This window comes from Haematobia irritans, chromosome 5 (assembly GCF_050003625.1).
Source record: "Haematobia irritans isolate KBUSLIRL chromosome 5, ASM5000362v1, whole genome shotgun sequence".
NCBI lineage: Eukaryota > Metazoa > Arthropoda > Insecta > Diptera > Muscidae > Haematobia > Haematobia irritans.
The window spans coordinates 111,693,321-111,765,409 of NC_134401.1; the positions used below are offsets into that span (position 1 = coordinate 111,693,321).

At 34.7% G+C, this 72,089-nt stretch overlaps 1 protein-coding gene across 1 annotated transcript; it reads left to right on the forward strand.

Annotated features, from left to right (window-relative positions):
• Positions 1–10,896: 10,896 nt before the first annotated feature.
• On the forward strand, positions 10,897–16,317 carry LOC142239995 (uncharacterized). The gene has a single exon (XM_075311719.1). The coding sequence runs from the start codon at positions 10,897–10,899 to the stop codon at positions 16,315–16,317; it is 5,421 nt and encodes a 1,806-aa protein (XP_075167834.1).
• The last annotated feature ends 55,772 nt before the right edge of the window (positions 16,318–72,089 follow it).

The following is a 72,089-nucleotide window of genomic DNA, read 5'->3' on the forward strand; positions in this document are numbered from 1 at the left end:
AAGCGTCCTAGAGCGAAAAGGACGATAATTCGTGACCACCCTCAAAAATTTTAAAAATCCACCCAAAACCTAAAGAAATTTAAATTTTTATATGAAAAACTTCTTTTGGCCATATCTCCTTAAATATGCGTCCTAGAGCGAAAAGGACAATAATTCGTGACCACCCTCAAAAAGTTGAAAAATCCACCCAAAACCTAAAAAAATTGAAATTTTTATATGAAAAACTTCTTTTGGCCATATCTCCTAAACTAAGCGTCCTAGAGCGAAAAGGACGATAATTCGTGACCACCATCAAAAATTGAAAAATCCACCCAAATCCTAAAAAAAATTGAAATTTTTATATGAAAAACTTCTTTTGGCCATATCTCCTAAACTAAGCGTCCTAGAGCGAAAAGGACGATAATTCGTGACAACCCTCAAAAAATTGAAAAATCCACCCAAAACCTAAAAAAATTTAAATTTTTATATGAAAAACTTCTTTTGGCCATATCTCCTAAACTAAGCGTCCTAGAGCGAAAAGGACGATAATTCGTGACCTCCATCAAAAATTGAAAAATCCACCCAAATCCTAAAAAAATTGAAATTTTTATATGAAAAACTTCTTTTGGCCATATCTCCTTAAATATGCGTCCTAGAGCGAAAAGGATGATAATTCGTGACCACCCTCAAAAAATTGAAAAATCCACCCAAAACCTAATAAAATTGAAATTTTTATATGAAAAGCTTCTTTTGGCCATATCTCCTTAAATATGCGTCCTAGAAAAGGACGATAATTCGTGACCACCCTCAAAAAGTTGAAAAATCCACCCAAAACCTAAAAAAATTGAAATTTTTATATGAAAAACTTCTTTTGGCCATATCTCCTAAACTAAGCGTCCTAGAGCGAAAAGGACGATAATTCGTGACCACCCTCAAAAATTTTAAAAATCCACCCAAAACCTAAAGAAATTTAAATTTTTATATGAAAAACTTCTTTTGGCCATATCTCCTTAAATATGCGTCCTAGAGCGAAAAGGACAATAATTCGTGACCACCCTCAAAAAGTTGAAAAATCCACCCAAAACCTAAAAAAATTGAAATTTTTATATGAAAAACTTCTTTTGGCCATATCTCCTAAACTAAGCGTCCTAGAGCGAAAAGGACGATAATTCGTGACCACCATCAAAAATTGAAAAATCCACCCAAATCCTAAAAAAATTGAAATTTTTATATGAAAAACTTCTTTTGGCCATATCTCCTAAACTAAGCGTCCTAGAGCGAAAAGGACGATAATTCGTGACCACCCTCAAAAATTTGAAAAATCCACCCAAAACCTAAAAAAATTGATATTTTTATATGAAAAACTTCTTTTGGCCATATCTCCTTAAATATGCGTCCTAGAGCGAAAAGGACAATAATTCGTGACCACCCTCAAAAAGTTGAAAAATCCACCCAAAACCTAAAAAAATTGAAATTTTTATATGAAAAACTTCTTTTGGCCATATCTCCTTAAATATGCGTCCTAGAGCGAAAAGGACGATAATTCGTGACCACCCTCAAAAAATTGAAAAATCCACCCAAAACCTAAAAAAATTGAAATTTTTATATGAAAAACTTCTTTTGGCCATATCTCCTAAACTAAGCGTCCTAGAGCGAAAAGGACGATAATTCGTGACCACCATCAAAAATTGAAAAATCCACCCAAATCCTAAAAAAATTGAAATTTTTATATGAAAAACTTCTTTTGGCCATATCTCCTAAACTAAGCGTCCTAGAGCGAAAAGGACGATAATTCGTGACCACCATCAAAAATTGAAAAATCCACCCAAATCCTAAAAAAAATTGAAATTTTTATATGAAAAACTTCTTTTGGCCATATCTCCTAAACTAAGCGTCCTAGAGCGAAAAGGACGATAATTCGTGACAACCCTCAAAAAATTGAAAAATCCACCCAAAACCTAAAAAAATTTTAATTTTTATATGAAAAACTTCTTTTGGCCATATCTCCTAAACTAAGCGTCCTAGAGCGAAAAGGACGATAATTCGTGACCTCCATCAAAAATTGAAAAATCCACCCAAATCCTAAAAAAATTGAAATTTTTATATGAAAAACTTCTTTTGGCCATATCTCCTTAAATATGCGTCCTAGAGCGAAAAGGATGATAATTCGTGACCATCCTCAAAAAATTGAAAAATCCACCCAAAACCTAATAAAATTGAAATTTTTATATGAAAAACTTCTTTTAGCCATATCTCCTTAAATATGCGTCCTAGAAAAGGACGATAATTCGTGACCACCCTCAAAAAGTTGAAAAATCCACCCAAAACCTAAAAAAATTGAAATTTTTATATGAAAAACTTCTTTTGGCCATATCTCCTTAAATGTGCGTCCTAGAGCGAAAAGGACGATAATTCGTGACCACCCTCAAAAAATTGAAAAATCCACCCAAAACCTAAAAAAATTGAAATTTTTATATGAAAAACTTCTTTTGGCCATATCTCCTAAACTAAGCCTCCTAGAGCGAAAAGGACGATAATTCGTGACCACCCTCAAAAAATTGAAAAATCCACCCAAAACCTAAAAAAATTGAAATTTTTATATGAAAAACTTCTTTTGGTCATATCTCCTAAACTAAGCGTCCTAGAGCGAAAAGGACGATAATTCGTGACCACCCTCTAAAAATTCAAAAATCAACCCAAAACCTAAAAAAATTGAAATTTTTATATGAAAAACTTCTTTTGGCCATATCTCCTAAACTAAGCGTCCTAGAGCGAAAAGGACGATAATTCGTGACCACCATCAAAAATTGAAAAATCCACCCAAATCCTAAAAAAATTGAAATTTTTATATGAAAAACTTCTTTTGGCCATATCTCCTAAACTAAGCGTCCTAGAGCGAAAAGGACGATAATTCGTGACCACCCTCAAAAATTTGAAAAATCCACCCAAAACCTAAAAAAATTGATATTTTTATATGAAAAACTTCTTTTGGCCATATCTCCTTAAATATGCGTCCTAGAGCGAAAAGGACAATAATTCGTGACCACCCTCAAAAAGTTGAAAAATCCACCCAAAACCTAAAAAAATTGAAATTTGTATATGAAAAACTTCTTTTGGCCATATCTCCTTAAATATGCGTCCTAGAGCGAAAAGGACGATAATTCGTGACCACCCTCAAAAAATTGAAAAATCCACCCAAAACCTAAAAAAATTGAAATTTTTATATGAAAAACTTCTTTTGGCCATATCTCCTAAACTAAGCGTCCTAGAGCGAAAAGGACGATAATTCGTGACCACCATCAAAAATTGAAAAATCCACCCAAATCCTAAAAAAATTGAAATTTTTATATGAAAAACTTCTTTTGGCCATATCTCCTAAACTAAGCGTCCTAGAGCGAAAAGGACGATAATTCGTGACCACCATCAAAAATTGAAAAATCCACTCAAATCCTAAAAAAAATTGAAATTTTTATATGAAAAACTTCTTTTGGCCATATCTCCTAAACTAAGCGTCCTAGAGCGAAAAGGACGATAATTCGTGACAACCCTCAAAAAATTGAAAAATCCACCCAAAACCTAATAAAATTGAAATTTTTATATGAAAAACTTCTTTTGGCCATATCTCCTTAAATATGCGTCCTAGAAAAGGACGATAATTCGTGACCACCCTCAAAAAGTTGAAAAATCCACCCAAAACCTAAAAAAATTGAAATTTTTATATGAAAAACTTCTTGTGGCCATATCTCCTTAAATATGCGTTCTAGAGCGAAAAGGACGATAATTCGTGACCACCCTCAAAAAATTGAAAAATCCACCCAAAACCTAAAAAAATTGAAATTTTTATATGAAAAACTTCTTTTGGCCATATCTCCTAAACTAAGCCTCCTAGAGCGAAAAGGACGATAATTCGTGACCACCCTCAAAAAATTGAAAAATCCACCCAAAACCTAAAAAAATTGAAATTTTTATATGAAAAACTTCTTTTGGTCATATCTCCTAAACTAAGCGTCCTAGAGCGAAAAGGACGATAATTCGTGACAACCCTCAAAAAATTGAAAAATCCACCCAAAACCTAAAAAAATTGAAATTTTTATATGAAAAACTTCTTTTGGCCATATCTCCTAAACTAAGCGTCCTAGAGCGAAAAGGACGATAATTCGTGACCTCCATCAAAAATTGAAAAATCCACCCAAATCCTAAAAAAATTGAAATTTTTATATGAAAAACTTCTTTTGGCCATATCTCCTTAAATATGCGTCCTAGAGCGAAAAGGATGATAATTCGTGACCATCCTCAAAAAATTGAAAAATCCACCCAAAACCTAATAAAATTGAAATTTTTATATGAAAAACTTCTTTTAGCCATATCTCCTTAAATATGCGTCCTAGAAAAGGACGATAATTCGTGACCACCCTCAAAAAGTTGAAAAATCCACCCAAAACCTAAAAAAATTGAAATTTTTATATGAAAAACTTCTTTTGGCCATATCTCCTTAAATATGCGTCCTAGAGCGAAAAGGACGATAATTCGTGACCACCCTCAAAAAATTGAAAAATCCACCCAAAACCTAAAAAAATTGAAATTTTTATATGAAAAACTTCTTTTGGCCATATCTCCTAAACTAAGCCTCCTAGAGCGAAAAGGACGATAATTCGTGACCACCCTCAAAAAATTGAAAAATCCACCCAAAACCTAAAAAAATTGAAATTTTTATATGAAAAACTTCTTTTGGTCATATCTCCTAAACTAAGCGTCCTAGAGCGAAAAGGACGATAATTCGTGACCACCCTCTAAAAATTCAAAAATCAACCCAAAACCTAAAAAAATTGAAATTTTTATATGAAAAACTTCTTTTGGCCATATCTCCTAAACTAAGCGTCCTAGAGCGAAAAGGACGATAATTCGTGACCACCATCAAAAATTGAAAAATCCACCCAAATCCTAAAAAAATTGAAATTTTTATATGAAAAACTTCTTTTGGCCATATCTCCTAAACTAAGCGTCCTAGAGCGAAAAGGACGATAATTCGTGACCACCCTCAAAAATTTGAAAAATCCACCCAAAACCTAAAAAAATTGATATTTTTATATGAAAAACTTCTTTTGGCCATATCTCCTTAAATATGCGTCCTAGAGCGAAAAGGACAATAATTCGTGACCACCCTCAAAAAGTTGAAAAATCCACCCAAAACCTAAAAAAATTGAAATTTGTATATGAAAAACTTCTTTTGGCCATATCTCCTTAAATATGCGTCCTAGAGCGAAAAGGACGATAATTCGTGACCACCCTCAAAAAATTGAAAAATCCACCCAAAACCTAAAAAAATTGAAATTTTTATATGAAAAACTTCTTTTGGCCATATCTCCTAAACTAAGCGTCCTAGAGCGAAAAGGACGATAATTCGTGACCACCATCAAAAATTGAAAAATCCACCCAAATCCTAAAAAAATTGAAATTTTTATATGAAAAACTTCTTTTGGCCATATCTCCTAAACTAAGCGTCCTAGAGCGAAAAGGACGATAATTCGTGACCACCATCAAAAATTGAAAAATCCACTCAAATCCTAAAAAAAATTGAAATTTTTATATGAAAAACTTCTTTTGGCCATATCTCCTAAACTAAGCGTCCTAGAGCGAAAAGGACGATAATTCGTGACAACCCTCAAAAAATTGAAAAATCCACCCAAAACCTAAAAAAATTTTAATTTTTATATGAAAAACTTCTTTTGGCCATATCTCCTAAACTAAGCGTCCTAGAGCGAAAAGGACGATAATTCGTGACACCCTCAAAAATTTGAAAAATCCACCCAAATCCTAAAAAAATTGAAATTTTTATATGAAAAACTTCTTTTGGCCATATCTCCTTAAATATGCGTCCTAGAGCGAAAAGGATGATAATTCGTGACCATCCTCAAAAAATTGAAAAATCCACCCAAAACCTAATAAAATTGAAATTTTTATATGAAAAACTTCTTTTAGCCATATCTCCTTAAATATGCGTCCTAGAAAAGGACGATAATTCGTGACCACCCTCAAAAAGTTGAAAAATCCACCCAAAACCTAAAAAAATTGAAATTTTTATATGAAAAACTTCTTGTGGCCATATCTCCTTAAATATGCGTTCTAGAGCGAAAAGGACGATAATTCGTGACCACCCTCAAAAAATTGAAAAATCCACCCAAAACCTAAAAAAATTGAAATTTTTATATGAAAAACTTCTTTTGGCCATATCTCCTAAACTAAGCGTCCTAGAGCGAAAAGGACGATAATTCGTGACCACCCTCAAAAAATTGAAAAATCCACCCAAAACCTAAAAAAATTGAAATTTTTATATGAAAAACTTCTTTTGGTCATATCTCCTAAACTAAGCGTCCTAGAGCGAAAAGGACGATAATTCGTGACCACCCTCAAAAAATTCAAAAATCAACCCAAAACCTAAAAAAATTGAAATTTTTATATGAAAAACTTCTTTTGGCCATATCTCCTAAACTAAGCGTCCTAGAGCGAAAAGGACGATAATTCGTGACCACCCTCAAAAAATTTAAAAATCCACCCAAAACCTAAAAAAATTTTAATTTTTATATGAAAACTTCTTTTGGCCATATCTCCTTAAATATGCGTCCTAGAGCGAAAAGTACGATAATTCGTGACCATCATCAAAAATTGAAAAATCCACCCAAAACCTAAAAAAATTGAAATTTTTATATGAAAAACTTCTTTTGGCCATATCTCCTAAACTAAGCGTCCTAGAGCGAAAAGGACGATAATTCGTGACCACCATCAAAAATTGAAAAATCCACCCAAATCCTAAAAAAATTGAAATTTTTATATGAAAAACTTCTTTTGGCCATATCTCCTAAACTAAGCGTCCTAGAGCGAAAAGGACGATAATTCGTGACCACCCTCAAAAAATTTAAAAATCCACCCAAAACCTAAAAAAATTTTAATTTTTATATGAAAACTTCTTTTGGCCATATCTCCTAAACTAAGCGTCCTAGAGCGAAAAGGACGATAATTCGTGACCACCCTCAAAAAATTCAAAAATCCACCCAAAACCTAAAAAATTGAAATTTTTATATGAAAAACTTCTTTTGGTCATATCTCCTTAAATATGCGTCCTAGAGAGAAAAGGACGATAATTCGTGACCACCCTCAAAAAATTTAAAAATCCACCCAAAACCTAAAAAAATTTTAATTTTTATATGAAAAACTTCTTTTGGCCATATCTCCTAAACTAAGCCTCCTAGAGCGAAAAGGACGATAATTCGTGACCACCCTCAAAAAATTGAAGAATCCACCCAAAACCTAAAAAAATTGAAATTTTTATATGAAAAACTTCTTTTGGCCATATCTCCTAAACTAAGCGTCCTAGAGCGAAAAGGACGATAATTCGTGACCACCCTCAAAAAATTCAAAAATCCACCCAAAACCTAAAAAAAGTGAAATTTTTATATGAAAAACTTCTTTTGGCCATATCTCCTTAAATATGCGTCCTAGAGCGAAAAGGACGATAATTCGTGACCACCCTCAAAAAGTTGAAAAATCCACCCAAAACCTAAAAAAATTGAAATTTTTATATGAAAAACTTCTTTTGGCCATATCTCCTAAACTAAGCGTCCTAGTGCGAAAAGGACGATAATTCGTGACAACCCTCAAAAAATTGAAAAATCCACCCAAAACCTAAAAAAATTTAAATTTTTATATGAAAAACTTCTTTTGGCCATATCTCCTAAACTAAGCGTCCTAGAGCGAAAAGGACGATAATTCGTGACCACCATCAAAAATTGAAAAATCCACCCAAATCGCTAAAAAATTGAAATTTTTATATGAAAAACTTCTTTTGGCCATATCTCCTTAAATATGCGTCCTAGAACGAAAAGGATGATAATTCGTGACCATCCTCAAAAAATTGAAAAATCCACCCAAAACCTAATAAAATTGAAATTTTTATATGAAAAACTTCTTTTGGCCATATCTCCTTAAATATGCGTCCTAGAAAAGGAAGATAATTCGTGACCACCCTCAAAAAGTTGAAAAATCCACCCAAAACCTAAAAAAATTGAAATTTTTATATGAAAAACTTCTTTTGGCCATATCTCCTAAACTAAGCGTCCTAGAGCGAAAAGGACGATAATTCGTGACCACCCTCAAAAAATTGAAAAATCCACCCAAAACCTAAAAAAATTGAAATTTTTATATGAAAAACTTCTTTTGGCCATATCTCCTAAACTAAGCGTCCTAGAGCGAAAAGGACGATAATTCGTGACCACCATCAAAAATTGAAAAATCCACCCAAATCCTAAAAACATTGAAATTTTTATATGAAAAACTTCTTTTGGCCATATCTCCTAAACTAAGCGTCCTAGAGCGAAAAGGACGATAATTCGTGACCACCCTCAAAAATTTGAAAAATCCACCCAAAACCTAAAAAAATTGATATTTTTATATGAAAAACTTCTTTTGGCCATATCTTCTTAAATATGCGTCCTAGAGCGAAAAGGACGATAATTCGTGACCACCCTCAAAAAGTTGAAAAATCCACCCAAAACCTAAAAAAATTGAAATTTTTATATGAAAAACTTCATTTGGCCATATCTCCTTAAATATGCGTCCTAGAGCGAAAAGGACGATAATTCGTGACCACCCTCAAAAAATTGAAAAATCCACCCAAAACCTAAAAAAATTGAAATTTTTATATGAAAAACTTCTTTTGGCCATATCTCCTTAAATATGCGTCCTAGAGCGAAAAGGACGATAATTCGTGACCACCCTCAAAAAATTGAAAAATCCACCCAAAACCTAAAAAAAATTGAAATTTTTATATGAAAAACTTCTTTTGGCCATATCTCCTACACTAAGCCTCCTAGAGCGAAAAGGACGATAATTCGTGACCACCCTCAAAAAATTGAAAAATCCACCCAAAACCTAAAAAAATTTAAATTTTTATATGAAAAACTTCTTTTGGCCATATCTCCTTAAATATGCGTCCTAGAGCGAAAAGGACGATAATTCGTGACCACCCTCAAAAAATTCAAAAATCCACCCAAAACCTAAAAAAATTGAAATTTTTATATGAAAAACTTCTTTTGGCCATATCTCCTTAAATATGCGTCCTAGAGCGAAAAGGATGATAATTCGTGACCACCCTCAAAAATTTGAAAAATCCACCCTGTTGAAGTTAGAATAAATAAGTTGCTTAATTTGTCGTTTTCGTTTTCTACGTGTACTGGCAACTTTCATTTTGATTTTCGTACCTTGTTGCAACCCTGTGGGACTTTTGCACATATTTTACCGAGTAATTCGTTGGTTTTGAATTGATTGACGCCCCCACCTTCTCCATCTTGATTATTGTTTTTGTTAATGCTAAATAAACCTCTGGATCACTCGGATCGTACTTTGCATATTGGTCTTTACATATCGTTGTAAACTAAAAGGTAAACTCGTTACCCATAATCAAAACAACCTGAATAAAGCTTACGGCTACCCTTATTTAATATTATAAAACCATAACCAACTTTGCGTTTTATTTTTTATATCTTTTCATTTGCGCTTGCGGCGAACATTTTGGTCCTTCGAACCGGATCATCTGAGCCTGTAAACTAAAAGTTGGTCTAATTGGTTTTGTCTTGTTTTCGTAGAGTGCCTTGGACGTCATCGAGCATCCCACACGATAAACATCTCCTGCATTTTTAAAAATCACCACAAACCTCAATAAATTTTATATCAAGGTAGGTGTAGTGCAGTGTTTTTTGTGCAAAAGTAATAGAATCGCGAGAAACAACAATAATTTGCTTGGTTTCGTATATATTTCGGGGTTGTCTTACAACACTACGCGATTTGAATTAATTTTTCGGATGTAAATCGGATTGTAAATATTCTTAAAAGTGGTATAAAAAGTTCAGTGATATCAGTGAATATTGGTGCTCGTTTGATTTAAAGTGGGTTATTTGCTTTTGTTTGGTGAAAATATCGTTTTTCATTGATTTAAAGTAAAGTCTCATTTGCCGACGGCAAAACGCACTACAGTGTTTTGTTTTTGTATTTCCATTTTGCCGTCTGTCCCAATATTCTCGTTGAGAAATAACTTGAATTGTTTATGTTCACCACTTTATGCACCAGTATTCACTTCATATATTTATCACTCTCTTTTTTTCGTAATTTAACCACTTCTCCGCGTTTCCTTAGCTGAAATTACATACATAACGTTTACATATTTTTATTTCATTTATTTTCATACATTTGAGAACATACAAAAAGCTTTATTTGTTTTGTTCTCATCAGTGTTGCGCTTTTGGTCGATTTCTGTAGTGTTGTGACTAATCGGGCACTTTACGTACTATCGGGTTATCGGTTATCGATCGTCAAGTAAATCCTTAAGGGGGCAGCACACTACGTGGTTTGCCTACATTAGATTTCAAGTTGAATTCAAAGGTGTGAATAATTGTCGATATAGTTCGAATTTAAGTCAAAGCTTTCGTTCATTCTCCGTACACTGGGAGATTTTTTGCACTTTCACACGGAAAGAAATTATTCGGTCGTTCGATATTTGATTTGATTTTGAGTATTTATTGAATAAATCTTTATTATTATTATTGATTTACTTTATATTTATTGATTTCCCGTTTATTGTGTGTATAAAATTTTTTATCGTATCAAGCTTTCGTGTGCACCCTACATTCGGCATTTCTGGTTCCTAGACAATTTTTTGATAGATAGGGTACGTTTTATCTGTACGGGTTACGGGAATTTGATATATTTTGAAGATTTTTGATTTTCTCGGGTTTGTCCGTTTGATTTTGAGTCTCGGATAGTTGGTGATCCGCTGTAGTTTTTGAGTCGTTTTTGTTGCTTCTTGGCTACATTGAATTTTCGAATTTTCTTTGCGTGCTTCATATTGATAGTTGAACTTGAGATAGGATGTCCGTCTCGGTGGTTAAACGCTTCATCAGGATTTCTGACGCCCTGATTAAATTTCATGCTCATTTTAATGGTATGAAAGAGGAGGAGTTGGATGTCTTTAGTCTTGAGATTCGTCAGGTCGAATTAGGGAAATTGTGGGAGCGTGTTCAGAACACATTTGACGAGTGTTTAGCTGCGTTACAAGATTCCGGGGATACACCGTCCAGTGATATTGATTCCGTGGAGGGTAAATATGAGACTTCGCATGAAGTGTATATGAATTGTTTGTCCGCGATAAATCGGAAATTGGCTCAGTTTCGGCGGTCACGTAGATCTTCGATTACTTCATCTGTGACATCGGTCGCTACAGTATCGCGACAAAGTATCGGGTCGCACAAATCGGGCGAACGATCGGAAGCGGTGTTGATCAACAATGCTTCTTCTTCGGTGACGGCTAATCGGGATGAAATGGGGCTTCGTAATGGCAATGAGAAGTTTGGAGGTGAGGTTGCCGTGGGCGGCCCCCCACTTTGTGATATGGTTCACAACTTAACCTTGCCTCCTTGCGATACGGATATATTTGAGGGAAATTTTCTAAGTTGGCCCACATTCCGGGATTTATTTCAAGCGGTATACGTTAATAATTCGAGATTGACTGACGTTGAACGCTTGTGTCATCTAGTGCGGAAAACAAGCGGTGAAGCAAGGGAAATCGTCTCGAAATTTCCTCTTACACATCGGAGCTTCGCCCTGGCGTGGAAGGCCCTCGTTGATGCGTACGACAATAAGCGGGTCCTGGTTCATAACCAACTTAAGTCTCTTTTTGCCATTTCGGCGGTAACGATTGAGACAAGTTCGGGGTTAAAGTCAATTCAGCGCGGAATTAATGGATGTCTTTCGGCATTGAACACTTATGAGGTTTCCACCGATAATTGGGACCAGATACTCGTATTCATTTGTCTTCAACGTTTGCCGAGGATCACGCAGACACTGTGGGAGCAGAGTGTTAGGGACAAGTCTGCTCTTTCATCGTGGAATGAGTTGGACAGCTTCCTTACGGAAAGGGTTCGCACTCTTATGTGTTTACATGATCTACGCGAGGAAAAGTCTCATTCGAAGGACCAGAGGGTTAAGACTCATTTGGCGAGTACGGTGACCCCTCAGCCCGGTCTAAGTTCGAAGTCGGCCTGTATATTATGTCCGAAGCATAGTCATAAACTTTCGGCGTGTCAGAAGTTTAGGAAACTTTCGCCTGCGGAGCGATTTTCGTCGATAAAACGTCATCGCCTGTGTTTGAATTGTTTGGTAAAGGGCCACGAGGCTAAGGATTGCGCGAGTAAACACCGTTGTTCGAAATGTGATCAAAGGCATCACTCTTTATTGCATCGCGATGGTTTGGCTTCGGCCCGTTCGGAGTTGGCTGCCGCTGCCTCCACCAATGTTTCTAGCACTGGCCAGTCTTTACAACCGTCTGACCCGAATCCGCTTAGTTTTCAACCGTCTACTTCGAGCGGTGTGGTATCACGGCAAGTTTTCCATTTATCGCAAAATAGGTCGGTACTATTGGGGACGGCGATGATCAATATCGTGTATCAGGGAGTTACGTATCCCGCTCGTGCACTTATAGATCCAGCGTCTGAGGCCTCGTTTATCACCGAGCGCCTGCAAAATCGATTGAAACTGGAGGTACAGACAACTAGGGTGACGATTTCGGGTGTTAATAGTGCAGTTTCGGCAACGTCGAATAGATTATGTACTTTGAAGATAGGATCTCCTCTTGATGCTTCAATTCTTTTGGAGACGACGGCTTGGGTGCTACCGTCTATTTCGGGGAATTTGCCTACCTTTTCGATTTCAACGGAGCTTAGGTCGGAGATACCGAATATTCAGTTGGCAGATGCGAATTTATTTGTATCTCGTCCTGTCGAGGTTTTGTTGGGTGCGGATCTTTATCCAAAGATTTTGTTGGAAGGTTGTCGTCAGATAACTTCTGCTTCTTTACTTGCACAGAATAGTATTTTTGGTTGGCTTGTCACGGGTCCTATTCCTGTAGCTCAAGTTCGTTCGTTTTCGACAACAATTTCGGTTCGCGATGAGGACGATATTGAAAAGACGCTTTTGCGCTTTTGGGAGTTGGAGGAGACGCCACGGGGCAAGAGTTTGTCCCCTTCGGATAGATTTTGTGAGGAGAACTTTGTTCGGACCACCCGCAGGGACTCGGATGGTAGGTATATTGTTACGCTACCACTCAAGGCGGATTTTTCTGCAGGCGGGTATCTAGGGGAGTCTCGAGCAAACGTTTTGCGACAGTATCTCCGTAATGAGACGTCGCTTTTGCGGAAACCGGACATTAAGGTTGTGTACGACAATGTGGTGAGGGAATATCTTGAATTGGATCATATGAGACCAGTCTCCTCCACGGTCCCGCCAGGCACGTTATCATGTTATTTGCCTCACCACCCGGTTATAAATCTTGCGAAGCAGTCCACTAAGCTTCGTGTGGTTTTTAATGCGTCAAATAAGACGTCTAATGGGAATAGTTTGAATGACATTCTTCATGTTGGACCGACTTTGCAGCTTGACTTTGTGTTGCTCATTTTGAGGTGGCGACTGTATAAGTTTGTCTTCAATTGTGACATCACTCAGATGTATAGACAGATTCGTGTGGATCCTGCTCACACTCCGCTGCAGAGGATTTTTTTTAGAGACTCCCCAGATGGGACAATTCGGGACTATGAGTTACAGACGGTAACTTTTGGCGTTAATTGCGCCCCTTATCTCGCAATTCGGACGCTTCTGCAGTTGGCAGATGATACGGAGGACAGATGTCCGCTCGCGGCGCACATTTTGCGCAAATCTATGTATGTGGACGACGTTCTATCGGGGGGTCATGATCTTGAGTCTGCATTGGCGGCGCGGGATCAGTTGGTGGCTGCTCTTTCTACGGCGAAGTTTGAGCTCAGGAAGTGGACAGCTAACGATAGGGCCCTTTTAGATGGATTGCCTGTGGAGTATTTGGTGGATGCCCAGGTTTTGTCTTTCGTTGAGGCGAGCAGTTCGAAGCCTTTGGGTATTAGGTGGAATGCCCAGTTGGATTCGTTTTATTTCTCGGTGGATCCGATCAGTAGTAGGTCGCATTTTACGAAACGGGAAGTTCTTTCGGCCATCGCGAGGCTGTTTGATCCCGTTGGGTGGTTGGGCCCGGTTATTGTTACTGCGAAGATCATCATGCAGAAGGTATGGTCGGATAACATTGGTTGGGACGAATTTCTTTCGCCTTCCACTGAGCGAGCATGGAAATCTTTTGTTGAGTTGTACCCTGGCGTTAATTCTATTAGTATACCTAGATGGGTTCAATATGTTCCAGGGGCGAGTACCGAGCTTCATGTTTTTTCAGATGCCTCGGAAAAGGCATATGCGGGGGTAGTTTATATTAGGGTTGTTACGCCCGATGGTCGGATTTTCGTCCACTTACTATCATGTAAGACGAGAGTTGCCCCCTTGAAGTCAATTTCACTGCCTCGTTTGGAGCTTTGTGGCGCGGTTTTGGCTTCGGAGTTGCTGAAGACTATAGTTCGCGAGATTGGTATTGGGTTCAGTCAGGTGTATTGTTGGACGGATTCGACTATTGTCCTGTCTTGGTTGAGGAAGACTCCATCCACATGGACGACATTTGTGGCCAATAGGGTCTGTCGTATTCAGGAGAATGTGGGTCATGGTAATTGGTATCATGTGAGGTCTGAGGATAACCCTGCCGATCTTGGTAGCCGTGGTGTTACTCCTGCAGATTTGGCGGCATCTCGTATTTGGTGGCATGGGCCGCATTGGTTATCCCGTGATAGATCGGAATGGTCCATTCGGGACTTGGCTCAGTGTGAGACCGATGTTGAGGTTCGTTCCATCAGAAGTCATGCTTCGTTTTTTTCTGCGGACGAGGACATTCTGGAGCGGTTTTCTTCGCTTGACCGTGCGCTACGTGTTGTATCGTATATGTTGCGTTTTTTCCAGCGAACTCATTCGGCACATAGAGGTCGTGTTGAATTTCCGAGTCTGTGTATTTCGTCGGCTGAGATTAGGGAAACGAGACTTCGTTTGGTGGTTTTGGCACAGAGGGCTAATTATGCGTCGGATTATATGAATTTGTTGAGGAAAAGGCCTTTAGACGCTAAGAGTTCTTTGCTGGCTCTCAATCCTTTTGTGGATGATAAGGGTGTGATGCGGATGAACGGTCGGTTGTCTCGTTCGCCCACTCTTTCCTATAGTGAGAGGCATCCCATAATTTTGCCATATGGGTGTCGATTTTCAAAACTATTGGTTAGTTTTGTTCATCTAGTTTCCATTCATGGAGGTAATCAGCTGGTGTTGCGGATTTTAAGGATCGAGTATTGGATACCGCGTGTGAAGAATCTGGTGCGCACGGTTATTCACAATTGTAAGCCTTGTATTTTGGAGAGGAAGCGGTCATGTAGTCAGATTATGGCTGCGCTTCCTCCGGAGAGAACTATTCCTGACAGACCTTTTACTATTACTGGGGTGGACTTTGCCGGTCCTTTCGAGATAAAGTCATTTACTGGTCGGTATTGTAAGATTACAAAGGGATATGTTTGCGATTTCGTGTGTTTTGGTACGAAGGCTATTCATTTGGAGGCCGTGTCGGACTTGTCGACAGCAAACTTCTTGGCTGCATTTCATCGCTTTATTGCGCGTCGCGGTTGTCCTGACACCATTTTTTCGGACAATGGCACCAATTTTGTTGGCGCGTCTCGGGAAATTGAGAGGGATTTTAAAGCTTTTCTTAGGGAAGGTTGTGATTCCGTTTCTTCGACTTTTGCTCACCGGGGCCTGTCGTGGCGTTTCATCCCAGCTGGAGCTCCACATATGGGTGGGTTGTGGGAAGCTGGGGTCAAGAGTTTTAAGCTTCACTTTCGGAAGGAGGCGCAGAATCTGAGGTATACGTTCGAGGAGCTATCGACGGTTCTAGCTAGGATAGAGGCTTGTTTGAATTCGCGCCCTCTTTGTCCATTGTCCGAGGATCCGGATGAGCTAGATGCGCTCACTCCCGGTCATTTTTTGATAGGTGCCCCGCTTCTCGCACCCGCGGAGGTCCTTGTTACTGAGAAGCCGTTGTCCTTGGTTAATCGGTTTCGAAAAGTGCAGGCCCTAGCCCATCAATTTTGTATAAGATGGAAAGAAGAGTACTTGAAGAGTTTGCACATGCGGTATAAGTGGAAGTGTTCCGAACGTAGTATAGCGCAGGGCGATCTGGTTGTTATTAGGCATGAACAGCTCCCTCCGACATCGTGGAGGTTGGGGCGTGTTGTGGACGTTTTTCCGGGAGTTGATGGTCACATTCGCGTCGCTGACGTTCGTACCGCAAATGGTGTTGTAAGGCGACCCATAACCAAATTGGTCATTTTGACCAATCAGTCGGCTTGTTAATAACCTAGTTTCCTCTCGCAGTATCATGGACAAGATCTCATTCTTCGACGACGGCTTGGAAGATTTCGACGAATTGATGGAAATGTCGGAGGAAGAGATCCGTAGAGAAACTGCGACCACGGCGATTTCGGAAGCTGTAGTAACTGAGGAAACTCCCGCACTCGTCAATCCGGTACCTGTCCTGGCTCCTCCCAAGTCGTCAGTAATTACTACCCTGCCACCGACATGTGTGTTTGCACAGTCCGAACCGTCCTCGAAAGCGGTTGCGATTGAGAGGCCCAGCGGCACGGAATCTTTCTCGTGTAGGGTGTGTGGTCGGAAGCACCCTCTTCGGTTTTGTAGGAAGTTTTTGGGCATGTCTTCCGAGCGGCGCATTAGGATGGTTGTGAGGTTTCGCTATTGTTCGCGTTGCCTGGCTCACACCCACCAAACGAAGGATTGCGTGAGTCCTAAGGGGTGTGAGAGGTGCGGCGGCGACCATCACACCATGTTACACTCGGATCCCGTTAAGGCGGACCGGGCTAGGAAGCCGCGAGCCTCCCGCCGGGCTCATTTTAGGACTCCCGTAGTTTCTTCGCGCATCGGTGAAGACGGAACGCGAGCGTGTGCTGCGTCTACGATGATTGGGCATCTGCCGTTGCAATGTGTCGTCTCTTTGTCGCCGAGCCTGGTTGTCCGCATAAGTTCGTCGGGGGGATCGGTGGCGGTTCGAGCGGTGATTGACAACTGCACACGCCAGAGCCAGATTTGTGCCTCGATGGTCGCAAACTTGCGTCTCCCGGTGTCAATCATTGACGGCGCTCGTATGTGTCGGTTGACCGTGGCATCATCGTACGACCCATTACAGCGGATAACATTGCTCGCGAGGGTTGCTAATTTGGAGCATGTCCGTACTCCGGCAGAATCGGTTCCGGAGAGAATTAAGGACTCGTTTCTGGGCCTTCCGTTGGCCGATCCCCAGTTTTACCGCGTCGGTCGAGTAGCGGTCGTTTTTGGTCCCGAGGTTTACGCGCGCATCGTCACGGACCGAGTCTATACGGCGCCTGCTTTGCCCGTGGCGCATTATACCGTATTTGGTTGGGTGCTCTCGGGAGTGTGCAACATTTGAGTCCTTTCTGGCTCGCCGGGGTCCCTACTGGCCCACGTTTGTTGGTGTTGTGGTGGTTGCTGCCCGTAGAGTACCCTAGAGTCCCTACTGACTCACTGCGGTCCTTTCTGGCCGATTAATTTTTTTTTGGAGCACTTATGTGCTTATTGTGGTCCCTACTGGCCAATTAGTTATAAGTTGAATTTTGAAAAGAATTGAATTAAATATTTGAAGAAAAAATAATGGAATAAAAGTTAGAAAATATGAAACACTGCACTGTGCCTTTTAGTCATAAGCTTTGTATATAGTTACAACATATCACGATGTTGCAAGGTGGGCGGCAATGTTGAAGTTAGAATAAATAAGTTGCTTAATTTGTCGTTTTCGTTTTCTACGTGTACTGGCAACTTTCATTTTGATTTTCGTACCTTGTTGCAACCCTGTGGGACTTTTGCACATATTTTACCGAGTAATTCGTTGGTTCTGATATGATTGACGCCCCCACCTTCTCCATCTTGATTATTGTTTTTGTTAATGCTAAATAAACCTCTGGATCACTCGGATCGTACTTTGCATATTGGTCTTTACATATCGTTGTAAACTAAAAGGTAAACTCGTTACCCATAATCAAAACAACCTGAATAAAGCTTACGGCTACCCTTATTTAATATTATAAAACCATAACCAACTTTGCGTTTTATTTTTTATATCTTTTCATTTGCGCTTGCGGCGAACACACCCAAAACCTAAAAAAATTGAAATTTTTATATGAAAAACTTCTTTTGGCCATATCTCCTAAACTAAGCGTCCTAGAGCGAAAAGGACGATAATTCGTGACCACCATCAAAAATTTAAAAATCCACCCAAATCCTAAAAAAATTGAAATTTTTATATGAAAAACTTCTTTTGGCCATATCTCCTAAACTAAGCGTCCTAGAGCGAAAAGGACGATAATTCGTATCCACCCTCAAAAATTTGAAAATTCCACCCAAAACCTAAAAAAATTGAAATTTTTATATGAAAAACTTCTTCTGGCCATATCTCCTTAAATATGCGTCCTAGAGCGAAAAGGACGATAATTCGTGACCACCCTCAAAAAATTTACAAATCCACCCAAAACCTAAAAAAATTGAAATTTTTATATGAAAAACTTCTTTTGGCCATATCTCCTTAAATATGCGTCCTAGAGCGAAAAGGACGATAATTCGTGACCACCCTCAAAAATTTGAAAAATCTACCCAAAACCTAATAAAATTGAAATTTTTATATGAAAAACTTCTTTTGGCCATATCTCCTTAAATATGGGTCCTAGAGCGAAAAGGACGATAATTCGTGACCACCCTCAAAAAATTGAAAAATCCACCCAAAACATAAAAAAAAATTGAAATTTTTATATGAAAAACTTCTTTTGGCCATATCTCCTAAACTAAGCGTCCTAGAGCGAAAAGGACGATAATTCGTGACCACCCTCAAAAAATTCAAAAATCCACCCAAAACCTAAAAAAAGTGAAATTTTTATATGAAAAACTTCTTTTGGCCATATCTCCTTAAATATGCGTCCTAGAGCGAAAAGGACGATAATTCGTGACCACCCTCAAAAAATTGAAAAATCCACCCAAAACCTAAAAAAATTTAAATTTTTATATGAAAAACTTCTTTTGGCCATATCTCCTAAACTAAGCCTCCTAGAGCGAAAAGGACGATAATTCGTGACCACCCTCAAAAAATTCAAAAATCCACCCAAAACCTAAAAAAATTGAAAGTTTTATATGAAAAACTTCTTTTGGCCATATCTCCTTAAATATGCGTCCTAGAGCGAAAAGGATGATAATTCGTGACCATCCTCAAAAAATTGAAAAATCCACCCAAACCTAATAAAATTGAAATTTTTATATGAAAAACTTCTTTTGGCCATATCTCCTTAAATATGCGTCCTATAGCGAAAAGGACGATAATTCGTGACCACCCTCCAAAATTTGAAAAATCCACCCAAAACCTAAAAAAATTGAAATTTTTATATGAAAAACTTCTTTTGGCCATATCTCCTAAACTAAGCGTCCTAGAGCGAAAAGGACGATAATTCGTGACCACCATCAAAAATTGAAAAATCCACCCAAATCCTAAAAAAAATTGAAATTTTTATATGAAAAACTTCTTTTGGCCATATCTCCTAAACTAAGCGTCCTAGAGCGAAAAGGACGATAATTCGTGACAACCCTCAAAAAATTGAAAAATCCACCCAAAACCTAATAAAATTGAAATTTTTATATGAAAAACTTCTTTTGGCCATATCTCCTTAAATATGCGTCCTAGAAAAGGACGATAATTCGTGACCACCCTCAAAAAGTTGAAAAATCCACCCAAAACCTAAAAAAATTGAAATTTTTATATGAAAAACTTCTTTTGGCCATATCTCCTTAAATATGCGTCCTAGAGCGAAAAGGACGATAATTCGTGACCACCCTCAAAAAGTTGAAAAATCCACCCAAAACCTAAAAAAATTGAAATTTTTATATGAAAAACTTCTTTTGGCCATATCTCCTTAAATATGCGTCCTAGAGCGAAAAGGACGATAATTCGTGACCACCCTCAAAAAGTTGAAAAATCCACCCAAAACCTAAAAAAATTGAAATTTTTATATGAAAAACTTCTTTTGGCCATATCTCCTTAAATATGCGTCCTAGAAAAGGACGATAATTCGTGACCACCCTCAAAAAATTGAAAAATCCACCCAAAACCTTAAAAATTGAAATTTTTATATGAAAAACTTCTTTTGACCATATCTCCTTAAATATGCGTCCTAGAGCGAAAAGGACGATAATTCGTGACCACCCTCAAAAAATTTAAAAATCCACCCAAAACCTAAAAAAATTTTAATTTTTATATGAAAAACTTCTTTTGGTCATATCTCCTTAAATATGCGTCCTTGAGCGAAAAGGACGATAATTCGTGACCACCCTCAAAAAGTTGAAAAATCCACCCAAAACCTAAAAAAATTGAAATTTTTATATGAAAAACTTCTTTTGGCCATATCTCCTAAACTAAGCCTCCTAGAGCGAAAAGGACGATAATTCGAGACCACCCTCAAAAAATTGAAGAATCCACCCAAAACCTAAAAAAATTGAAATTTTTATATGAAAAACTTCTTTTGGCCATATCTCCTAAACTAAGCGTCCTAGAGCGAAAAGGACGATATTTCGTGACCACCCTCAAAAAATTCAAAAATCCACCCAAAACCTAAAAAAAGTGAAATTTTTATATGAAAAACTTCTTTTGGCCATATCTCCTTAAATATGCGTCCTAGAGCGAAAAGGACGATAATTCGTGACCACCATCAAAAATTGAAAAATCCACCCAAATCCTAAAAAAATTGAAATTTTTATATGAAAAACTTCTTTTGGCCATATCTCCTAAACTAAGCCTCCTAGAGCGAAAAGGACGATAATTCGTGTCCACCCTCAAAAAGTTGAAAAATCCACCCAAAACCTAAAAAAATTGAAATTTTTATATGAAAAACTTCTTTTGGCCATATCTCCTAAACTAAGCCTCCTAGAGCGAAAAGGACGAGAATTCGTGACCACCCTCAAAAAATTGAAAAATCCACCCAAAACATAAAAAAAAATTGAAATTTTTATATGAAAAACTTCTTTTGGCCATATCTCCTAAACTAAGCGTCCTAGAGCGAAAAGGACGATAATTCGTGACCACCCTCAAAAAATTCAAAAATCCACCCAAAACCTAAAAAAAGTGAAATTTTTATATGAAAAACTTCTTTTGGCCATATCTCCTTAAATATGCGTCCTAGAGCGAAAAGGACGATAATTCGTGACCACCCTCAAAAAATTGAAAAATCCACCCAAAACCTAAAAAAATTGAAATTTTTATATGAAAAACTTCTTTTGGCCATATCTCCTAAACTAAGCGTCCTAGAGCGAAAAGGACGATAATTCGTGACCACCCTCAAAAAATTCAAAAATCCACCCAAAACCTAAAAAAAGTGAAATTTTTATATGAAAAACTTCTTTTGGCCATATCTCCTTAAATATGCGTCCTAGAGCGAAAAGGACGATAATTCGTGACCACCCTCAAAAAATTGAAAAATCCACCCAAAACCTAAAAAAATTGAAATTTTTATATGAAAAACATCTTTTGGCCATATCTCCTAAACTAAGCCTCCTAGAGCGAAGAGGACGATAATTCGTGACCACCCTCAAAAAGTTGAAAAATCCACCCAAAACCTAAAAAAATTGAAAGTTTTATATGAAAAACTTCTTTTGGCCATATCTCCTTAAATATGCGTCCTATAGCGAAAAGGACGATAATTCGTGACCACCCTCCAAAATTTGAAAAATCCACCCAAAACCTAAAAAAAATTAAATTTTTATATGAAAAACTTCTTTTGGCCATATCTCCTAAACTAAGCGTCCTAGAGCGAAAAGGACGATAATTCGTGACCACCATCAAAAATTGAAAAATCCACCCAAATCCTAAAAAAATTGAAATTTTTATATGAAAAACTTCTTTTGGCCATATCTCCTTAAATATGCGTCCTAGAACGAAAAGGATGATAATTCGTGACCATCCTCAAAAAATTGAAAAATCCACCCAAAACCTAATAAAATTGAAATTTTTATATGAAAAACTTCTTTTGGCCATATCTCCTTAAATATGCGTCCTAGAAAAGGACGATAATTCGTGACCACCATCAAAAATTGAAAAATCCACCCAAATCATAAAAAAATTGAAATTTTTATATGAAAAACTTCTTTTGGCCATATCTCCTAAACTAAGCGTCCTAGAGCGAAAAGGACGATAATTCGTGACCACCCTCAAAAATTTGAAAAATCCACCCAAAACCTAAAAAAATTGATATTTTTATATGAAAAACTTCTTTTGGCCATATCTCCTTAAATATGCGTCCTAGAGCGAAAAGGACGATAATTCGTGACCACCCTCAAAAAGTTGAAAAATCCACCCAAAACCTAAAAAAATTGAAATTTTTATATGAAAAACTTCTTTTGGCCATATCTCCTTAAATATGCGTGCTAGAGCGAAAAGGACGATAATTCGTGACCACCCTCAAAAAATTGAAAAATCCACCCAAAACCTAAAAAAATTGAAATTTTTATATGAAAAACTTCTTTTGGCCATATCTCCTTAAATATGCGTCCTAGAGCGAAAAGGACGATAATTCGTGACCACCCTCAAAAAATTGAAAAATCCACCCAAAACCTAAAAAAATTGAAATTTTTATATGAAAAACTTCTTTTGGCCATATCTCCTAAACTAAGCCTCCTAGAGCGAAAAGGACGATAATTCGTGACCACCCTCAAAAAATTGAAAAATCCACCCAAAACCTAAAAAAATTGAAATTTTTATATGAAAAACTTCTTTTGGCCATATCTCCTAAACTAAGCGTCCTAGAGCGAAAAGGACGATAATTCGTGACCACCCTCAAAAAATTCAAAAATCCACCCAAAACCTAAAAAAAGTGAAATTTTTATATGAAAAACTTCTTTTGGCCATATCTCCTTAAATATGCGTCCTAGAGCGAAAAGGACGATAATTCGTGACCACCCTCAAAAAATTGAAAAATCCACCCAAAACCTAAAAAAATTGAAATTTTTATATGAAAAACTTCTTTTCGCAATATCTCCTAAACTAAGCCTCCTAGAGCGAAAAGGACGATAATTCGTGACCACCCTCAAAAAGTTGAAAAATCCACCCAAAACCTAAAAAAATTTAAATTTTTATATGAAAAACTTCTTTTGGCCATATCTCCTAAACTAAGCGTCCTAGAGCGAAAAGGACGATAATTCGTGACCACCCTAAAAAAATTCAAAAATCCACCCAAAACCTAAAAAAATTGAAAGTTTTATATGAAAAACTTCTTTTGGCCATATCTCCTTAAATATGCGTCCTAGAGCGAAAAGGATGATAATTCGTGACCATCCTCAAAAAATTGAAAAATCCACCCAAACCTAATAAAATTGAAATTTTTATATGAAAAACTTCTTTTGGCCATATCTCCTTAAATATGCGTCCTATAGCGAAAAGGACGATAATTCGTGACCACCCTCAAAAAATTGAAAAATCCACCCAAAACCTTAAAAAATTGAAATTTTTATATGAAAAACTTCTTTTGGCCATATCTCCTTAAATATGCGTCCTAGAGCGAAAAGGACGATAATTCGTGACCACCCTCAAAAAATTTAAAAATCCACCCAAAACCTAAAAAAATTGAAATTTTTATATGAAAAACTTCTTTTGGCCATATCTCCTAAACTAAGCGTCCTAGTGCGAAAAGGACGATAATTCGTGACAACCCTCAAAAAATTGAAAAATCCACCCAAAACCTAAAAAAAATTAAATTTTTATATGAAAAACTTCTTTTGGCCATATCTCCTAAACTAAGCGTCCTAGAGCGAAAAGGACGATAATTCGTGACCACCATCAAAAATTGAAAAATCCACCCAAATCCTAAAAAAATTGAAATTTTTATATGAAAAACTTCTTTTGGCCATATCTCCTTAAATATGCGTCCTAGAACGAAAAGGATGATAATTCGTGACCATCCTCAAAAAATTGAAAAATCCACCCAAAACCTAATAAAATTGAAATTGTTGTATGAAAAACTTCTTTTGGCCATATCTCCTTAAATATGCGTCCTAGAAAAGGACGATAATTCGTGACCACCATCAAAAATTGAAAAATCCACACAAATCATAAAAAAATTGAAATTTTTATATGAAAACCTTCTTTTGGCCATATCTCCTAAACTAAGCGTCCTAGAGCGAAAAGGACGATAATTCGTGACCACCCTCAAAAATTTGAAAAATCCACCCAAAACCTAAAAAAAATGATATTTTTATATGAAAAACTTCTTTTGGCCATATCTCCTTAAATATGCGTCCTAGAGCGAAAAGGACGATAATTCGTGACCACCCTCAAAAAGTTGAAAAATCCACCCAAAACCTAAAAAATTGAAATTTTTATATGAAAAACTTCTTTTGGCCATATCTCCTTAAATATGCGTGCTAGAGCGAAAAGGACGATAATTCGTGACCACCCTCAAAAAATTCAAAAATCCACCCAAAACCTAAAAAAATTGAAATTTTTATATGAAAAACTTCTTTTGGCCATATCTCCTTAAATATGCGTCCTAGAGCGAAAAGGACGATAATTCGTGACCACCCTCAAAAAATTGAAAAATCCACCCAAAACCTAAAAAAATTGGAATTTTTATATGAAAAACTTCTTTTGGCCATATCTCCTAAACTAAGCCTCCTAGAGCGAAAAGGACGATAATTCGTGACCACCCTCAAAAAATTGAAAAATCCACCCAAAACCTAAAAAAATTGAAATTTTTATATGAAAAACTTCTTTTGGCCATATCTCCTAAACTAAGCGTCCTAGAGCGAAAAGGACGATAATTCGTGACCACCCTCAAAAAATTCAAAAATCCACCCAAAACCTAAAAAAAGTGAAATTTTTATATGAAAAACTTCTTTTGGCCATATCTCCTTAAATATGCGTCCTAGAGCGAAAAGGACGATAATTCGTGACCACCCTCAAAAAATTGAAAAATCCACCCAAAACCTAAAAAAATTTAAATTTTTATATGAAAAACTTCTTTTCGCAATATCTCCTAAACTAAGCCTCCTAGAGCGAAAAGGACGATAATTCGTGACCACCCTCAAAAAGTTGAAAAATCCACCCAAAACCTAAAAAAATTGAAATTTTTATATGAAAAACTTCTTTTGGCCATATCTCCTAAACTAAGCGTCCTAGAGCGAAAAGGACGATAATTCGTGACCACCCTAAAAAAATTCAAAAATCCACCCAAAACCTAAAAAAATTGAAAGTTTTATATGAAAAACTTCTTTTGGCCATATCTCCTTAAATATGCGTCCTAGAGCGAAAAGGATGATAATTCGTGACCATCCTCAAAAAATTGAAAAATCCACCCAAACCTAATAAAATTGAAATTTTTATATGAGAAACTTCTTTTGGCCATATCTCCTTAAATATGCGTCCTATAGCGAAAAGGACGATAATTCGTGACCACCCTCCAAAATTTGAAAAATCCACCCAAAACCTAAAAAAATTGAAATTTTTATATGAAAAACTTCTTTTGGCCATATCTCCTAAACTAAGCGTCCTAGAGCGAAAAGGACGATAATTCGTGACCACCATCAAAAATTGAAAAATCCACCCAAATCCTAAAAAAAATTGAAATTTTTATATGAAAAACTTCTTTTGGCCATATCTCCTAAACTAAGCGTCCTAGAGCGAAAAGGACGATAATTCGTGACAACCCTCAAAAAATTGAAAAATCCACCCAAAACCTAAAAAAATTTAAATTTTTATATGAAAAACTTCTTTTGGCCATATCTCCTAAACTAAGCGTCCTAGAGCGAAAAGGACGATAATTCGTGACCACCATCAAAAATTGAAAAATCCACCCAAATCCTAAAAAAAATTGAAATTTTTATATGAAAAACTTCTTTTGGCCATATCTCCTTAAATATGCGTCCTAGAGCGAAAAGGATGATAATTCGTGACCATCCTCAAAAGATTGAAAAATCCACCCAAAACCTAATAAAATTGAAATTTTTATATGAAAAACTTCTTTTGGCCATATCTCCTTAAATATGCGTCCTAGAAAAGGACGATAATTCGTGACCACCCTCAAAAAGTTGAAAAATCCACCCAAAACCTAAAAAATTGAAATTTTTATATGAAAAACTTCTTTTGGCCATATCTCCTTAAATATGCGTCCTAGAGCGAAAAGAACGATAATTCGTGACCACCCTCAAAAAATTTAAAAATCCACCCAAAACCTAAAAAAATTTTAATTTTTATATGAAAAACTTCTTTTGGCCATATCTCCTTAAATATGCGTCCTAGAGCGAAAAGGACGATAATTCGTGACCACCCTCAAAAAATTGAAAAATCCACCCAAAACCTAAAAAAATTTTAATTTTTATATGAAAAACTTCTTTTGGCCATATCTCCTTAAATATGCGTCCTAGAGCGAAAAGGACGATAATTCGTGACCACCCTCAAAAAATTGAAAAATCCACCCAAAACCTAAAAAAATTGACATTTTTATATGAAAAACTTCTTTTGGCCATATCTCCTAAACTAAGCGTCCTAGAGCGAAAAGGACGATAATTCGTGACCACTCTCAAAAAATTCAAAAATCCACCCAAAACCTAAAAAAAGTGAAATTTTTATATGAAAAACTTCTTTTGGCCATATCTCCTTAAATATGCGTCCTAGAGCGAAAAGGACGATGATTCGTGACCACCCTCAAAAAATTCAAAAATCCACCCAAAACCTAAAAAAATTGAAAGTTTTATATGAAAAACTTTTTTTGGCCATATCTCCTTAAATATGCGTCCTATAGCGAAAAGGACGATAATTCGTGACCATCCTCAAAAAATTGAAAAATCCACCCAAAACCTAAAAAAATTGAAATTTTTATATGAAAAACTTCTTTTGACCATATCTCCTAAACTAAGCGTCCTAGAGCGAAAAGGACGATAATTCGTGACCACCATCAAAAATTGAAAAATCCACCCAAATCCTAAAAAAATTGAAATTTTTATATGAAAAACTTCTTTTGGCCATATCTCCTAAACTAAGCGTCCTAGAGCGAAAAGGACGATAATTCGTGACAACCCTCAAAAAATTGAAAAATCCACCCAAATCCTAAAAAAAATTGAAATTTTTATATGAAAAACTTCTTTTGGCCATATCTCCTAAACTAAGCGTCCTAGAGCGAAAAGGACGATAATTCGTGACAACCCTCAAAAAATTGAAAAATCCACCCAAAACCTAAAAAAATTTAAATTTTTATATGAAAAACTTCTTTTGGCCATATCCCTAAACTAAGCGTCCTAGAGCGAAAAGGACGATAATTCGTGACCACCATCAAAAATTGAAAAATCCACCCAAATCCTAAAAAAATTGAAATTTTTATATGAAAAACTTCTTTTGGCCATATCTCCTTAAATATGCGTCCTAGAGCGAAAAGGATGATAATTCGTGACCATCCTCAAAAAATTGAAAAATCCACCCAAAACCTAATAAAATTGAAATTTTTATATGAAAAACTTCTTTTGGCCATATCTCCTTAAATATGCGTCCTAGAAAAGGACGATAATTCGTGACCACCCTCAAAAAGTTGAAAAATCCACCCAAAACCTAAAAAAATTGAAATTTTTATATGAAAAACTTCTTTTGGCCATATCTCCTAAACTAAGCGTCCTAGAGCGAAAAGGACGATAATTCGTGACCACCCTCAAAAATTTTAAAAATCCACCCAAAACCTAATAAAATTGAAATTTTTATATGAAAAACTTCTTTTGGCCATATCTCCTTAAATATGCGTCCTAGAGCGAAAAGGACGATAATTCGTGACCACCCTCAAAAAGTTGAAAAATCCACCCAAAACCTAAAAAAATTGAAATTTTTATATGAAAAACTTCTTTTGGCCATATCTCCTAAACTAAGCCTCCTAGAGCGAAAAGGACGATAATTCGTGACCACCCTCAAAAAATTGAAAAATCCACCCAAAACCTAAAAAAATTGAAATTTTTATATGAAAAACTTCTTTTGGCCATATCTCCTAAACTAAGCGTCCTAGAGCGAAAAGGACGATAAATCGTGACCACCCTCAAAAAATTCAAAAATCCACCCAAAACCTAAAAAAATTGAAATTTTTATATGAAAAACTTCTTTTGGCCATATCTCCTTAAATATGCGTCCTAGAGCGAAAAGGACGATAATTCGTGACCACCCTCAAAAAATTGAAAAATCCAACCAAAACCTTAAAAAATTGAAATTTTTATATGAAAAACTTCTTTTGGCCATATCTCCTTAAATATGCGTCCTAGAGCGAAAAGGACGATAATTCGTGACCACCCTCAAAAAATTTAAAAATCCTCCCAAAACCTAAAAAAATTTTAATTTTTATATGAAAAACTTCTTTTGGCCATATCTCCTTAAATATGCGTCCTAGAGCGAAAAGGACGATAATTCGTGACCACCCTCAAAAAGTAGAAAAATCCACCCAAAACCTAAAAAAATTGAAATTTTTATATGAAAAACTTCTTTTGGCCATATCTCCTAAACTAAGCCTCCTAGAGCGAAAAGGGCGATAATTCGTGACCACCCTCAAAAAATTCAAAAATCCACCCAAAACCTAAAAAAAGTGAAATTTTTATATGAAAAACTTCTTTTGGCCATATCTCCTTAAATATGCGTCCTAGAGCGAAAAGGACGATAATTCGTGACCACCCTCAAAAAATTGAAAAGCCACCCAAAACCTAAAAAAATTTAAATTTTTATATGAAAAACTTCTTTTGGCCATATCTCCTAAACTAAGCCTCCTAGAGCGAAAAGGACGATAATTCGTGACCACCCTCAAAAAGTTGAAAAATCCACCCAAAACCTAAAAAAATTTAAATTTTTATATGAAAAACTTCTTTTGGCCATATCTCCTAAACTAAGCGTCCTAGAGCGAAAAGGACGATAATTCGTGACCACCCTCAAAAAATTCAAAAATCCACCCAAAACCTAAAAAAATTGAAAGTTTTATATGAAAAACTTCTTTTGGCCATATCTCCTTAAATATGCGTCCTAGAGCGAAAAGGATGATAATTCGTGACCATCCTCAAAAAATTGAAAAATCCACCCAAACCTAATAAAATTGAAATTTTTATATGAAAAACTTCTTTTGGCCATATGTCCTTAAATATGCGTCCTATAGCGAAAAGGACGATAATTCGTGACCACCTTCCAAAATTTGAAAAATCCACCCAAAACCTAAAAAATTGAAATTTTTTATGAAAAACTTCTTTTGGCCATAAATCCTAAACTAAGCGTCCTAGAGCGAAAAGGACGATAATTCGTGACCACCCTCAAAAATTTTAAAAATCCACCCAAAACCTAAAAAAATTTAAATTTTTATATGAAAAACTTCTTTTGGCCATATCTCCTAAACTAAGCGTCCTAGAGCGAAAAGGACGATAATTCGTGACCACCCTCAAAAAATTCAAAAATCCACCCAAAACCTAAAAAAATTGAAAGTTTTATATGAAAAACTTCTTTTGGCCATATCTCCTTAAATATGCGTCCTAGAGCGAAAAGGATGATAATTCGTGACCATCCTCAAAAAATTGAAAAATCCACCCAAACCTAATAAAATTGAAATTTTTATATGAAAAACTTCTTTTGGCCATATCTCCTTAAATATGCGTCCTATAGCGAAAAGGACGATAATTCGTGACCACCTTCCAAAATTTGAAAAATCCACCCAAAACCTAAAAAATTGAAATTTTTTATGAAAAACTTCTTTTGGCCATAAATCCTAAACTAAGCGTCCTAGAGCGAAAAGGATGATAATTCGTGACCACCCTCAAAAAATTTAAAAATCCACCCAAAACCTAAAGAAATTTAAATTTTTATATGAAAAACTTCTTTTGGCCATATCTCCTAAACTAAGCGTCCTAGAGCGAAAAGGACGATAATTCGTGACCACCCTCAAAAAATTGAAAAATCCACCCAAAACCTAAAAAAATTGAAATTTTTATATGAAAAACTTCTTTTGGCCATATCTCCTAAACTAAGCGTCCTAGAGCGAAAAGGACGATAATTCGTGACCACCATCAAAAATTGAAAAATCCACCCAAATCCTAAAAACATTGAAATTTTTATATGAAAAACTTCTTTTGGCCATATCTCCTAAACTAAGCGTCCTAGAGCGAAAAGGACGATAATTCGTGACCACCCTCAAAAATTTGAAAAATCCACCCAAAACCTAAAAAAATTGATATTTTTATATGAAAAACTTCTTTTGGCCATATCTTCTTAAATATGCGTCCTAGAGCGAAAAGGACGATAATTCGTGACCACCCTCAAAAAGTTGAAAAATCCACCCAAAACCTAAAAAAATTGAAATTTTTATATGAAAAACTTCTTTTGGCCATATCTCCTTAAATATGCGTCCTAGAGCGAAAAGGACGATAATTCGTGACCACCCTCAAAAAATTGAAAAATCCACCCAAAACCTAAAAAAATTTTAATTTTTATATGAAAAACTTCTTTTGGCCATATCTCCTTAAATATGCGTCCTAGAGCGAAAAGGACGATAATTCGTTAGCACCCTCAAAAAATTCAAAAATCCACCCAAAACCTAAAAAAAAATTAATTTTTATATGAAAAACTTCTTTTGGCCATATCTCCTTAAATATGCGTCCTAGAGCGAAAAGGACGATAATTCGTGACCACCCTCAAAAAGTTGAAAAATTCACCCAAAACCTAAAAAAATTGAAATTTTTATATGAAAAACTTCTTTTGGCCATATCTCCTTAAATATGCGTCCTAGAGCGAAAAGGACGATAATTCGTGACCACCCTCAAAAAATTGAAAAATCCACCCAAAACCTAAAAAAATTGAAATTTTTATATGAAAAACTTCTTTTGGCCATATCTCCTTAAATATGCGTCCTAGAGCGAAAAGGACGATAATTCGTGACCACCCTCAAAAAATTGAAAAATCCACCCAAAACCTAAAAAAATTGAAATTTTTATATGAAAAACTTCTTTTGGCCATATCTCCTTAAATATGCGTCCTAGAGCGAAAAGGACGATAATTCGTGACCACCCTCAAAAAGTTGAAAAATTCACCCAAAACCTAAAAAAATTGAAATTTTTATATGAAAAACTTCTTTTGGCCATATCTCCTTAAATATGCGTCCTAGAGCGAAAAGGACGATAATTCGTGACCACCCTCAAAAAATTTAAAAATCCACCCAAAACCTAAAAAAATTTTAATTTTTATATGAAAAACTTCTTTTGGCCATATCTCCTTAAATATGCGTCCTAGAGCGAAAAGGACGATAATTCGTGACCACCCTCAAAAATTTGAAAAATCCACCCAAAACCTAAAAAAATTGCAATTTTTATATGAAAAACTTCTTTTGGCCATATCTCCTAAACTAAGCGTCCTAGAGCGAAAAGGACGATAATTCGTGACCACCATCAAAAATTGAAAAATCCACCCAAATCCTAAAAAAATTGAAATTTTTATATGAAAAACTTCTTTTGGCCATATCTCCTAAACTAAGCGTCCTAGAGCGAAAAGGACGATAATTCGTGACCACCCTCAAAAATTTGAAAAATCCACCCAAAACCTAAAAAAATTAAAATTTTTATATGAAAAACTTCTTTTGGCCATATCTCCTTAAATATGCGTCCTAGAGCGAAAAGGACGATAATTCGTGACCACCCTCAAAAAATTTAAAAATCCACCCAAAACCTAAAAAAATTTAAATTTTTATATGAAAAACTTCTTTTGGCCATATCTCCTTAAATATGCGTCCTAGAGCGAAAAGGACGATAATTCGTGACCACCCTCAAAAATTTGAAAAATCCACCCAAAACCTAATAAAATTGAAATTTTTATATGAAAAACTTCTTTTGGCCATATCTCCTTAAATATGGGTCCTAGAGCGAAAAGGACGATAATTCGTGACCACCCTCAAAAAGTTGAAAAATCCACCCAAAACCTAAAAAAATTGAAATTTTTATATGAAAAACTTCTTTTGGCCATATCTCCTAAACTAAGCCTCCTAGAGCGAAAAGGACGATAATTCGTGACCACCCTCAAAAAATTGAAAAATCCACCCAAAACCTAAAAAAATTGAAATTTTTATATGAAAAACTTCTTTTGGCCATATCTCCTAAACTAAGCGTCCTAGAGCGAAAAGGACGATAATTCGTGACCACGCTCAAAAAATTCAAAAATCCACCCAAAACCTAAAAAAATTGAAATTTTTATATGAAAAACTTCTTTTGGCCATATCTCCTTAAATATGCGTCCTAGAGCGAAAAGGACGATAATTCGTGACCACCCTCAAAAAGTTGAAAAATCCACCCAAAACCTAAAAAAATTGAAATTTTTATATGAAAAACTTCTTTTGGCCATATCTCCTAAACTAAGCCTCCTGGAGCGAAAAGGACGATAATTCGTGACCACCCTCAAAAAATTGAAAAATCCACCCAAAACCTAAAAAAATTGAAATTTTTATATGAAAAACTTCTTTTGGCCATATCTCCTAAACTAAGCGTCCTAGAGCGAAAAGGACGATAATTCGTGACCACCCTCAAAAAGTTGAAAAATTCACCCAAAACCTAAAAAAATTGAAATTTTTATATGAAAAACTTCTTTTGGCCATATCTCCTTAAATATGCGTCCTAGAGCGAAAAGGACGATAATTCGTGACCACCCTCAAAAAATTTAAAAATCCACCCAAAACCTAAAAAAATTTTAATTTTTATATGAAAAACTTCTTTTGGCCATATCTCCTTAAATATGCGTCCTAGAGCGAAAAGGACGATAATTCGTGACCACCCTCAAAAATTTTAAAAATCCACCCAAAACCTAAAAAAATTGAAATTTTTATATGAAAAACTTCTTTTGGCCATATCTCCTAAACTAAGCGTCCTAGAGCGAAAAGGACGATAATTCGTGACCACCATCAAAAATTGAAAAATCCACCCAAATCCTAAAAAAATTGAAATTTTTATATGAAAAACTTCTTTTGGCCATATCTCCTAAACTAAGCGTCCTAGAGCGAAAAGGACGATAATTCGTGACCACCCTCAAAAAGTTGAAAAATCCACCCAAAACCTAAAAAAATTGAAATTTTTATATGAAAAACTTCTTTTGGCCATATCTCCTTAAATATGCGTCCTAGAGCGAAAAGGACGATAATTCGTGACCACCCTCAAAAAGTTGAAAAATCCACCCAAAACCTAAAAAAATTGAAATTTTTATATGAAAAACTTCTTTTGGCCATATCTCCTTAAATATGCGTCCTAGAGCGAAAAGGACGATAATTCGTGACCACCCTCAAAAAGTTGAAAAATTCACCCAAAACCTAAAAAAATTGAAATTTTTATATGAAAAACTTCTTTTGGCCATATCTCCTTAAATATGCGTCCTAGAGCGAAAAGGACGATAATTCGTGACCACCCTCAAAAAATTTAAAAATCCACCCAAAACCTAAAAAAATTTTAATTTTTATATGAAAAACTTCTTTTGGCCATATCTCCTTAAATATGCGTCCTAGAGCGAAAAGGACGATAATTCGTGACCACCCTCAAAAATTTGAAAAATCCACCCAAAACCTAAAAAAATTGCAATTTTTATATGAAAAACTTCTTTTGGCCATATCTCCTAAACTAAGCGTCCTAGAGCGAAAAGGACGATAATTCGTGACCACCATCAAAAATTGAAAAATCCACCCAAATCCTAAAAAAATTGAAATTTTTATATGAAAAACTTCTTTTGGCCATATCTCCTAAACTAAGCGTCCTAGAGCGAAAAGGACGATAATTCGTGACCACCCTCAAAAATTTGAAAAATCCACCCAAAACCTAAAAAAATTAAAATTTTTATATGAAAAACTTCTTTTGGCCATATCTCCTTAAATATGCGTCCTAGAGCGAAAAGGACGATAATTCGTGACCACCCTCAAAAAATTTAAAAATCCACCCAAAACCTAAAAAAATTTAAATTTTTATATGAAAAACTTCTTTTGGCCATATCTCCTTAAATATGCGTCCTAGAGCGAAAAGGACGATAATTCGTGACCACCCTCAAAAATTTGAAAAATCCACCCAAAACCTAATAAAATTGAAATTTTTATATGAAAAACTTCTTTTGGCCATATCTCCTTAAATATGGGTCCTAGAGCGAAAAGGACGATAATTCGTGACCACCCTCAAAAAGTTGAAAAATCCACCCAAAACCTAAAAAAATTGAAATTTTTATATGAAAAACTTCTTTTGGCCATATCTCCTAAACTAAGCCTCCTAGAGCGAAAAGGACGATAATTCGTGACCACCCTCAAAAAATTGAAAAATCCACCCAAAACCTAAAAAAATTGAAATTTTTATATGAAAAACTTCTTTTGGCCATATCTCCTAAACTAAGCGTCCTAGAGCGAAAAGGACGATAATTCGTGACCACGCTCAAAAAATTCAAAAATCCACCCAAAACCTAAAAAAATTGAAATTTTTATATGAAAAACTTCTTTTGGCCATATCTCCTTAAATATGCGTCCTAGAGCGAAAAGGACGATAATTCGTGACCACCCTCAAAAAGTTGAAAAATCCACCCAAAACCTAAAAAAATTTAAATTTTTATATGAAAAACTTCTTTTGGCCATATCTCCTAAACTAAGCCTCCTAGAGCGAAAAGGACGATAATTCGTGACCACCCTCAAAAAATTGAAAAATCCACCCAAAACCTAAAAAAATTGAAATTTTTATATGAAAAACTTCTTTTGGCCATATCTCCTAAACTAAGCCTCCTGGAGCGAAAAGGACGATAATTCGTGACCACCCTCAAAAAATTGAAAAATCCACCCAAAACCTAAAAAAATTGAAATTTTTATATGAAAAACTTCTTTTGGCCATATCTCCTAAACTAAGCGTCCTAGAGCGAAAAGGACGATAATTCGTGACCACCCTCAAAAAGTTGAAAAATTCACCCAAAACCTAAAAAAATTGAAATTTTTATATGAAAAACTTCTTTTGGCCATATCTCCTTAAATATGCGTCCTAGAGCGAAAAGGACGATAATTCGTGACCACCCTCAAAAAATTTAAAAATCCACCCAAAACCTAAAAAAATTTTAATTTTTATATGAAAAACTTCTTTTGGCCATATCTCCTTAAATATGCGTCCTAGAGCGAAAAGGACGATAATTCGTGACCACCCTCAAAAATTTTAAAAATCCACCCAAAACCTAAAAAAATTGAAATTTTTATATGAAAAACTTCTTTTGGCCATATCTCCTAAACTAAGCGTCCTAGAGCGAAAAGGACGATAATTCGTGACCACCATCAAAAATTGAAAAATCCACCCAAATCCTAAAAAAATTGAAATTTTTATATGAAAAACTTCTTTTGGCCATATCTCCTAAACTAAGCGTCCTAGAGCGAAAAGGACGATAATTCGTGACCACCCTCAAAAAGTTGAAAAATCCACCCAAAACCTAAAAAAATTGAAATTTTTATATGAAAAACTTCTATTGGCCATATCTCCTTAAATATGCGTCCTAGAGCGAAAAGGACGATAATTCGTGACCACCCTCAAAAAATTTAAAAATCCACCCAAAACCTAAAAAAATTTAAATTTTTATATGAAAAACTTCTTTTGGCCATATCTCCTTAAATATGCGTCCTAGAGCGAAAAGGACGATAATTCGTGACCACCCTCAAAAATTTGAAAAATCCACCCAAAACCTAATAAAATTTAAATTTTTATATGAAAAACTTCTTTTGGCCATATCTCCTTAAATATGGGTCCTAGAGCGAAAAGGACGATAATTCGTGACCACCCTCAAAAAGTTGAAAAATCCACCCAAAACCTAAAAAAATTGAAATTTTTATATGAAAAACTTCTTTTGGCCATATCTCCTTAAATATGCGTCCTAGAGCGAAAAGGACGATAATTCGTGACCACCCTCAAAAAATTGAAAAATCCACCCAAAACCTTAAAAAATTGAAATTTTTATATGAAAAACTTCTTTTGGCCATATCTCCTTAAATATGCGTCCTAGAGCGAAAAGGACGATAATTCGTGACCACCCTCAAAAAATTGAAAAATCCACCCAAAACCTAAAAAAAATTTTAATTTTTATATGAAAAACTTCTTTTGGCCATATCTCCTTAAATATGCGTCCTAGAGCGAAAAGGACGATAATTCGTGACCACCCTCAAAAAGTTGAAAAATCCACCCAAAACCTAAAAAAATTGAAATTTTTATATGAAAAACTTCTTTTGGCCATATCTCCTAAACTAAGCGTCCTAGAGCGAAAAGGACGATAATTCGTGACCACCCTAAAAAAATTGAAAAATCCACCCAAAACCTAAAAAAATTGAAATTTTTATATGAAAAACTTCTTTTGGCCATATCTCCTAAACTAAGCGTCCTAGAGCGAAAAGGACGATAATTCGTGACCACCCTCAAAAAATTAAAAAATCCACCCAAAACCTAAAAAAAGTGAAATTTTTATATGAAAAACTTTTTTTGGCTATATCTCCTTAAATATTCGTCCTAGAGCGAAAAGGACGATAATTCGTGACCACCCTCAAAAAATTGAAAAATCCACCCAAAACCTAAAAAAATTGAAATTTTTATATGAAAAACTTCTTTTGGCCATATCTCCTAAACTAAGCCTCCTAGAGCGAAAAGGACGATAATTCGTGAACACCCTCAAAAAGTTGAAAAATCCACCCAAAACCTAAAAAAATTTAAATTTTTATATGAAAAACTTCTTTTGGCCATATCTCCTAAACTAAGCGTCCTAGAGCGAAAAGGACGATAATTCGTGACCACCCTCAAAAAATTCAAAAATCCACCCAAAACCTAAAAAAATTGAAAGTTTTATATGAAAAACTTCTTTTGGCCATATCTCCTTAAATATGCGTCCTAGAGCGAAAAGGATGATAATTCGTGACCATCCTCAAAAAATTGAAAATTCCACCCAAACCTAATAAAATTGAAATTTTTATATGAAAAACTTCTTTTGGCCATATCTCCTTAAATATGCGTCCTATAGCGAAAAGGACGATAATTCGTGACCACCCTCCAAAATTTGAAAAATCCACCCAAAACCTAAAAAAATTGAAATTTTAATATGAAAAACTTCTTTTGGCCATATCTCCTAAACTAAGCCTCCTAGAGCGAAAAGGACGATAATTCGTGACCACCATCAAAAAATTGAAAAATCCACCCAAAACCTAAAAAAATTGAAATTTTTATATGAAAAACTTCTTTTGGCCATATCTCCTTAAATATGCGTCCTAGAGCGAAAAGGACGATAATTCATGACCACCCTCAAAAAATTGAAAAATCCACCCAAAACCTAAAAAAATTGAAATTTTTATATGAAAAACTTCTTTTGGCCATATCTCCTAAACTAAGCGTCCTAGAGCGAAAAGGACGATAATTCGTGACCACCCTCAAAAAATTCAAAAATCCACCCAAAACCTAAAAAATTGAAATTTTTATATGAAAAACTTCTTTTGGCCATATCTCCTTAAATATGCGTCCTAGAGCGGAAAGGACGATAATTCGTGACCACCCTCAAAAAATTGAAAAATCCACCCAAAACCTTAAAAAATTGAAATTTTTATATGAAAAACTTCTTTTGGCCATATCTCCTTAAATATGCGTCCTAGAGCGAAAAGGACGATAATTCGTGACCACCCTCAAAAAATTTAAAAATCCACCCAAAACCTAAAAAAATTTTAATTTTTTTATGAAAAACTTCTTTTGGCCATATCTCCTTAAATATGCGTCCTAGAGCGAAAAGGACGATAATTCGTGACCACCCTCAAAAAGTTGAAAAATCCACCCAAAACCTAAAAAAATTGAAATTTTTATGTGAAAAATTTCTTTTGGCCATATCTCCTAAACTAAGCCTCCTAGAGCGAAAAGGACGATAATTCGTGACCACCCTCAAAAAATTGAAAAATCCACCCAAAACCTAAAAAAATTGAAATTTTTATATGAAAAACTTCTTTTGGCCATATCTCCTAAACTAAGCGTCCTAGAGCGAAAAGGACGATAATTCGTGACCACCCTCAAAAAATTCAAAAATCCACCCAAAACCTAAAAAAAGTGAAATTTTTATATGAAAAACTTCTTTTGGCCATATCTCCTTAAATATGCGTCCTAGAGCGAAAAGGACGATAATTCGTGACCACCCTCAAAAAATTGAAAAATCCACCCAAAACCTAAAAAAATTGAAATTTTTATATGAAAAACTTCTTTTGGCCATATCTCCTAAACTAAGCCTCCTAGAGCGAAAAGGACGATAATTCGTGACCACCCTCAAAAAGTTGAAAAATCCACCCAAAACCTAAAAAAATTTAAATTTTTATATGAAAAACTTCTTTTGGCCATATCTCCTAAACTAAGCGTCCTAGAGCGAAAAGGACGATAATTCGTGACCACCCTCAAAAAATTCCAAAAATCCACCCAAAACCTAAAAAAATTGAAAGTTTTATATGAAAAACTTCTTTTGGCCATATCTCCTTAAATATGCGTCCTAGAGCGAAAAGGATGATAATTCGTGACCATCCTCAAAAAATTGAAAAATCCACCCAAACCTAATAAAATTGAAATTTTTATATGAAAAACTTCTTTTGGCCATATCTCCTTAAATATGCGTCCTATAGCGAAAAGGACGATAATTCGTGACCACCCTCCTAAATTTGAAAAATCCACCAAAACCTAAAAAAATTGAAATTTTTATATGAAAAACTTCTTTTGGCCATATCTCCTAAACTACGCCTCCTAGAGCGAAAAGGACGATAATTCGTGACCACCCTCAAAAAATTGAAAAATCCACCCAAAACCTAAAAAAATTGAAATTTTTATATGAAAAACTTCTTTTGGCCATATCTCCTTAAATATGCGTCCTAGAGCGAAAAGGACGACCCTCAAAAAATTTAAAAATCCACCCAAAACCTAAAAAAATTTTAATTTTTATATGAAAAACTTCTTTTGGCCATATCTCCTTAAATATGCGTCCTACAGCGAAAAGGACGATAATTCGTGACCACCCTCAAAAATTTTAAAAATCCACCCAAAACCTAAAAAAATTGAAATTTTTATATGAAAAACTTCTTTTGGCCATATCTCCTAAACTAAGCGTCCTAGAGCGAAAAGGACGATAATTTGTGGCCACCATCAAAAATTGAAAAATCCACCCAAATCCTAAAAAAATTGAAATTTTTATATGAAAAACTTCTTTTGGCCATATCTCCTAAACTAAGCGTCCTAGAGCGAAAAGGACGATAATTCGTGACCACCCGCAAAAAGTTGAAAAATCAACCCAAAACCTAAAAAAATTTTAATTTTTATATGAAAAACTTCTTTTTGCCATATCTCCTAAACTAAGCGTCCTAGAGCGAAAAGGACGATAATTCGTGACCACCCTCAAAAAGTTGAAAAATCCACCCAAAACCTAAAAAAATTGAAATTTTTATATGAAAAACTTCTTTTGGCCATATCTCCTAAACTAAGCCTCCTAGAGCGAAAAGGACGATAATTCGTGACCACCCTCAAAAAATTGAAAAATCCACCCAAAACCTAAAAAAATTGAAATTTTTATATGAAAAACTTCTTTTGGCCATATCTCCTTAAATATGCGTCCTAGAGCGAAAAGGACGATAATTCGTGACCACCCTCAAAAAATTGAAAAATCCACCCAAAACCTAAAAAAATTGAAATTTTTATATGAAAAACTTCTTTTGGCCATATCTCCTTAAATATGCGTCCTAGAGCGAAAAGGACGATAATTCGTGACCACCCTCAAAAAATTTACAAATCCACCCAAAACCTAAAAAAATTTTAATTTTTATATGAAAAACTTCTTTTGGCCATATCTCCTTAAATATGCGTCCTAGAGCGAAAAGGACGATAATTCGTGACCACCCTCAAAAAATTGAAAAATCCACCAAAACCTTAAAAAATTGAAATTTTTATATGAAAAACTTCTTTTGGCCATATTTCCTAAACTAAGCGTCCTAGAGCGAAAAGGACGATAATTCGTGACCACCCTCAAAAAATTCAAAAATCCATCCAAAACCTAAAAAAAGTGAAATTTTTATATGAAAAACTTCTTTTGGCCATATCTCCTTAAATATGCGTCCTAGAGCGAAAAGGACGATAATTCGTGACCACCCTCAAAAAAATTGAAAAATCCACCCAAAACCTAAAAAAATTGAAATTTTTATATGAAAAACTTCTTTTGGCCATATCTCCTAAAGTAAGCCTCCTAGAGCGAAAAGGACGATAATTCGTGACCACCCTCAAAAAGTTGAAAAATCCACCCAAAACCTAAAAAAATTTTAATTTTTATATGAAAAACTTCTTTTGGCCATATCTCCTAAACTAAGCGTCCTAGAGCGAAAAGGACGATAATTCGTGACCACCATCAAAAATTGAAAAATCCACCCAAATCCTAAAAAAATTGAAATTTTTATATGAAAAACTTCTTTTGGCCATATCTCCTAAACTAAGCGTCCTAGAGCGAAAAGGACGATAATTCGTGACCACCATCAAAAATTGAAAAATCCACCCAAATCCTAAAAAAATTTAAATTTTTATATGAAAAACTTCTTTTGGCCATATCTCCTAAACTAAGCGTCCTAGAGCGAAAAGGACGATAATTCGTGACCACCCTCAAAAATTTGAAAAATCCACCCAAAACCTAAAAAAATTGATATTTTTATATGAAAAACTTCTTTTGGCCATATCTCCTTAAATATGCGTCCTAGAGCGAAAAGGACGATAATTCGTGACCACCCTCAAAAATTTTAAAAATCCACCCAAAACCTAAAAAAATTGAAATTTTTATATGAAAAACTTCTTTTGGCCATATCTCCTAAACCAAGCGTCCTAGAGCGAAAAGGACGATAATTCGTGACCACCATCAAAAATTGAAAAATCCACCCAAATCCTAAAAAAATTGAAATGTTTATATGAAAAACTTCTTTTGGCCATATCTCCTAAACTAAGCGTCCTAGAGCGAAAAGGACGATAATTCGTGACCACCCTCAAAAATTTGAAAAATCCACCCAAAACCTAAAAAAATTTAAATTTTTATATGAAAAACTTCTTTTGGCCATATCTCCTTAAATATGCGTCCTAGAGCGAAAAGGACGATAATTCGTGACCACCCTCAAAAATTTGAAAAATCCACCCAAAACCTAATAAAATTGAAATTTTTATATGAAAAACTTCTTTTGGCCATATCTCCTTAAATATGGGTCCTAGAGCGAAAAGGACGATAATTCGTGACCACCCTCAAAAAGTTGAAACATCCACCCAAAACCTAAAAAAATTGAAATTTTTATATGAAAAACTTATTTTGGCCATATCTCCTAAACTAAGCCTCCTAGAGCGAAAAGGACGATAATTCGTGACCACCCTCAAAAAGTTGAAACATCCACCCAAAACCTAAAAAAATTGAAATTTTTATATGAAAAACTTCTTTTGGCCATATCTCCTAAACTAAGCCTCCTAGAGCGAAAAGGACGATAATTCGTGACCACCCTCAAAAAATTGAAAAATCCACCCAAAACCTAAAAAAATTGAAATTTTTATATGAAAAACTTCTTTTGGCCATATCTCCTAAACTAAGCGTCCTAGAGCGAAAAGGACGATAATTCGTGACCACCCTCAAAAAATTCAAAAATCCACCCAAAACCTAAAAAATTGAAATTTTTATATGAAAAACTTCTTTTGGCCATATCTCCTTAAATATGCGTCCTAGAGCGAAAAGGACGATAATTCGTGACCACCCTCAAAAAATTGAAAAATCCACCCAAAACCTTAAAAAATTGAAATTTTTATATGAAAAACTTCTTTTGGCCATATCTCCTTAAATATGCGTCCTAGAGCGAAAAGGACGATAATTCGTGACCACCCTCAAAAAATTTAAAAACCCACCCAAAACCTAAAAAAATTTTAATTTTTATATGAAAAACTTCTTTTGGCCATATCTCCTTAAATATGCGTCCTAGAGCGAAAAGGACGATAATTCGTGACCACCCTCAAAAAGTTGAAAAATCCACCCAAAACCTAAAAAAATTGAAATTTTTATATGAAAAACTTATTTTGGCCATATCTCCTAAACTAAGCGTCCTAGAACGAAAAGGACGATAATTCGTGACCACCATCAAAAATTGAAAAATCCACCCAAATCCTAAAAAAAATGAAATTTTTATATGAAAAACTTCTTTTGGCCATATCTCCTAAACTAAGCGTCCTAGAGCGAAAAGGACGATAATTCGTGACAACCCTCAAAAAATTGAAAAATCCACCCAAAACCTAAAAAAATTTAAGTTTTTATATGAAAAACTTCTTTTGGCCATATCTCCTAAACTAAGCGTCCTAGAGCGAAAAGGACGATAATTCGTGACCACCATCAAAAATTGAAAAATCCACCCAAATCCTAAAAAAATTTAAATTTTTATATGAAAAACTTCTTTTGGCCATATCTCCTAAACTAAGCGTCCTAGAGCGAAAAGGACGATAATTCGTGACCACCATCAAAAATTGAAAAATCCACCCAAATCCTAAAAAAATTGAAATTTTTATATGAAAAACTTCTTTTGGCCATATCTCCTAAACTAAGCGTCCTAGAGCGAAAAGGACGATAATTCGTGACTACCCTCAAAAATTTGAAAAATCCACCCAAAACCTAAAAAAATTGATATTTTTATATGAAAAACTTCTTTTGGCCATATCTCCTTAAATATGCGTCCTAGAGCGAAAAGGACGATAATTCGTGACCACCCTCAAAAAGTTGAAAAATCCACCCAAAACCTAAAAAAATTGAAATTTTTATATGAAAAACTTCTTTTGGCCATATCTCCTTAAATATGCGTCCTAGAGCGAAAAGGACGATAATTCGTGACCACCCTCAAAAATTTGAAAAATCCACCCAAAACCTAAAAAAATTGAAATTTTTATATGAAAAACTTCTTTTGGCCATATCTCCTAAACCAAGCGTCCTAGAGCGAAAAGGACGATAATTCGTGACCACCATCAAAAATTGAAAAATCCACCCAAATCCTAAAAAAATTGAAATGTTTATATGAAAAACTTCTTTTGGCCATATCTCCTAAACTAAGCGTCCTAGAGCGAAAAGGACGATAATTCGTGACCACCCTCAAAAATTTGAAAAATCCACCCAAAACCTAAAAAAATTTAAATTTTTATATGAAAAACTTCTTTTGGCCATATCTCCTTAAATATGCGTCCTAGAGCGAAAAGGACGATAATTCGTGACCACCCTCAAAAATTTGAAAAATCCACCCAAAACCTAATAAAATTGAAATTTTTATATGAAAAACTTCTTTTGGCCATATCTCCTTAAATATGGGTCCTAGAGCGAAAAGGCCGATAATTCGTGACCACCCTCAAAAAGTTGAAACATCCACCCAAAACCTAAAAAAATTGAAATTTTTATATGAAAAACTTATTTTGGCCATATCTCCTAAACTAAGCCTCCTAGAGCGAAAAGGACGATAATTCGTGACCACCCTCAAAAAATTGAAAAATCCACCCAAAACCTAAAAAAATTGAAATTTTTATATGAAAAACTTCTTTTGGCCATATCTCCTAAACTAAGCGTCCTAGAGCGAAAAGGACGATAATTCGTGACCACCCTCAAAAAATTCAAAAATCCACCCAAAACCTAAAAAATTGAAATTTTTATATGAAAAACTTCTTTTGGCCATATCTCCTTAAATATGCGTCCTAGAGCGAAAAGGACGATAATTCGTGACCACCCTCAAAAAATTTAAAAATCCACCCAAAACCTTAAAAAATTTAAATTTTTATATGAAAAACTTCTTTTGGCCATATCTCCTTAAATATGCGTCCTAGAGCGAAAAGGACGATAATTCGTGACCACCCTCAAAAAATTTAAAAACCCACCCAAAACCTAAAAAAATTTTAATTTTTATATGAAAAACTTCTTTTGGCCATATCTCCTTAAATATGCGTCCTAGAGCGAAAAGGACGATAATTCGTGACCACCCTCAAAAAGTTGAAAAATCCACCCAAAACCTAAAAAAATTGAAATTTTTATATGAAAAACTTATTTTGGCCATATCTCCTAAACTAAACTAGAGCGAAAAGGACGATAATTCGTGACCACCCTCAAAAAATTCAAAAATCCACCCAAAACCTAAAAAAGTCAAATTTTTATATGAAAAACTTCTGTTGGCCATATCTCCTAAACTAAGCCTCCTAGAGCGAAAAGGACGATAATTCGTGACCACCCTCAAAAAGTTGAAAAATCCACCCAAAACCTAAAAAAATTTAAATTTTTATATGAAAAACTTCTTTTGGCCATATCTCCTAAACTAAGCGTCCTAGAGCGAAAAGGACGATAATTCGTGACCACCCTCAAAAAGTTGAAAAATCCACCCAAAACCTAAAAAAATTGAAATTTTTATATGAAAAACTTCTTTTGGCCATATCTCCTTAAATATGCGTCCTAGAGCGAAAAGGACGATAATTCGTGACCACCCTCAAAAAATTGAAAAATCCACCCAAAACCTAAAAAAATTGAAATTTTTATATGAAAAACTTCTTTTGGCCATATCTCCTTAAATATGCGTCCTAGAGCGAAAAGGACGATAATTCGTGACCACCCTCAAAAAATTGAAAAATCCACCCAAAACCTAACAAAATTGAAATTTTTATATGAAAAACTTCTTTTGGCCATATCTCCTAAACTAAGCCTCCTAGAGCGAAAAGGACGATAATTCGTGACCACCCTCAAAAAATTGAAAAATCCACCCAAAACCTAAAAAAATTGAAATTTTTATATGAAAAACTTCTTTTGGCCATATCTCCTTAAATATGCGTCCTAGAGCGAAAAGGACGATAATTCGTGACCACCCTCAAAAAATTGAAAAATCCACCCAAAACCTAACAAAATTGAAATTTTTATATGAAAAACTTCTTTTGGCCATATCTCCTAAACTAAGCCTCCTAGAGCGAAAAGGACGATAATTCGTGACCACCCTCAAAAAATTGAAAAATCCACCCAAAACCTAAAAAAATTGAAATTTTTATATGAAAAACTTCTTTTGGCCATATCTCCTTAAATATGCGTCCTAGAGCGAAAAGGACGATAATTCGTGACCACCCTCAAAAAATTTAAAAATCCACCCAAAACCTAAAAAAATTGAAATTTTTATATGAAAAACTTCTTTTGGCCATATCTCCTTAAATATGCGTCCTAGAGCGAAAAGGATGGTAATTCGTGACCATCCTCAAAAAATTGAAAAATCCACCCAAAACCCAATAAAATTGAAATTTTTATATGAAAAACTTCTTTTGGCCATATCTCCTTAAATATGCGTCCTAGAAAAGGACGATAATTCGTGACCACCCTCAAAAAGTTGAAAAATCCACCCAAAACCTAAAAAAATTGAAATTTTTATATGAAAAACTTCTTTTGGCCATATCTCCTAAACTAAGCGTCCTAGAGCGAAAAGGACGATAATTCGTGACCACCCTCAAAAATTTTAAAAATCCACCCAAAACCTAAAGAAATTTAAATTTTTATATGAAAAACTTCTTTTGGCCATATCTCCTAAACTAAGCGTCCTAGAGCGAAAAGGACGATAATTCGTGACCACCATCAAAAATTGAAAAATCCACCCACAACCTAATAAAATTGATATTTTTATATGAAAAACTTCTTTTGGCCATATCTCCTTAAATATGCGTCCTAGAGCGAAAAGGACGATAATTCGTGACCACCCTCAAAAAGTTGAAAAATCCACCCAAAACCTAAAAAAATTGAAATTTTTATATGAAAAACTTCTTTTGGCCATATCTCCTTAAATATGCGTCCTAGAGCGAAAAGGACGATAATTCGTGACCACCCTCAAAAAATTGAAAAATCCACCCAAAACCTAAAAAAATTTAAATTTTTATATGAAAAACTTCTTTTGGCCATATCTCCTTAAATATGCGTCCTAGAGCGAAAAGGACGATAATTCGTGACCACCCTCAAAAAATTGAAAAATCCACCCAAAACCTAAAAAAATTGAAATTTTTATATGAAAAACTTCTTTTGGCCATATCTCCTTAAATATGCGTCCTAGAGCGAAAAGGACGATAATTCGTGACCACCCTCAAAAAATTTAAAAATCCACCCAAAACCTAAAAAATTTTAATTTTTATATGAAAAACTTCTTTTGGCCATATCTCCTTAAATATGCGTCCTAGAGCGAAAAGGACGATAATTCGTGACCACCCTCAAAAAATTTAAAAATCCACCCAAAACCTAAAAAAATTGAAATTTTTATATGAAAAACTTCTTTTGGCCATATCTCCTAAACTAAGCGTCCTAGAGCGAAAAGGACGATAAATCGTGACCACCCTCAAAAAATTCAAAAATCCACCCAAAACCTAAAAAAAGTGAAATTTTTATATGAAAAACTTCTTTTGGCCATATCTCCTTAAATATGCGTCCTAGAGCGAAAAGGACGATAATTCGTGACCACCCTCAAAAAATTCAAAAATCCACCCAAAACCTAAAAAAATTTAAATTTTTATATGAAAAACTTCTTTTGGCCATATCTCCTAAACTAAGCGTCCTAGAGCGAAAAGGACGATAATTCGTGACCACCCTCAAAAATTTTAAAAATCCACCCAAAACCTAAAGAAATTTAAATTTTTATATGAAAAACTTCTTTTGGCCATATCTCCTAAACTAAGCGTCCTAGAGCGAAAAGGACGATAATTCGTGACCACCATCAAAAATTGAAAAATCCACCCAAATCCTAAAAAAATTGAAAATTTTATATGAAAAACTTCTTTTGGCCATATCTCCTAAACTAAGCGTCCTAGAGCGAAAAGGACGATAATTCGTGACCACCCTCAAAAATTTGAAAAATCCACCCACAACCTAAAAAAATTGATATTTTTATATGAAAAACTTCTTTTGGCCATATCTCCTTAAATATGCGTCCTAGAGCGAAAAGGACGATAATTCGTGACCACCCTCAAAAAGTTGAAAAATCCACCCAAAACCTAAAAAAATTGAAATTTTTATATGAAAAACTTCTTTTGGCCATATCTCCTTAAATATGCGTCCTAGAGCGAAAAGGACGATAATTCGTGACCACCCTCAAAAAATTGAAAAATCCACCCAAAACCTAAAAAAATTGAAATTTTTATATGAAAAACTTCTTTTGGCCATATCTCCTTAAATATGCGTCCTAGAGCGAAAAGGACGATAATTCGTGACCACCCTCAAAAAATTTAAAAATCCACCCAAAAGCTAAAAAATTTTAATTTTTATATGAAAAACTTCTTTTGGCCATATCTCCTTAAATATGCGTCCTAGAGCGAAAGGGACGATAATTCGTGACCACCCTCAAAAAATTTAAAAATCCACCCAAAACCTAAAAAAATTGAAATTTTTATATGAAAAACTTCTTTTGGCCATATCTCCTAAACTAAGCGTCCTAGAGCGAAAAGGACGATAAATCGTGACCACCATCAAAAAATTCAAAAATCCACCCAAAACCTAAAAAAAGTGAAATTTTTATATGAAAAACTTCTTTTGGCCATATCTCCTTAAATATGCGTCCTAGAGCGAAAAGGACGATAATTCGTGACCACCCTCAAAAAATTCAAAAATCCACCCAAAACCTAAAAAAATTTAAATTTTTATATGAAAAACTTCTTTTGGCCATATCTCCTAAACTAAGCCTCCTAGAGCGAAAAGGACGATAATTCGTGACCACCCTCAAAAAGTTGAAAAATCCACCCAAACCTAATAAAATTGAAATTTTTATATGAAAAACTTCTTTTGGCCATATCTCCTTAAATATGGGTCCTAGAGCGAAAAGGACGATAATTCGTGACCACCCTCAAAAAGTTGAAAAATCCACCCAAAACCTAAAAAATTGAAATTTTTATATGAAAAACTTCTTTTGGCCATATCTCCTAAACTAAGCGTCCTAGAGCGAAAAGGACGATAATTCGTGACCACCATCAAAAATTGAAAAATCCACCCAAATCCTAAAAAAAATTGAAATTTTTATATGAAAAACTTCTTTTGGCCATATCTCCTAAACTAAGCGTCCTAGAGCGAAAAGGACGATAATTCGTGACAACCCTCAAAAAATTGAAAAATCCACCCAAAACCTAAAAAATTTAAATTTTTATATGAAAAACTTCTTTTGGCCATATCTCCTAAACTAAGCGTCCTAGAGCGAAAAGGACGATAATTCGTGACCACCATCAAAAATTGAAAAATCCACCCAAATCCTAAAAAAATTGAAATTTTTATATGAAAAACTTCTTTTGGCCATATCTCCTTAAATATGCGTCCTAGAGCGAAAAGGATGATAATTCGTGACCATCCTCAAAAAATTGAAAAATCCACCCAAAACCTAATAAAATTGAAATTTTTATATGAAAAACTTCTTTTAGAAATATCTCCTTAAATATGCGTCCTAGAAAAGGACGATAATTCGTGACCACCCTCAAAAAGTTGAAAAATCCACCCAAAACCTAAAAAAATTAAAATTTTTATATGAAAAACTTCTTTTGGCCATATCTCCTAAACTAAGCGTCCTAGAGCGAAAAGGACGATAATTCGTGACCACCCTCAAAAATTTGAAAAATCCACCCAAAACCTAAAAAAATTGATATTTTTATATGAAAAACGTATTTTGGCCATATCTCCTTAAATATGCGTCCTAGAGCGAAAAGGACGATAATTCGTGACCACCCTCAAAAAGTTGAAAAATCCACCCAAAACCTAAAAAAATTGAAATTTTTATATGAAAAACTTCTTTTGGCCATATCTCCTTAAATATGCGTCCTAGAGCGAAAAGGACGATAATTCGTGACCACCCTCAAAAAGTTGAAAAATCCACCCAAAACCTAAAAAATTGAAATTTTTATATGAAAAACTTCTTTTGGCCATATCTCCTAAACTAAGCGTCCTAGAGCGAAAAGGACGATAATTCGTGACCACCATCAAAAATTGAAAAATCCACCCAAATCCTAAAAAAAATTGAAATTTTTATATGAAAAACTTCTTTTGGCCATATCTCCTAAACTAAGCGTCCTAGAGCGAAAAGGACGATAATTCGTGACAACCCTCAAAAAATTGAAAAATCCACCCAAAACCTAAAAAATTTAAATTTTTATATGAAAAACTTCTTTTGGCCATATCTCCTAAACTAAGCGTCCTAGAGCGAAAAGGACGATAATTCGTGACCACCATCAAAAATTGAAAAATCCACCCAAATCCTAAAAAAATTGAAATTTTTATATGAAAAACTTCTTTTGGCCATATCTCCTTAAATATGCGTCCTAGAGCGAAAAGGATGATAATTCGTGACCATCCTCAAAAAATTGAAAAATCCACCCAAAACCTAATAAAATTGAAATTTTTATATGAAAAACTTCTTTTAGAAATATCTCCTTAAATATGCGTCCTAGAAAAGGACGATAATTCGTGACCACCCTCAAAAAGTTGAAAAATCCACCCAAAACCTAAAAAAATTTAAATTTTTATATGAAAAACTTCTTTTGGCCATATCTCCTAAACTAAGCGTCCTAGAGCGAAAAGGACGATAATTCGTGACCACCCTCAAAAATTTGAAAAATCCACCCAAAACCTAAAAAAATTGATATTTTTATATGAAAAACGTATTTTGGCCATATCTCCTTAAATATGCGTCCTAGAGCGAAAAGGACGATAATTCGTGACCACCCTCAAAAAGTTGAAAAATCCACCCAAAACCTAAAAAAATTGAAATTTTTATATGAAAAACTTCTTTTGGCCATATCTCCTTAAATATGCGTCCTAGAGCGAAAAGGACGATAATTCGTGACCACCCTCAAAAAATTGAAAAATCCACCCAAAACCTAAAAAAATTGAAATTTTTATATGAAAAACTTCTTTTGGCCATATCTCCTAAACTAAGCGTCCTAGAGCGAAAAGGACGATAATTCGTGACCACCCTCAAAAAATTGAAAAATCCACCCAAAACCTAAAAAAATTGAAATTTTTATATGAAAAACTTCTTTTGGCCATATCTCCTAAACTAAGCGTCCTAGAGCGAAAAGGACGATAATTCGTGACCACCCTCAAAAATTTTAAAAATCCACCCAAAACCTAAAGAAATTTAAATTTTTATATGAAAAACTTCTTTTGGCCATATCTCCTAAACTAAGCGTCCTAGAGCGAAAAGGACGATAATTCGTGACCACCCTCAAAAATTTGAAAAATCCACCCAAAACCTAAAAAAATTGATATTTTTATATGAAAAACTTATTTTGGCCATATCTCCTTAAATATGCGTCCTAGAGCGAAAAGGACGATAATTCGTGACCACCCTCAAAAAGTTGAAAAATCCACCCAAAACCTAAAAAAATTGAAATTTTTATATGAAAAACTTCTTTTGGCCATATCTCCTTAAATATGCGTCCTAGAGCGAAAAGGACGATAATTCGTGACCACCCTCAAAAAATTGAAAAATCCACCCAAAACCTAAAAAAATTGAAATTTTTATATGAAAAACTTCTTTTGGCCATATCTCCTAAACTAAGCGTCCTAGAGCGAAAAGGACGATAATTCGTGACCACCCTCAAAAAATTGAAAAATCCACCCAAAACCTAAAAAAATTGAAATTTTTATATGAAAAACTTCTTTTGGCCATATCTCCTAAACTAAGCGTCCTAGAGCGAAAAGGACGATAATTCGTGACCACCCTCAAAAATTTGAAAAATCCACCCAAAACCTAAAAAAATTGATATTTTTATATGAAAAACTTATTTTGGCCATATCTCCTTAAATATGCGTCCTAGAGCGAAAAGGACGATAATTCGTGACCACCCTCAAAAAGTTGAAAAATCCACCCAAAACCTAAAAAAATTGAAATTTTTATATGAAAAACTTCTTTTGGCCATATCTCCTTAAATATGCGTCCTAGAGCGAAAAGGACGATAATTCGTGACCACCCTCAAAAAATTTAAAAATCCACCCAAAACCTAAAAAATTTTAATTTTTATATGAAAAACTTCTTTTGGCCATATCTCCTTAAATATGCGTCCTAGAGCGAAAAGGACGATAATTCGTGACCACCCTCAAAAAATTTAAAAATCCACCCAAAACCTAAAAAAATTGAAATTTTTATATGAAAAACTTCTTTTGGCCATATCTCCTAAACTAAGCGTCCTAGAGCGAAAAGGACGATAAATCGTGACCACCCTCAAAAAATTCAAAAATCCACCCAAAACCTAAAAAAAGTGAAATTTTTATATGAAAAACTTCTTTTGGCCATATCTCCTTAAATATGCGTCCTAGAGCGAAAAGGACGATAATTCGTGACCACCCTCAAAAAATTCAAAAATCCACCCAAAACCTAAAAAAATTTAAATTTTTATATGAAAAACTTCTTTTGGCCATATCTCCTAAACTAAGCGTCCTAGAGCGAAAAGGACGATAATTCGTGACCACCCTCAAAAATTTTAAAAATCCACCCAAAACCTAAAGAAATTTAAATTTTTATATGAAAAACTTCTTTTGGCCATATCTCCTAAACTAAGCGTCCTAGAGCGAAAAGGACGATAATTCGTGACCACCATCAAAAATTGAAAAATCCACCCAAATCCTAAAAAAATTGAAAATTTTATATGAAAAACTTCTTTTGGCCATATCTCCTAAACTAAGCGTCCTAGAGCGAAAAGGACGATAATTCGTGACCACCCTCAAAAATTTGAAAAATCCACCCACAACCTAAAAAAATTGATATTTTTATATGAAAAACTTCTTTTGGCCATATCTCCTTAAATATGCGTCCTAGAGCGAAAAGGACGATAATTCGTGACCAGTTGAAAAATCCACCCAAAACCTAAAAAAATTGAAATTTTTATATGAAAAACTTCTTTTGGCCATATCTCCTTAAATATGCGTCCTAGAGCGAAAAGGACGATAATTCGTGACCACCCTCAAAAAATTGAAAAATCCACCCAAAACCTAAAAAAATTGAAATTTTTATATGAAAAACTTCTTTTGGCCATATCTCCTTAAATATGCGTCCTAGAGCGAAAAGGACGATAATTCGTGACCACCCTCAAAAAATTTAAAAATCCACCCAAAAGCTAAAAAATTTTAATTTTTATATGAAAAACTTCTTTTGGCCATATCTCCTTAAATATGCGTCCTAGAGCGAAAGGGACGATAATTCGTGACCACCCTCAAAAAATTTAAAAATCCACCCAAAACCTAAAAAAATTGAAATTTTTATATGAAAAACTTCTTTTGGCCATATCTCCTAAACTAAGCGTCCTAGAGCGAAAAGGACGATAAATCGTGACCACCATCAAAAAATTCAAAAATCCACCCAAAACCTAAAAAAAGTGAAATTTTTATATGAAAAACTTCTTTTGGCCATATCTCCTTAAATATGCGTCCTAGAGCGAAAAGGACGATAATTCGTGACCACCCTCAAAAAATTCAAAAATCCACCCAAAACCTAAAAAAATTTAAATTTTTATATGAAAAACTTCTTTTGGCCATATCTCCTAAACTAAGCCTCCTAGAGCGAAAAGGACGATAATTCGTGACCACCCTCAAAAAGTTGAAAAATCCACCCAAACCTAATAAAATTGAAATTTTTATATGAAAAACTTCTTTTGGCCATATCTCCTTAAATATGGGTCCTAGAGCGAAAAGGACGATAATTCGTGACCACCCTCAAAAAGTTGAAAAATCCACCCAAAACCTAAAAAAATTGAAATTTTTATATGAAAAACTTCTTTTGGCCATATCTCCTAAACTAAGCGTCCTAGAGCGAAAAGGACGATAATTCGTGACCACCATCAAAAATTGAAAAATCCACCCAAATCCTAAAAAAAATTGAAATTTTTATATGAAAAACTTCTTTTGGCCATATCTCCTAAACTAAGCGTCCTAGAGCGAAAAGGACGATAATTCGTGACAACCCTCAAAAAATTGAAAAATCCACCCAAAACCTAAAAAATTTAAATTTTTATATGAAAAACTTCTTTTGGCCATATCTCCTAAACTAAGCGTCCTAGAGCGAAAAGGACGATAATTCGTGACCACCATCAAAAATTGAAAAATCCACCCAAATCCTAAAAAAATTGAAATTTTTATATGAAAAACTTCTTTTGGCCATATCTCCTTAAATATGCGTCCTAGAGCGAAAAGGATGATAATTCGTGACCATCCTCAAAAAATTGTAAAATCCACCCAAAACCTAATAAAATTGAAATTTTTATATGAAAAACTTCTTTTAGAAATATCTCCTTAAATATGCGTCCTAGAAAAGGACGATAATTCGTGACCACCCTCAAAAAGTTGAAAAATCCACCCAAAACCTAAAAAAATTGAAATTTTGATATGAAAAACTTCTTTTGGCCATATCTCCTAAACTAAGCGTCCTAGAGCGAAAAGGACGATAATTCGTGACCACCCTCAAAAATTTTAAAAATCCACCCAAAACCTAAAGAAATTTAAATTTTTATATGAAAAACTTCTTTTGGCCATATCTCCTAAACTAAGCGTCCTAGAGCGAAAAGGACGATAATTCGTGACCACCCTCAAAAATTTGAAAAATCCACCCAAAACCTAAAAAAATTGATATTTTTATATGAAAAACTTATTTTGGCCATATCTCCTTAAATATGCGTCCTAGAGCGAAAAGGACGATAATTCGTGACCACCCTCAAAAAGTTGAAAAATCCACCCAAAACCTAAAAAAATTGAAATTTTTATATGAAAAACTTCTTTTGGCCATATCTCCTTAAATATGCGTCCTAGAGCGAAAAGGACGATAATTCGTGACCACCCTCAAAAAATTGAAAAATCCACCCAAAACCTAAAAAAATTGAAATTTTTATATGAAAAACTTCTTTTGGCCATATCTCCTAAACTAAGCGTCCTAGAGCGAAAAGGACGATAATTCGTGACCACCCTCAAAAAATTGAAAAATCCACCCAAAACCTAAAAAAATTGAAATTTTTATATGAAAAACTTCTTTTGGCCATATCTCCTAAACTAAGCGTCCTAGAGCGAAAAGGACGATAATTCGTGACCACCCTAAAAAATTCAAAAATCCACCCAAAACCTAAAAAAATTGAAATTTTTATATGAAAACCTTCTTTTGGCCATATCTCCTTAAATATGCGTCCTAGAGCGAAAAGGACGATAATTCGTGACCACCATCAAAAATTGAAAAATCCACCCAAATCCTAAACAAGTATATACAGCAGTAAGTTCGGCCGGGCCGAATCTTAAATACCCACCACCATGAACCAAATATTAGAGTTTCCTTTGAAATTTCAGGAGGGCTTGAGGACTTGAGGACACTACCCGAAGATAAATTTAAAGATTTCACCTATGAGGACTATATCAGATTCTGGATTTATAAGAACCATTTTTGTTTGAGGTTTAGAGGAATCATTAACATCTCTTGTAAGTGTGCAAGAAAATTATAAAATAGCGTCTTGATTTGAAATCTTAAATCTGTAGAAGTAAAATCTGGAAATTTTACATTGAGTTTCAAGCAATTTTCATGATCAGTGCGCCTTCTACACCCTCAAGAAGTGAAGTCGGTCTATATGGAGGCATTACCAAATGGACCGATAAAAACTTAATCCGATACACGTTTTTGTGAGCCTAAAATACCAGAATATTTACAATTTCAGGCATATCAGATAAAAACTACGGTTTCTAGAAACCCAAGGAGTTAAATCGGGAGATCGTTCTTATGGGGGCTATACTAAAATATGGACCGATACTCACCATACTTTGTGACCCGAAAATACCTCTAGATTTCCAATTTCAGCAAATAGGATAAAAACTTCGTATTCTAGAAGCCCAAGAAGTAAAATTGGGAAATCGGTCTCTATGGGGGCTATACCAAAATATGGACCGATACTCACCATTTTCGGCACACCTCTTTATGGTCCTAAAATACCTCTAGATTTCCAATTTCAGATAAATTGGATAAAAACTACGGTTTCTATAAGCCCAAGACCCCAAATCGGGAGACCGGTCTATATGGGGGCTATATCAAAATATGGACCGATACTCACAATTTTTGGCACACGTATTTGTGGTCCTACAATACCTCTAGATTTCCAATTTCAGGTAAATTGAATAAAAACTGCGGTTTCTATAAGCCTAAGAAGTAAAATCGGGAGATCGGTCTATATGGGGGCTTTACCAAAATATGGACCGATACTCACAATTTTTGGCACACATATTTGTGGTCCTACAATACCTCTAGATTTCCAATTTCAGATAAATTGAATAAAAACTGCGGTTTCTATAAGCCCAAGAAGTAAAATCGGGAGATCGGTCTATATGGGGGCTATACCAAAATATGGACCGATACTCACAATTTTTGGCACACGTATTTGTGGTCCTACAATACCTCTAGATTTCCAATTTCAGGTAAATTGAATAAAACCTGCGTTTTCTATAAGCCCAAGAAGTAAAACCGGGAGATCGGTCTATATGGGGGCTATACCAAAACGTGGACCGATACTCACCATTTTTGGCACACCTCTTTATGGTCATAAGATACCTCCAGATTTCAAATTTCAGGCAAATTGGATAAAAACTACGATTTCTATAAGCCCAAGACCCCAAATCGGGAGGTCGGTTTATATGGGGACTATATCAAAACCTGGACCGATATAGCCCATCTTCGAACTTGACCTGCCTGCAGACAAAAGACGAGCTTGTGCAAAATTTCAGCACGATTGCTTCATTATTGAAGACTGTAGCGTGATTACAACAGACAGACAGACAGACAGACGGACAGACGGACATCGTTATATCGTCTTAGAATTTCTCCCTGATCAAGAATATATATACTTTATATAGTCGGAAATCGATATTTCGATGTGTTACAAACGGAATGACAAACTTATTATACTCCCGTCACCATTCTATGGTGGTGGGTATAAAAAATTGAAATTTTTATATGAAAAACTTCTTTTGGCCATATCTCCTAAACTAAGCGTCCTAGAGCGAAAAGGACGATAATTCGTGACCACCCTCAAAAATTTGAAAAATCCAACCAAAACCTAAAAAATTGAAATTTTTATATGAAAAACTTCTTTTGGCCATATCTCCTAAACTAAGCGTCCTAGAGCGAAAAGGACGATAATTCGTGACCACCCTCAAAAAATTCAAAAATCCACCCAAAACCTAAAAAAATTTGAAATTTTTATATGAAAAACTTCTTTTGGCCATATCTCCTTAAATATGCGTCCTAGAGCGAAAAGGACGATAATTCGTGACCACCCTCAAAAATTTGAAAAATCCACCCAAAACCTAATAAAATTGAAATTTTTATATGAAAAACTTCTTTTGGCCATATCTCCTTAAATATGGGTCCTAGAGCGAAAAGGACGATAATTCGTGACCACCCTCAAAAAGTTGAAAAATCCACCCAAAACCTAAAAAAATTGGAATTTTTATATGAAAAACTTCTTTTGGCCATATCTCCTAAACTAAGCCTCCTAGAGCGAAAAGGACGATAATACGTGACCACCCTCAAAACATTGAAAAATCCACCCAAAACCTAAAAAAATTGAAATTTTTATATGAAAAACTTCTTTTGGCCATATCTCCTAAACTAAGCGTCCTAGAGCGAAAAGGACGATAATTCGTGACCACCCTCAAAAAATTCAAAAATCCACCCAAAACCTAAAAAAATTGAAATTTTTATATGAAAAACTTCTTTTGGCCATATCTCCTTTAATATGCGTCCTAGAGCGAAAAGGACGATAATTCGTGACCACCATCAAAAAGTTGAAAAATCCACCCAAAACCTAAAAAAATTGAAATTTTTATATGAAAAACTTCTTTTGGCCATATCTCCTTAAGCGAAAAGGACGATAATTCGTGACCACCCTCAAAAAATTGAAAAATCCACCCAAAACCTAAAAAAATTGAAATTTTTATATGAAAAACTTCTTTTGGCCATATCTCCTAAACTAAGCGTCCTAGAGCGAAAAGGACGATAATTCGTGACCACCCTCAAAAAATTGAAAAATCCACCCAAAACCTAAAAAAATTGAAATTTTTATATGAAAAACTTCTTTTGGCTATATCTCCTAAACTAAGCCTCCTAGAGCGAAAAGGACGATAATTCGTGACCACCCTCAAAAAGTTGAAAAATCCACCCAAAACCTAAAAAAATTGAAATTTTTATATGAAAAACTTCTTTTGGCCATATCTCCTTAAATATGCGTCCTAGAGCGAAAAGGATAATAATTCGTGACCATCCTCAAAAAATTGAAAAATCCACCCAAACCTTATAAAATTGAAATTTTTATATGAAAAACTTCTTTTGGCCATATCTCCTTAAATATGCGTCCTATAGCGAAAAGGACGATAATTCGTGACCACCCTCCAAAATTTGAAAAATCCACCCAAAACCTAAAACAATTGAAATTTTTATATGAAAAACTTCTTTTGGCCATATCTCCTAAACTAAGCGTCCTAGAGCGAAAAGGACGATAATTCGTGACCACCATCAAAAATTGAAAAATCCACCCAAATCCTAAAAAAAATTGAAATTTTTATATGAAAAACTTCTTTTGGCCATATCTCCTAAACTAAGCGTCCTAGAGCGAAAAGGACGATAATTCGTGACAACCCTCAAAAAATTGAAAAATCCACCCAAAACCTAAAAAAATTTAAATTTTTATATGAAAAACTTCTTTTGGCCATATCTCCTAAACTAAGCGTCCTAGAGCGAAAAGGACGATAATTCGTGACCACCATCCAAAATTGAAAAATCCACCCAAATCCTAAAAAAATTGAAATTTTTATATGAAAAACTTCTTTTGGCCATATCTCCTTAAATATGCGTCCTAGAGCGAAAAGGACGATAATTCGTGACAACCCTCAAAAAATTGAAAAATCCACCCAAAACCTAAAAAAATTTAAATTTTTATATGAAAAACTTCTTTTGGCCATATCTCCTAAACTAAGCGTCCTAGAGCGAAAAGGACGATAATTCGGGACCACCATCCAAAATTGAAAAATCCACCCAAATCCTAATAAAATTGAAATTTTTATATGAAAAACTTCTTTTGGCCATATCTCCTTAAATATGCGTCCTAGAAAAGGACGATAATTCGTGACCACCCTCAAAAATTTGAAAAATCCACCCAAAACCTAAAAAAATTGAGATTTTTATATGAAAAACTTCTTTTGGCCATATCTCCTAAACTAAGCGTCCTAGAGCGAAAAGGACGATAATTCGTGACCACCCTCAAAAAATTTAAAAATCCACCCAAAACCTAAAAAAATTGAAATTTTTATATGAAAAACTTCTTTTGGCCATATCTCCTAAACTAAGCCTCCTAGAGCGAAAAGGACGATAATTCGTGACCACCCTCAAAAAATTGAAAAATCCACCCAAAACCTAAAAAAATTGAAATTTTTATATGAAAAACTTCTTTTGGCCATATCTCCTAAACTAAGCGTCCTAGAGCGAAAAGGACGATAATTCGTGACCACCCTCAAAAAATTCAAAAATCCACCCAAAACCTAAAAAATTTGAAATTTTTATATGAAAAACTTCTTTTGGCCATATCTCCTTAAATATGCGTCCTAGAGCGAAAAGGACGATAATTCGTGACCACCCTCAAAAAATTGAAAAATCCACCCAAAACCTAAAAAAATTGAAATTTTTATATGAAAAACTTCTTTTGGCCATATCTCCTTAAATATGCGTCCTAGAAAAGGACGATAATTCGTGACCACCCTCAAAAATTTGAAAAATCCACCCAAAACCTAAAAAAATTGATATTTTTATATGAAAAACTTCTTTTGGCCATATCTCCTTAAATATGCGTCCTAGAGCGAAAAGGACGATAATTCGTGACCACCCTCAAAAAGTTGAAAAATCCACTCAAAACCTAAAAAAATTGAAATTTTTATATGAAAAACTTCTTTTGGCCATATCTCCTTAAATATGCGTCCTAGAGCGAAAAGGACGATAATTCGTGACCACCCTCAACAAATTTAAAAATCCACCCAAAACCTAAAAAAATTGAAATTTTTATATGAAAAACTTCTTTTGGCCATATCTCCTAAACTAAGCCTCCTAGAGCGAAAAGGACGATAATTCGTGACCACCCTCAAAAAATTGAAAAATCCACCCAAAACCTAAAAAAAATGAAATTTTTATATGAAAAACTTCTTTTGGCCATATCTCCTAAACTAAGGACGATAATTCGTGACCACCCTCAAAAAATTCAAAAATCCACCCAAAACCTAAAAAATTTGAAATTTTTATATGAAAAACTTCTTTTGGCCATATCTCCTTAAATATGCGTCCTAGAGCGAAAAGGACGATAATTCGTGACCACCCTCAAAAAATTTAAAAATCCACCCAAAACCTAAAAAAATTGAAATTTTTATATGAAAAACTTCTTTTGGCCATATCTCCTAAACTAAGCCTCCTAGAGCGAAAAGGACGATAATTCGTGACCACCCTCAAAAAATTGAAAAATCCACCCAAAACCTAAAAAATTGAAATTTTTATATGAAAAACTTCTTTTGGCCATATCTCCTAAACTAAGCGTCCTAGAGCGAAAAGGACGATAATTCGTGACCACCCTCAAAAAATTCAAAAATCCACCCAAAACCTAAAAAATTTGAAATTTTTATATGAAAAACTTCTTTTGGCCATATCTCCTTAAATATGCGTCCTAGAGCGAAAAGGACGATAATTCGTGACCACCCTCAAAAAATTGAAAAATCCACCCAAAACCTAAAAAAATTGAAATTTTTATATGAAAAACTTCTTTTGGCCATATCTCCTAAACTAAGCGTCCTAGAGCGAAAAGGACGATAATTCGTGACCACCCTCAAAAAATTCAAAAATCCACCCAAAACCTAAAAAAATTGAAAGTTTTATATGAAAAACTTCTTTTGGCCATATCTCCTTAAATATGCGTCCTAGAGCGAAAAGGATGATAATTCGTGACCATCCTCAAAAAATTGAAAAATCCACCCAAACCTAATAAAATTGAAATTTTTATATGAAAAACTTCTTTTGGCCATATCTCCTTAAATATGCGTCCTAGAGCGAAAAGGACGATAATTCGTGACCACCCTCCAAAATTTGAAAAATCCACCCAAAACCTAAAAAAATTGAAATTTTTATATGAAAAACTTCTTTTGGCCATATCTCCTAAACTAAGCGTCTTAGAGCGAAAAGGACGATAATTCGTGACCACCATCAAAAATTGAAAAATCCACCCAAATCCTAAACAAGTATATACAGCAGTAAGTTCGGCCGGGCCGAATCTTAAATACCCACCACCATGAACCAAATATTAGGGTTTCCTTTGAAATTTCAGGAGGGCTTGAGGACTTGAGGACACTACCCGAAGATAAATTTAAAGATTTCACCTATGAGGACTATATCAGATTCTGGATTTATAAGAACCATTTTTGTTTGAGGTTTAGAGGAATCATTAACATCTCTTGTAAGTGTGCAAGAAAATTATAAAATAGCGTCTTGATTTGAAATCTTAAATCTGTAGAAGTAAAATCTGGAAATTTTACATTGAGTTTCAAGCAATTTTCATGATCAGTGCGCCTTCTACACCCTCAAGAAGTGAAGTCGGTCTATATGGAGGCATTACCAAATGGACCGATAAAAACTTAATCCGATACACGTTTTTGTGAGCCTAAAATACCAGAATATTTACAATTTCAGGCATATCAGATAAAAACTACGGTTTCTAGAAACCCAAGGAGTTAAATCGGGAGATCGTTCTTATGGGGGCTATACTAAAATATGGACCGATACTCACCATACTTTGTGACCCGAAAATACCTCTAGATTTCCAATTTCAGCAAATAGGATAAAAACTTCGGATTCTAGAAGCCCAAGAAGTAAAATTGGGAAATCGGTCTCTATGGGGGCTATACCAAAATATGGACCGATACTCACCATTTTCGGCACACCTCTTTATGGTCCTAAAATACCTCTAGATTTCCAATTTCAGATAAATTGGATAAAAACTACGGTTTCTATAAGCCCAAGACCCCAAATCGGGAGACCGGTCTATATGGGGGCTATATCAAAATATGGACCGATACTCACAATTTTTGGCACACGTATTTGTGGTCCTACAATACCTCTAGATTTCCAATTTCAGGTAAATTGAATAAAAACTGCGGTTTCTATAAGCCTAAGAAGTAAAATCGGGAGATCGGTCTATATGGGGGCTTTACCAAAATATGGACCGATACTCACAATTTTTGGCACACATATTTGTGGTCCTACAATACCTCTAGATTTCCAATTTCAGATAAATTGAATAAAAACTGCGGTTTCTATAAGCCCAAGAAGTAAAATCGGGAGATCGGTCTATATGGGGGCTATACCAAAATATGGACCGATACTCACAATTTTTGGCACACGTATTTGTGGTCCTACAATACCTCTAGATTTCCATTTTCAGGTAAATTGAATAAAACCTGCGTTTTCTATAAGCCCAAGAAGTAAAATCGGGAGATCGGTCTATATGGGGGCTATACCAAAACGTGGACCGATACTCACCATTTTTGGCACACCTCTTTATGGTCATAAGATACCTCCAGATTTCAAATTTCAGGCAAATTGGATAAAAACTACGATTTCTATAAGCCCAAGACCCCAAATCGGGAGGTCGGTTTATATGGGGACTATATCAAAACCTGGACCGATATAGCCCATCTTCAAACTTGACCTGCCTGCAGACAAAAGACGAGCTTGTGCAAAATTTCAGCACGATTGCTTCATTATTGAAGACTGTAGCGTGATTACAACAGACAGACAGACAGACAGACAGACAGACGGACAGACGGACATCGTTATATCGTCTTAGAATTTCTCCCTGATCAAGAATATATATACTTTATATAGTCGGAAATCGATATTTCGATGTGTTACAAACGGAATGACAAACTTATTATACCCCCGTCACCATTCTATGGTGGTGGGTATAAAAAAATTGAAATTTTTATATGAAAAACTTCTTTTGGCCATATCTCCTAAACTAAGCGTCCTAGAGCGAAAAGGACGATAATTCGTGACAACCCTCAAAAAATTGAAAAATCCACCCAAAACCTAAAAAAATTTAAATTTTTATATGAAAAACTTCTTTTGGCCATATCTCCTAAACTAAGCGTCCTAGAGCGAAAAGGACGATAATTCGTGACCACCATCAAAAATTGAAAAATCCACCCAAATCCTAAAAAAATTTAAATTTTTATATGAAAAACTTCTTTTGGCCATATCTCCTTAAATATGCGTCCTAGAGCGAAAAGGATGATAATTCGTGACCATCCTCAAAAAATTGAAAAATCCACCCAAAACCTAATAAAATTGAAATTTTTATATGAAAAACTTCTTTTGGCCATATCTCCTTAAATATGCGTCCTATAGCGAAAAGGACGATAATTCGTGACCACCCTCAAAAAGTTGAAAAATCCACCTAAAACCTAAAAAAATTGAAATTTTTATATGAAAAACTTCTTTTGGCCATATCTCCTAAACTAAGCCTCCTAGAGCGAAAAGGACGATAATTCGTGACCACCCTCAAAAATTTTAAAAATCCACCCAAAACCTAAAGAAATTGAAATTTTTATATGAAAAACTTCTTTTGGCCATATCTCCTAAACTAAGCGTCCTAGAGCGAAAAGGACGATAATTCGTGACCACCCTCAAAAAGTTGAAAAATCCACCCAAAACCTAAAAAAATTGAAATTTTTATATGAAAAACTTCTTTTGGCCATATCTCCTTAAATATGCGTCCTAGAGCGAAAAGGATAATAATTCGTGACCATCCTCAAAAAATTGAAAAATCCACCCAAACCTTATAAAATTGAAATTTTTATATGAAAAAGTTCTTTTGGCCATATCTCCTTAAATATGCGTCCTATAGCGAAAAGGACGATAATTCGTGACCACCCTCCAAAATTTGAAAAATCCACCCAAAACCTAAAACAATTGAAATTTTTATATGAAAAACTTCTTTTGGCCATATCTCCTAAACTAAGCGTCCTAGAGCGAAAAGGACGATAATTCGTGACCACCATCAAAAATTGAAAAATCCACCCAAATCCTAAAAAAAATTGAAATTTTTATATGAAAAACTTCTTTTGGCCATATCTCCTAAACTAAGCGTCCTAGAGCGAAAAGGACGATAATTCGTGACAACCCTCAAAAAATTGAAAAATCCACCCAAAACCTAAAAAAATTTAAATTTTTATATGAAAAACTTCTTTTGGCCATATCTCCTAAACTAAGCGTCCTAGAGCGAAAAGGACGATAATTCGTGACCACCATCCAAAATTGAAAAATCCACCCAAATCCTAAAAAAATTGAAATTTTTATATGAAAAACTTCTTTTGGCCATATCTCCTTAAATATGCGTCCTAGAGCGAAAAGGACGATAATTCGTGACAACCCTCAAAAAATTGAAAAATCCACCCAAAACCTAAAAAAATTTAAATTTTTATATGAAAAACTTCTTTTGGCCATATCTCCTAAACTAAGCGTCCTAGAGCGAAAAGGACGATAATTCGTGACCACCATCCAAAATTGAAAAATCCACCCAAATCCTAATAAAATTGAAATTTTTATATGAAAAACTTCTTTTGGCCATATCTCCTTAAATATGCGTCCTAGAAAAGGACGATAATTCGTGACCACCCTCAAAAATTTGAAAAATCCACCCAAAACCTAAAAAAATTGAGATTTTTATATGAAAAACTTCTTTTGGCCATATCTCCTTAAATATGCGTCCTAGAGCGAAAAGGACGATAATTCGTGACCACCCTCAAAAAATTTAAAAATCCACCCAAAACCTAAAAAAATTGAAATTTTTATATGAAAAACTTCTTTTGGCCATATCTCCTAAACTAAGCCTCCTAGAGCGAAAAGGACGATAATTCGTGACCACCCTCAAAAAATTGAAAAATCCACCCAAAACCTAAAAAAATTGAAATTTTTATATGAAAAACTTCTTTTGGCCATATCTCCTAAACTAAGCGTCCTAGAGCGAAAAGGACGATAATTCGTGACCACCCTCAAAAAATTCAAAAATCCACCCAAAACCTAAAAAATTTGAAATTTTTATATGAAAAACTTCTTTTGGCCATATCTCCTTAAATATGCGTCCTAGAGCGAAAAGGACGATAATTCGTGACCACCCTCAAAAAGTTGAAAAATCCACCCAAAACCTAAAAAAATTGAAATTTTTATATGAAAAACTTCTTTTGGCCATATCTCCTTAAATATGCGTCCTAGAGCGAAAAGGACGATAATTCGTGACCACCCTCAACAAATTTAAAAATCCACCCAAAACCTAAAAAAATTGAAATTTTTATATGAAAAACTTCTTTTGGCCATATCTCCTAAACTAAGCCTCCTAGAGCGAAAAGGACGATAATTCGTGACCACCCTCAAAAAATTGAAAAATCCACCCAAAACCTAAAAAAAATGAAATTTTTATATGAAAAACTTCTTTTGGCCATATCTCCTAAACTAAGGACGATAATTCGTGACCACCCTCAAAAAATTCAAAAATCCACCCAAAACCTAAAAAATTTGAAATTTTTATATGAAAAACTTCTTTTGGCCATATCTCCTTAAATATGCGTCCTAGAGCGAAAAGGACGATAATTCGTGACCACCCTCAAAAAGTTGAAAAATCCACCCAAAACCTAAAAAAATTGAAATTTTTATATGAAAAACTTCTTTTGGCCATATCTCCTAAACTAAGCCTCCTAGAGCGAAAAGGACGATAATTCGTGACCACCCTCAAAAAATTGAAAAATCCACCCAAAACCTAAAAAAATTGAAATTTTTATATGAAAAACTTCTTTTGGCCATATCTCCTAAACTAAGCGTCCTAGAGCGAAAAGGACGATAATTCGTGACCACCCTCAAAAAATTCAAAAATCCACCCAAAACCTAAAAAATTTGAAATTTTTATATGAAAAACTTCTTTTGGCCATATCTCCTTAAATATGCGTCCTAGAGCGAAAAGGACGATAATTCGTGACCACCCTCAAAAAATTGAAAAATCCACCCAAAACCTAAAAAAATTGAAATTTTTATATGAAAAACTTCTTTTGGCCATATCTCCTTAAATATGCGTCCTAGAAAAGGACGATAATTCGTGACCACCCTCAAAAATTTGAAAAATCCACCCAAAACCTAAAAAAATTGATATTTTTATATGAAAAACTTCTTTTGGCCATATCTCCTTAAATATGCGTCCTAGAGCGAAAAGGACGATAATTCGTGACCACCCTCAAAAAGTTGAAAAATCCACCCAAAACCTAAAAAAATTGAAATTTTTATATGAAAAACTTCTTTTGGCCATATCTCCTTAAATATGCGTCCTAGAGCGAAAAGGACGATAATTCGTGACCACCCTCAAAAAATTTAAAAATCCACCCAAAACCTAAAAAAATTGAAATTTTTATATGAAAAACTTCTTTTGGCCATATCTCCTAAACTAAGCCTCCTAGAGCGAAAAGGACGATAATTCGTGACCACCCTCAAAAAATTGAAAAATCCACCCAAAACCTAAAAAAATTTAAATTTTTATATGAAAAACTTCTTTTGGCCATATCTCCTTAAATATGCGTCCTAGAGCGAAAAGGACGATAATTCGTGACCACCCTCAAAAAATTCAAAAATCCACCCAAAACCTAAAAAATTTGAAATTTTGATATGAAAAACTTCTTTTGGCCATATCTCCTTAAATATGCGTCCTAGAGCGAAAAGGACGATAATTCGTGACCACCCTCAAAAAATTGAAAAATCCACCCAAAACCTAAAAAAATTGAAATTTTTATATGAAAAACTTCTTTTGGCCATATCTCCTTAAATATGCGTCCTAGAGCGAAAAGGACGATAATTCGTGACCACCCTCAAAAAATTTAAAAATCCACCCAAAACCTAAAAAAAAATTAATTTTTACATGAAAAACTTCTTTTGGCCATATCTCCTTAAATATGCGTCCTAGAGCGAAAAGGACGATAATTCGTGACCACCCTCAAAAATTTGAAAAATCCACCCAAAACCTAATAAAATTGAAATTTTTATATGAAAAACTTCTTTTGGCCATATCTCCTTAAATATGGGTCCTAGAGCGAAAAGGACGATAATTCGTGACCACCCTCAAAAAGTTGAAAAATCCACCCAAAACCTAAAAAAATTGAAATTTTTATATGAAAAACTTCTTTTGGCCATATCTCCTAAACTAAGCCTCCTAGAGCGAAAAGGACGATAATTCGTGACCACCCTCAAAAAATTGAAAAATCCACCCAAAACCTAAAAAAATTGAAATTTTTATATGAAAAACTTCTTTTGGCCATATCTCCTAAACTAAGCGTCCTAGAGCGAAAAGGACGATAATTCGTGACCACCCTCAAAAAATTGAAAAATCCACCCAAAACCTAAAAAAATTGAAATTTTTATATGAAAAACTTCTTTTGGCCATATCTCCTTAAATATGCGTCCTAGAGCGAAAAGGACGATAATTCGTGACCACCCTCAAAAAATTGAAAAATCCACCCAAAACCCTAAAAAATTTAAATTTTTATATGAAAAACTTCTTTTGGCCATATCTCCTTAAATATGCGTCCTAGAGCGAAAAGGACGATAATTCGTGACCACCCTCAAAAAATTTAAAAATCCACCCAAAACCTAAAAAAATTTTAATTTTTATATGAAAAACTTCTTTTGGCCATATCTCCTTAAATATGCGTCCTAGAGCGAAAAGGACGATAATTCGTGACCACCCTCAAAAAATTTAAAAATCCACCCAAAACCTAAAAAAATTGAAATTTTTATATGAAAAACTTCTTTTGGCCATATCTCCTAAACTAAGCCTCCTAGAGCGAAAAGGACGATAATTCGTGACCATCCTCAAAAAGTTGAAAAATCCACCCAAAACCTAATAAAATTGAAATTTTTATATGAAAAACTTCTTTTGGCCATATCTCCTTAAATATGCGTCCTAGAAAAGGACGATAATTCGTGACCACCCTCAAAAATTTGAAAAATCCACCCAAAACCTAAAAAAATTGAAATTTTTATATGAAAAACTTCTTTTGGCCATATCTCCAAAACTAAGCCTCCTAGAGCGAAAAGGACGATAATTCGTGACCACCCTCAAAAAATTGAAAAATCCACCCAAAACCTAAAAAAATTGAAATTTTTATATGAAAAACTTCTTTTGGCCATATCTCCTAAACTAAGCGTCCTAGAGCGAAAAGGACGATAATTCGTGACCACCCTCAAAAAATTCAAAAATCCACCCAAAACCTAAAAAATTTGAAATTTTTATATGAAAAACTTCTTTTGGCCATATCTCCTTAAATATGCGTCCTAGAGCGAAAAGGACGATAATTCGTGACCACCCTCAAAAAATTGAAAAATCCACCCAAAACCTAAAAAAATTGAAATTTTTATATGAAAAACTTCTTTTGGCCATATCTCCTTAAATATGCGTCCTAGAAAAGGACGATAATTCGTGACCACCCTCAAAAATTTGAAAAATCCACCCAAAACCTAAAAAAATTGATATTTTTATATGAAAAACTTCTTTTGGCCATATCTCCTTAAATATGCGTCCTAGAGCGAAAAGGACGATAATTCGTGACCACCCTCAAAAAGTTGAAAAATCCACCCAAAACCTAAAAAAATTGAAATTTTTATATGAAAAACTTCTTTTGGCCATATCTCCTTAAATATGCGTCCTAGAGCGAAAAGGAGAATAATTCGTGACCACCCTCAAAAAATTGAAAAATCCACCCAAAACCTAAAAAAATTGAAATTTTTATATGAAAAACTTCTTTTGGCCATATCTCCTTAAATATGCGTCCTAGAGCGAAAAGGACGATAATTCGTGACCACCCTCAAAAAATTTAAAAATCCACCCAAAACCTAAAAAAATTGAAATTTTTATATGAAAAACTTCTTTTGGCCATATCTCCTAAACTAAGCCTCCTAGAGCGAAAAGGACGATAATTCGTGACCACCCTCAAAAAATTGAAAAATCCACCCAAAAACTAAAAAAATTGAAATTTTTATATGAAAAACTTCTTTTGGCCATATCTCCTAAACTAAGCGTCCTAGAGCGAAAAGGACGATAATTCGTGACCACCCTCACAAAATTCAAAAATCCACCCAAAACCTAAAAAATTTGAAATTTTTATATGAAAAACTTCTTTTGGCCATATCTCCTTAAATATGCGTCCTAGAGCGAAAAGGACGATAATTCGTGACCACCCTCAAAAAATTGAAAAATCCACCCAAAACCTAAAAAAATTGAAATTTTTATATGAAAAACTTCTTTTGGCCATATCTCCTTAAATATGCGTCCTAGAGCGAAAAGGACGATAATTCGTGACCACCCTCAAAAAATTTAAAAATCCACCCAAAACCTAAAAAAAATTTAATTTTTACATGAAAAACTTCTTTTGGCCATATCTCCTTAAATATGCGTCCTAGAGCGAAAAGGACGATAATTCGTGACCACCCTCAAAAATTTGAAAAATCCACCCAAAACCTAAAAATATTGAAATTTTTATATGAAAAACTTCTTTTGGCCATATCTCCTTAAATATGCGTCCTAGAGCGAAAAGGACGATAATTCGTGACCACCCTCAAAAAATTTAAAAATCCACCCAAAACCTAAAAAAATTTAAATTTTTATATGAAAAACTTCTTTTGGCCATATCTCCTTAAATATGCGTCCTAGAGCGAAAAGGACGATAATTCGTGACCACCCTCAAAAATTTGAAAAATCCACCCAAAACCTAATAAAATTGAAATTTTTATATGAAAAACTTCTTTTGGCCATATCTCCTAAACTAAGCCTCCTAGAGCGAAAAGGACGATAATTCGTGACCACCCTCAAAAAGTTGAAAAATCCACCCAAAACCTAAAAAAATTGAAATTTTTATATGAAAAACTTCTTTTGGCCATATCTCCTAACTAAGCGTCCTAGAGCGAAAAGGACGATAATTCGTGACCACCCTCAAAAAATTCAAAAATCCACCCAAAACCTAAAAAAATTGAAATTTTTATATGAAAAACTTCTTTTGGCCATATCTCCTTAAATATGCGTCCTAGAGCGAAAAGGACGATAATTCGTGACCACCCTCAAAAAATTGAAAAATCCACCCAAAACCCTAAAAAATTTAAATTTTTATATGAAAAACTTCTTTTGGCCATATCTCCTTAAATATGCGTCCTAGAGCGAAAAGGACGATAATTCGTGACCACCCTCAAAAAATTTAAAAATCCACCCAAAACCTAAAAAAATTTTAATTTTTATATGAAAAACTTCTTTTGGCCATATCTCCTTAAATATGCGTCCTAGAGCGAAAAGGACGATAATTCGTGACCACCCTCAAAAAGTTGAAAAATCCACCCAAAACCTAAAAAAATTGAAATTTTTATATGAAAAACTTCTTTTGGCCATATCTCCTAAACTAAGCCTCCTAGAGCGAAAAGGACGATAATTCGTGACCACCCTCAAAAAATTGAAAAATCCACCCAAAACCTAAAAAAATTGAAATTTTTATATGAAAAACTTCTTTTGGCCATATCTCCTAAACTAAGCGTCCTAGAGCGAAAAGGACGATAATTCGTGACCACCCTCAAAAAATTCAAAAATCCACCCAAAACCTAAAAAAATTGAAAGTTTTATTTGAAAAACTTCTTTTGGCCATATCTCCTTAAATATGCGTCCTAGAGCGAAAAGGATGATAATTCGTGACCATCCTCACGAATTATCATCCTAGTAAAATTGAAACCTAATAAAATTGAAATTTTTATATGAAAAACTTCTTTTGGCCATATCTCCTTAAATATGCGTCCTATAGCGAAGAGGACGATAATTCGTGACCACCCTCCAAAATTTGAAAAATCCACCCAAAACCTAAAAAAATTGAAATTTTTATATGAAAAACTTCTTTTGGCCATATCTCCTAAACTAAGCGTCCTAGAGCGAAAAGGACGATAATTCGTGACCACCATCAAAAATTGAAAAATCCACCCAAATCCTAAAAAAAATTGAAATTTTTATATGAAAAACTTCTTTTGGCCATATCTCCTAAACTAAGCGTCCTAGAGCGAAAAGGACGATAATTCGTGACAACCCTCAAAAAATTGAAAAATCCACCCAAAACCTAAAAAAAATTAAATTTTTATATGAAAAACTTCTTTTGGCCATATCTCCTAAACTAAGCGTCCTAGAGCGAAAAGGACGATAATTCGTGACCACCATCAAAAATTGAAAAATCCACCCAAATCCTAAAAAAATTGAAATTTTTATATGAAAAACTCCTTTTGGCCATATCTCCTTAAATATGCGTCCTAGAGCGAAAAGGACGATAATTCGTGACCACCCTCAAAAAGTTGAAAAATCCACCCAAAACCTAAAAAAATTGAAATTTTTATATGAAAAACGTCTTTTGGCCATATCTCCTTAAATATGCGTCCTAGAGCGAAAAGGACGATAATTCGTGACCACCCTCAAAAAATTGAAAAATCCACCCAAAACCTAAAAAAATTTAAATTTTTATATGAAAAACTTCTTTTGGCCATATCTCCTAAACTAAGCGTCCTAGAGCGAAAAGGACGATAATTCGTGACCACCATCAAAAATTGAAAAATCCACCCAAATCCTAAAAAAATTGAAATTTTTATATGAAAAACTTCTTTTGGCCATATCTCCTTAAATATGCGTCCTAGAGCGAAAAGGACGATAATTCGTGACCACCCTCAAAAAATTGAAAAATCCACCCAAAACCTAAAAAAATTTTAATTTTTATATGAAAAACTTCTTTTGGCCATATCTCCTTAAATATGCGTCCTAGAGCGAAAAGGACGATAATTCGTTACCGCCCTCAAAAAGTTGAAAAATCCACCCAAAACCTAAAAAAATTGAAATTGTTATATGAAAAACTTCTTTTGGCCATATCTCCTAAACTAAGCCTCCTAGAGCGAAAAGGACGATAATTCGTGACCACCCTCAAAAAATTCAAAAATCCACCCAAAACCTAAAAAAATTGAAATTTTTATATGAAAAACTTCTTTTGGCCATATCTCCTAAACTAAGCGTCCTAGAGCGAAAAGGACGATAATTCGTGACCACCCTCAAAAAATTCAAAAATCCACCCAAAACCTAAAAAAAGTGAAATTTTTATATGAAAAACTTCTTTTGGCCATATCTCCTTAAATATGCGTCCTAGAGCGAAAAGGACGATAATTCGTGACCACCCTCACAAAATTGAAAAATCCACCCAAAACCTAAAAAAATTGAAATTTTTATATGAAAAACTTCTTTTGGCCATATCTCCTAAACTAAGCCTCCTAGAGCGAAAAGGACGATAATTCGTGACCACCCTCAAAAAGTTGAAAAATCCACCCAAAACCTAAAAAAATTTAAATTTTTATATGAAAAACTTCTTTTGGCCATATCTCCTAAACTAAGCGTCCTAGAGCGAAAAGGACGATAATTCGTGACCACCCTCAAAAAATTCAAAAATCCACCCAAAACCTAAAAAAATTGAAAGTTTTATTTGAAAAACTTCTTTTGGCCATATCTCCTTAAATATGCGTCCTATAGCGAAAAGGACGATAATTCGTGACCACTCTCCAAAATTTGAAAAATCCACCCAAAACCTAAAAAAATTGAAATTTTTATATGAAAAACTTCTTTTGGCCATATCTCCTAAACTAAGCGTCCTAGAGCGAAAAGGACGATAATTCGTGACCACCATCAAAAATTGAAAAATCCACCCAAATCCTAAAAAAAATTGAAATTTTTATATGAAAAACTTCTTTTTGCCATATCTCCTAAACTAAGCGTCCTAGAGCGAAAAGGACGATAATTCGTGACCATCCTCAAAAAATTGAAAAATCCACCCAAAAATATGCGTCCTAGAGCGAAAAGGACGATAATTCGTGACCACCCTCAAAAAATTGAAAAATCCACCCAAA

Coding starts and splice junctions, on each gene's coding strand:
- LOC142239995 (XM_075311719.1), top strand. CDS start 10,897: ATGTCCGTCTCGGTGGTTAAACGCTTCATCAGGATTTCTGACGCCCTG.